The sequence below is a fragment of the Lolium perenne genome, chromosome 5 (assembly GCF_019359855.2).
Source record: "Lolium perenne isolate Kyuss_39 chromosome 5, Kyuss_2.0, whole genome shotgun sequence".
Classification (NCBI taxonomy): Eukaryota; Viridiplantae; Streptophyta; class Magnoliopsida; order Poales; family Poaceae; genus Lolium; species Lolium perenne.
The window spans coordinates 130538798-130601484 of record NC_067248.2 but is presented as its reverse complement, the minus strand read 5'-3'; the positions used below and the strand labels follow the sequence as shown (position 1 = coordinate 130601484).

The 62687-nt window shown below is 44.7% G+C and overlaps 2 protein-coding genes and 1 long non-coding RNA gene across 8 annotated transcripts; 1 reads left to right on the top strand and 2 right to left on the bottom strand.

Moving 5' to 3' along the window:
* Window positions 1-8338: 8338 nt before the first annotated feature.
* Window positions 8339-11330, top strand: LOC127302659 (uncharacterized). 6 transcript variants are annotated; one of them, XR_007853040.2, is made up of 5 exons: window positions 8339-8772; window positions 8877-9146; window positions 9430-9497; window positions 9724-9812; window positions 10724-11330. It is a non-coding gene; the product is annotated as an uncharacterized lncRNA (long non-coding RNA). The 6 variants fall into 6 exon arrangements; XR_007853041.2 differs by lacking the exon at window positions 9430-9497 and having other exon boundaries at window positions 8342-8772; window positions 8877-8960; window positions 9065-9146; XR_007853037.2 differs by lacking the exon at window positions 9430-9497 and having other exon boundaries at window positions 8343-8772; window positions 8877-8932; window positions 9065-9146.
* An 8257-nt stretch (window positions 11331-19587) lies between these two features.
* Window positions 19588-23398, bottom strand: LOC127298350 (tau-cadinol synthase-like). The gene is made up of 7 exons (XM_051328234.2): window positions 23297-23398; window positions 22691-22949; window positions 22011-22383; window positions 20958-21176; window positions 20723-20858; window positions 20045-20293; window positions 19588-19960 (listed from the first exon to the last, which is right to left on the bottom strand). Exons 1-7 carry the CDS (start codon window positions 23396-23398, stop codon window positions 19670-19672), a joined length of 1629 nt encoding a protein of 542 aa, XP_051184194.1. The 3' UTR covers window positions 19588-19669.
* Window positions 23399-27673: 4275 nt separating this feature from the next.
* Window positions 27674-35626, bottom strand: LOC127302656 (actin-related protein 4). Its single transcript, XM_051333188.2, has 20 exons — window positions 35465-35626; window positions 35278-35369; window positions 34042-34215; window positions 33882-33955; window positions 33426-33506; window positions 33263-33323; window positions 33143-33192; window positions 32498-32552; window positions 32179-32256; window positions 32049-32102; window positions 31236-31289; window positions 31085-31145; window positions 30724-30775; window positions 29780-29846; window positions 29533-29592; window positions 29384-29446; window positions 29166-29228; window positions 28543-28607; window positions 28149-28217; window positions 27674-28069 (listed from the first exon to the last, which is right to left on the bottom strand). The coding sequence occupies exons 1-20, from the start codon at window positions 35481-35483 to the stop codon at window positions 28024-28026; spliced, it is 1338 nt and encodes a 445-aa protein (XP_051189148.1). The 5' UTR covers window positions 35484-35626; the 3' UTR covers window positions 27674-28023.
* Window positions 35627-62687: the final 27061 nt, after the last annotated feature.

Sequence of the window (62687 nt, the reverse complement as noted above, 5' to 3'; positions counted from 1 at the left end):
CCTTGTGGGTGTTTCATTGTCATCTTCATCCGAATCTGAACTCTCATCATCAGATTCCTCATCAGACTCCATAGGAGTTTCATGTATTGGATCAGATTCCCAACTAGACGTGCCATGCACATCTCTCATAGGGAATATATCCTCAAAGAATGTAGCATCTCTTGATTCAAAGATGGTGCCAACATTCATGTCGTCCACTCCAGATTTCACCACAAGAAATCTATAAGCAATGCTATGGGCAGCATAGCCAAGAAAGACACAATCCACGGTTTTTGATCCAAGCTTTCTCTTTTTGGTGATTGGCAAATTCACTTTAGCCAAACAACCCCAAGTTTGTAGGTAGGAGAGTGTTGGTCTTTTCTTTTCCCATTCCTCATAAGGGGTAATCTCTTTATTCTTGGTTGGAACATGATTTAGGACATGAAACGAAGTCAATATAGCCTCCCCCCACCATTCTTTCGATAAACCCAAAACATCTAACATGGCGTTAACCAAATCTCTTAGAGTACGGTTTTTTCCTTTCCGCAATCCCATTGGATTGTGGGGAATTGGGAGGCGTCCTCTCATGGATTATACCATGTTCCGCACAGAATAAATTGAACTCATTAGAAAAGTACTCTCCACCACGATCGGACCGAACCCTTTTTTATCTTTCTTTCAAGTTGGTTCTCAACTTCAGCCTTATAGATTTTAAAGAAATCAAGAGCCTCATCTTTGGTTTTCAGGAGATACACATAACAGTACCTAGTGGAATCATCAATCAAAGTCATGAAATATTTCTTTCCACCTCTTGTCAACTCACCATTCATCTCACATAGATCTGAATGCACGAGCTCTAGTGGTGCCAAGTTTCTTTCCTTCGCAGGCTTGTGAGGCTTGCTAGGCTGCTTTGCTTGCGCACAAACGTGGCACTTAGAGCCTTTGACAAAGGTGAATTTCGGAATTAAACTCATATCAGCAAGCCGCATCATACAACCGAAATTAACATGACAAAGTCGTGAATGCCAAACATTAGTTTCATTAACACTAGTGCTTACATGGTTCACAACATTATCACAGAAGTCTTCTAGAGAGAAGCGAAACATTCCCTCACATTCATATCCGTTTCCAACAAAAGTTCCATACTTAGACAGTACAACTTTATTGGATTCAAACACCAACTTAAACCCATCTTTCATAAGACGGGAGTCACTAACGAGATTCTTCTTGATAGAAGGGACATGCAGCACGTTCCTCAGTTGCACGATCTTTCCCGAAGTAAACTTCATATTTACCGTGCCAACACCACGAACAGTAGCATGTAACCCATTTCCCATCATTACTGAGGAACCTCGAGCCTGATAAGAGGTAAACATGGAGATGTCAGCACACACATGAACATTGGCACCTGTAACAACCCACAATTCCGTGGGCTGAAACACCGAAAGAACAGTAGGTAACATATTACCATACCCTGTAGTTCCTTCCTCTGTGTTGCCAATGACCATGCTGACAGAATTTGAGTTCTGTCCAGCTTGACATTTCTTTCCTTTGCGTTGTGGACAACGATTAGCCCAATAGCCTATCTCGCCACACACCCAGCAAGGATCTTTCTTCTCCGTTTCCCCCTTCTTCTTGAAGTTGGTAGTCTGGGAGACTCCCTTGTTCTTTCCCTTGGACTTGTGGGCATTTTTCTGTACCATATTGGCAGCAGAACGTCCCTCGGTTCCTCCAGTGTGTTTGTATTTTGCCCTCGCCTTCTCCTCAACATCCAGAGAGCCCATGATATTCTCAACAGAGAACTCATGCCTCTGATGTTTCAGAAAAGTGGCAAAGTTCCTCCAAGAAGGGGGAAGCTTAGCGACAATGCATCCCGCGACAAACTTGTTCGGTAGCACACACTTGAGGAGCTCAAGTTCCTTTGCCATGATCTGTATCTCATGAGCCTGTTCTACCACAGATCGGTTCTCAACCATTCTGTAGTCATTGAACTGCTCCATTGCATACAGTTCACCTCCGGCATCGGCAGCACCAAACTTAGCGTCCAGTGCATCCCACAGTTCCTTCCCATTTCGGATGTGCAGATAAGCATCAACCAACTTGTCTTCAAGCACACTAAGAACGGCACCCACAAAGATTACGGTGGCATCCCCGAACGCTTTATCCTCGTCAGGAGTAAGCGGACCTCTGGGAGTACCTTCTGTAACCCGGTGCACGCCCATAGAAGTGAGCCACAAGAGGGTCTTACTCTGCCATCTCTTGAAATGAGAACCCGTAAACGGGCTCGGTTTAAGCGCAGCAGCAAAACCAGACAGTGAAAATTGCCTAAGCACATATGGTTTTTGGATTGTTGGATTATTAGGCAATTTTTGTGTGAGTTTAATTACCGAAAGTAACATTACAGATGCACAAACATACTTAACCATACACATCAGACTAAGCACATGCATCAGATCTGAACATGGAACAAGTAGCAGTGCAAGGTAGGAGAGGAAAATCACGTACATCGCGACCGGGAAGGTCGCACCAGCAGTAGCACCACCACCACCATGGGAGTTGTTGTGTCGCCCATGGTGTAGTCGAAGTCGTCGATGAAGCAGACGAACCGTTGAAGAAGAAGACGAACAGCAGCGAGCAGTCGCGCCGAGACGCTCCCCAAAAACCTTATCGCCCGTCTCCCGGTGCAGGATCTCAACGGACGGAGTTTCGGAGGCCTGCTCTCCCGGACGGCCGTGCACGCAGTCGCCGGGATGGGAAAGACTAGAGAGTACCACAACAAAAGGAACTTCACGAGAGAGATCTAAGAGCACTATTCTCCAAATCTGATCGGTCTCCTTGTGTAGCCTGGGAGGAGAGCCGCCCCGACCGCGTTGACACGCGTAGGAAGCCAGGGACACGCGGCGAGCATGCACATGCAGGTCGACACGTACCCAACTCAGTTGGTGCACCAAGCAAAAATTTAGGCTTCCTTGAGTGTGTCTCGAACTCGAGTCACGAAACGCGACGTGCGTGACGTGGCGAGGCGAGGCGGGGCAGAGGAGGAGGAGTGCGCGAGGGCTCCTTCTGTTCTCACTCACTTGGAATAAATAGAACAGCAGCCGCTTATATACCACTCCAACTCACTCCCAACTAGCAATGTTGGACTAAACTTTTTTCCCCCAAGACTGTCCCAAGCTGTCAACGTGATGGGCCTTGAGATTTCAGGAATTGTAGACTATATGGGCTGCCTAACTGGGCTGCAGCCCATCTACATTCAACAGATTATTGTGGCTTGTAAGCTAAAAAAAAGTATCTAAATTTGTGCTTTTGATTTGGGATTTTAGTTTCTTTAGAACACCCGCATTTTATTAAACTTCGACTGACATACAACGTCCGTGAGGCGAATTTAGGAACCAAACACTACGACCAAGATCATTATAAACTACACTTCTAGCTAACGAATGGGCATCTTTATTCGATCTTCGTCCTTCATGGCAGAACGACACCTCGGTAAACTCCCTCCAGGCTTCATTGATTTCACATACGATGTGGGCATAGATTCCCATCGTTTCTTCTTCCAAGCTTCTGACAGCGTTCTTGCAGTCAGTCGCCACTTTTGTCCGCCGAACATCCAGGTCCCTTGCCAAAGCAATTGCCTCTCAGGCTAGTACCTCGAGCGTCTCGGCCGTCGTTTGCCCATGAAATACCACGGCCGATGCCCCTGAAATACGCCGGAGTCACTCCTGGCAACGACAGCCACCGTGCCATGCCCAGAGTTCTTTCCAACCGCGGCATCCACATTTATCTTGGTTACACCGGCTGGAGGCAGGATCCAAGCTGCTTCTGCTTGTGCAGAAGATGCCGGTTGCCGCTGCCTCCCCATCTCCTCGCCTCGCTTGAGGTCGGTGCTATCCACAAAGAAGTGAACAGATAATGGGCTCTGATATACTTGCTCATGGATGGCCTTTCGACGAGCATTCTAGATCGCCCACAATGTGACAAAAACTTTCACCTGGTCTTCCTTCCCCAAAGTCTTGATCATGGTTACCAGCCAAGATCGAGGGTCTCCATCATCCGTATTTTGCATGCGTTCGGTGATATGTTCTTCCACAAAAGCCCAAACACACCTAGACATGGAGCAGTCCATCAGCGCATGCTTCCATGAGACAGCTCCACAGAACTGACAGACACTACTATCTACCATATGCCGTTTGTGTCGTAAAGCATTTGTTGGAATGGATTGTTTTGCTAGCCTCCACAAGAAAACCTTCACCTAGGGGACTTGGGTCTTCCAAAGTGAGCACCAATCTTGCTGAATTTGTTCTCCATTCGAGCTAGACGCTCGCTGATCTAGCCATGCCTCTCGTCCGTCTCTGGTTGTAACTAGCATGTTATACGCTGTGCGGACCGACAACCAAGGAAAAAAAAATAGCGCGCTATTCCAACACTAATAGCACGCTATAGCATATCTGGAGAGCCGACGCTACGCTATTTCGGCGCTATAGCGCGCTATTCGCGTTAATAACACGTTATAGCATGCTAATAGCGTATTTTTAGACCCACCCTATTTTGTTATAGCGCGCTATTTTTTTCCTTGCGCGAGAACACGCCCTTCCGATCGTAGTGCCAAGACCAAAAATCCTCTTGTTGCCTCCTATGACTCAAGGGTATTTCCAAAATCGCTTCGACATCCATAGGCAGAAAACACTGCCTCAATTTTTCCTCATTTATAGCATAACGCAACACTGTGCCGTTTGAAAATCCTTGTACGCACCAGAGTATGTGGGCTCCTGCAGATTAGACCTTACCGTGGAAGGTGTTTAAAGAAGTGCTTGATGCATGTTGTTTTTAGCCTATGTTGGGCTTTTGTTTATGTACTGAGCTTTTCTCCATGTCTTTTGCTATTCTACGTGCAACATTACACTGTTCCTAGTGGAACGTATCAAACATGCTTGATCCTAATTGTTTGATATTTAGGTCGCAATGTACACCCTTGCACACACACATTATTTAGAGCATCTCCAACAGGTGATGTAACTGGCGTTCTATCCAAAAAAAAAAAAAGCGACTAGTTTTGATGCTCTAACAGGTGCTGCAACCGACGCTGCAAAATAGAGCGCGGGGTAAAAGCGTTATCTCATGCATTATATCTACCACGTCAGAAAGAGCACGCGGTACAAATCGTGTGCAGGAACAACTACCTAGTTTTACAGCTCCAAAATTTAGAGCTTGTTGGAGGTGAATATGACCTCACGCACGTTGCAAAGTGCTTTTATAGTGCCAAAAATTAGCGTGACTACTGGAGATGCTCTTAGAGCATCTCCACCGCGCCCCAAATAGTCGCCGGTAGAGGCGCCGACACCTCCGTACGGGGGACGCCAGCACTGCATCCTCTATTTGGGGATGCTGCTCCCACACCGGCGCCCCAAGACCGGCGGCCCCGATAGATTTAGAAAGTTAAATTCAAATTTTGAAAATGATATTCATACGAAGTTCGAACGAAATTTGTACAAATTTAACACGAATTCGAACTAAAAAACTAAAAAAACATCTAGCGGAGCTGGGACTCGAAGGCGCTGAAGTCCAGGTCGTCGCCGTCGTCGCTGCATGGCCCGTATGACTAGCTGCCGTCCTCGTCGGCCTTCTCCTCCTTTGGCGCCAGCAACACCGATGGTCCGGCGAGGTCAACATAGTTGGCGCCGTGGTCCCTAGCGGACCACACCGCCGCCTGCTGCGGGTCTAGCGTAATGTGCCGGTAGTCTTCGTCGACGGAGCGCCAACCATGAACTGTAGGGTGGGGAAATCCTCGTCGTCGCCGTCGTCACGGAGGGCCGCCTGCGCCTCGACCTCCTTCTCCCACCATTTCTTCTTCGCCGGCGGAAGTGGTGGCGAGGCCGCGGCGTCCTCCACCTTGACGCGGGGGCGGCGGCCCGACCCCGTCGTCCGACGGGCCGGAGCAGAGGACGAGCGCCTCGCCCTCATCGCGGATGACGATGCCTCCGGAAAGAGGCGCGGGCGCGGCCGAGCGTGTGCACGCGATGGCAGGCGTCGATCCGGTGCGCGAGATTCCGGAAGCCGCGGTCCTCTCCGGCGGCCTCTGCAGCATCGGCGCCACCGACGCCATGCAGGCCGCCTGCGGGCCGCCTGCGGGAAGTGCAGTGGGACGCGTGCGGGGTCGCCGCGGACGCGCTGGCAGTAGCCTTACTGGCGCAGCGTGGTGTCGACGTCGCGACCGTACCACCATGCATGCCGGCCGACGGTGTTGAAGCGACCGGTGGATCGAGTGGTCGGCCGCACGTGCGAGCTCGACGGCGCGCTCATCTTCAAAACGATGCTGCCAGGTCGGGCTTTGGACGGCGTTCTCCGGCAAGCTCCTCTCCGCCGGCGTCATCCGGTTCCGCCGTTCCCTCGCGAGGGCTTGCGTTTGTGTTCCTTCCGGTGGCGGCGGTGGCACGCTTAAGCTGGCGTTGGAGACGTGCCAGCCGTGCGGCAGTTTGTACTGCACCGGCACAGGGATGCGGTGCCAGTACAGTACGCCGGCCTCGTCGAGGCTGAGCTGTAACGAGCGGAGCACGCCGCCACCGCTGCCGCCGGCCTCATCGTTGTGCGCCATCATCGGTGGGTGCGTGGGAGGTTTGCGCGGCGGTTGGACGGTGGCGGCTAGGGTTTGAAGGTGGGGAACAACGAGAAGTGCGCGGCGGTGTGGTTTTAAGGGAGGCGGCGGACGCGCATTGAAGGCGCGTGGGCAAGGTAGGTGGACGCCGCGTGGCCAGTCGCCGCCCTCACCGTTTGGGTTTCCGTGCGGGAGGCCATTAACACCGATGACCATCCTCCCCGCGTTGTTTCCGATGCAAACCACCGCGTCCTCTTGCTGACAAGTCGCCCCCACCTGCGAAAACCGTCGTACCACGAGGTGCCGGCGCACCCGATTCGTGTCCTTGGCCAAGAGGCCGGCATGGGGTTGCCGGCGCTTCTATTGGGCTCGAAAAATCACCGGGGCCATTTAAGGCGCGCCGGTTTGAGCTCATTTTCGCTCCGGGCCTTAAATCGTTGTCGAGGCCGCTATGGGGGCCGCTGGTGGAGATGCTCTTAGTACCCCTACGCACTCATTTTCTTTTGGATTGCTAAGTTCGTGAATGGCAATGCCCCACGAGTACATCAGCAAAGGCGACGGTCCACCGGTGATATATTTCCTTTCTACTTTCTGAATTTTTATTGTCCTATTGTTGAAATATTAAGTAAGATCTTTTCAATTACACTTAAATTGAAATTGAGTTTTTTTTTTTCATTTGTATTGCCACTAGAAAATTTTCAGTTGCACACTTGTTGCAACCGAGATTTTCCTAGTTATAATTAGGTTGCAAATGAGAATTTTACGGTTACATGTGGGTTGCAATTGCAACTAATGTTTTTTTCAGTTGCACGTGGGTTGCAACTTTTCCACCAACTGAGAATTTTCTAGCTGCACATGAAAATCAATTGAATTTTTTCCAATTGCACACTTGTTGCAACTGAGAATTTCCAGATTACAATTACATTACAACTGAAATTTTTAAGTTGCACGTTGGTTGCAAGAATTTTTTTTCAGTTCCTACCGAGATTCTCGGTTGCAGGTTGCAACTGAGATTTTTCCAGTCGCACAGGGCTGCAACTGAAAATTTCCAGTTACACACTTGTTGCTATCGAGATTTTCCTAGTTACAATTAGGTTGCAACTGAGATTTTTCCAATCGCAGGTGGGTCGCAACTGAAATTTTTCTGGTTGCACATTTATTGTTAATGAGATTTTCCTAGTTACAATTATATTGCAACTGATATTTTTCCACTTATTTCTTAGTTGCACATGAGATGAGAGTTTTTTAGGTGTACGTTTCTTCTTCAATAGTGTGCATATGTGTTTGCTTTTTTTTATGATTGTTATTTTGTGTTGGTTTCGGAAAAGCTACGCAAGCAGAAATAAGCCGCTCAAATCTCCCTCTATAAATAATCCAGCCAAAGAAAATAAAAACTACAGAATTAAGTGCAGAACAACGGAGCATTAGTACTTGAGTTAATCACGCGGGGATAGATCGACTGAGAATTACTAATTATACACTATATAAAAGTTGATCAAATTAACGCCCTTCACAGCGATTTGGCTACCGTAGATATGCTATTTTCCATCGTTTTGATCCAGATGTTACATGACGCGTGTCGATTTGGCTAATAATCAGTTTTTCATTTTTTTTAACGAGCAGCTAACCGGTTACCAACAGGCTACCGATTCGTACATCTTTTCTTTCCGGTTGCTAGGGATCATCCTCTTTTTTCTCGGCGGTCAAAGCAGTTCTGTCATCGGTCATCTCGACCACGGAACAATCCAGGAGTTCCATGCACCACCGCGTGGCTTCTCTACAGAAAAACTCTCTCTCCCTATGGCGACCTACCACGTATTCCTCACCGGGCGTCATCATCCTCTCCCTAGCCTGGATCGGCTGTACCTCAGATCGAGATCCGGTTTTTCTGGACCGACCAAACCACATCGACCTCTGTCGGGCACCTTGGGGAGGTCGTCCTTCGGCTTGCTAGCACTGGCTCGCGTACGAAGCCAGGCTGCACCACCGGTGCGGATCGCTGCCGGCTGCTCCCTGCCCGCTCGATCTTCTGCCTCCATCTCGCAACTCGCAAGTGGCCTATTTTGACCCGGGCGGCTAGGGGTGCCCTAAGATCAAGAGGAAGGAGGCGAACCTGGGGCATTCGGAGGGGAAGAAGAGAGGTTGGGGGAGCACATCCGTCTGAGCAAGATGAGATCCCACCTTAAAGAATCGATGTGCAGGTATGATCTTCCAAGCTCCTTTCTCTCTCCCCCACTTCACCTCCTCTCCTTTATAGGAACTCTCTCAGATGTGCTACGCTCTGGATCTTCTTTTCGATCTGCAGCAGCGACGCTGGAGCAGCAACAAAGCGACCTCGCTAATAAATTCAACAGCCTGCATGTGCGTGCCATGCTCTGTGCAATCCGCAGTTCAATCCTGCTCCCCTATCCTCTTAATGCGGGTTTTTATTCATGGGTGGGTCACCTGCCAATGGTTTGCTTCTAAGTATTGTGCGTTTTGTGCTTTGTCCAGATGCACTACGTGAGGCTGAGCCAATGACACATCGGGGAAGAGCAGATCGACTTCGACGCTACTAGCCACCCTGCAACAACATGTATGGTAGTCCCCATGGCGATTCATGTTTTTGCCCCTCCATCTTACATTCTATTGGTGTTGGTTTTTGTTCATGTCTTATGCATAACTGAATCCCTGTATGGTCTACCCGAGATTGGCTTGGTCATTTTGATTGTTCTGAAGATAGAGTACAATCATTGTTGCTGAATTTTGTTTGATTGGTTTTCCTGTTGCATTGTAGGATATTTAAACTCTTAAAGGTAAAAAAAAAATCACACTGAGTTTTAACTAAAAACTTCCCACCATTCCACTATTCATGGCAGCCACAACCGATGGCATTTCAGACTACACATGCCGCAGTTTATGCCTGCTTTGGTACTGGCGAGGCTAGGTATTTCCAATACTCCGTCTCAATGTATATTGCGGCATGACAATTCAAAGTAGGACAATTTGTCTGCGTCCTTCAAGCATGCTGATTCTTCGTGATGACCAAATATAGACAGTGGCATTGCAAACTGTAGCCTAAATGTGTTTGTTTTGCAGTTTATACTTTTTACCTCAAGGTTTTTAGCTCTATTCCAGTAAAAATGATGTTTCCTTTGTATTGTACATATCAGGATCTTCCTCTGTGTCTTATGGCGTGCCTTTGACCTGCCGCTCCGGTGTAATTTCGTCTAGCGGCGCTAGAGATATGGCATCTCTGCAGGTGGTAACAATTTTGTGCTTATTTAGGCCAGTTGCTTATTAGCCCGTCGTCTTCTCTCACTAAATCGTTTTGAGTAATAATGTTGGCCATAGCTGTAGGAGATGCACTTTCAGTGCGCAAGTCAGGGTGTTTTTTTACCATTTGTATCGCTCTACAGATGATAATTTATTTCCATTGCAGTCTTCAAACATCTTTGAATTAGAGCACGACGTCAAAGCCTGCCTCGGACATCAGAATGGAAGTCGTCATATTTTTTCTGTTTGCATATTTTTATTTAGCTTTTAGAATTTGGTCACCATGTTTTTATTTCTCAGGTTTCATGTCTCACCAGCAACTTTTGTTATCGATGAGTTTGCAGTTTTATCTTCGCTTTTGTTTCTTCTGTCAACTACCTACTTAACATGCATATACAACACCCAAATCTCAAGATTATATATTGACGCACAGGGACTTTGATTTATTGGTTGCTAGATTTTCTTTTTGAGACTGTCATTTTGCAAAAAAAAAAAAAAAAAAAAAAACCGTTCGCACGCTGGCCATGACATGAAGTTTTCGGAGCCCTTGGATGGCGGTTGAAACAGCTTTGTTATCTGTTGCTAGCTCCTGTCTGTTACAAACCATGTCATCTTTTTTTTGCTTCATTTGCTATCGCCAGTGTATTAGAGATCAGTTGGCCAGTAGTGTAGTGCACATGTTTACCACTTGCAAATAGATGAGGTTTTAAAACAACGGACCAGCATTACGTGAAGATCACGCTAATGTGTTTTGTTACATTATACTGTATGGCCAAGAATGCGGCTGAATATGGTTATTTGTCTCATACACCTAGACAACTTTGTATTTACTATCTTTGAGCCTTGGTAATATTCCAGATAACATATCATTTGATTCTGGTTTGATCTCATATTCAGGTGTTGTAAGGCTTGGTTGAGCTCAAAGATCCTTATTGCATGATGGCTCTTATTGGCATGGGATCGATGAGATCGAGCAGCAGAAACTGTTCCATGGAGTGGTTCGATGGGATCGAATAGCAAAAACAGGTCTACATCTGTTCCATGGCTGCCGGCAAGAGGTCCATGCTCTTCGGTGTCCCTGGGGCCTTAGCCTCCAGAAGTGATTTTTTGGACTCAAATTGGCCTTCAGGAAATCGCACCATCGTTTAAGAGTGATTATTTGAACTCCATTGCAGGAATAGGACTACACGTAGAGAATTGACTATAGATATCTGTGTGAGCTGCAAATATGTGGTGCTTATAAGCTACTTGTGACGGTTGATGCAGTCATGGATGCACATCTTAGTTCGGATCAAGTTAGTGCTACATTGTGGTGTACACTTCCTGTCACCTCCTGGTTCTACACTCATGTATATTCAGATTTTTCCCTATGCCTTCTATTGCTATATGTAAAAGACCTGCTGTTTCTGACATACCTCTTTGTACCACTTCTTACTATTGTAATTGGTTCACTTGGTAATGGTTCATGGTCTGTGTAAATTTAATTTTCTTATTTGATTTTTCAGTTTAGGCCTATTTATATAGACATAGAGAACAAAACTAAGTATGTCGAGCAGACAGAAAAATAAATTCAAAACATCATAGGTGCTTTCTTTAGCTGAACAAGAAGAACTGTCGATACAATCAGTTAGCACGTGCAAAGGAAATTTCAACTGTGGCTCAAGGAAGAACATACCAGCTGGTAGAAAATCATCTCCATTCAACTTCATGTCGCTCTCTGTACAGCTGCCTGCCCTCAGACTAACTCTGCTGCCGCCAGGTTAGGTGGTAGCGGATCAACTCGATTGACCTCATGTCCCTCTATTTCCAGCTGCTAGCAGATTAGCTCCATTCACCTGCTGCTGCTCTCTGTCTGCCGTAGGAGTTCGCCTCCGACCAACTGTGCTCCATGCAGGTCAGATGGTAGGGGATCCGCTCGAGTGACTTCCAGTCGCTCTTTGTGTCGACTCACCTACTACCACTCTATGTCCGCCGCAAGCGCTCTCCTTCGGCCTATCCCGGTTGATAACGTCTCTATAGGATTGGTCTCCGTAAGCTTTTACTTCCTCACCGGCGGCAGAATTCCACCGCCTCACCTGACAACAAAATGAGCCTTCTCTCATTCTTCTCTGTAGCCAGCTCTTTGTCCCAAAGAGTTGGATCTTTAGCGGTGGAACGCAGCAACTCAGCAACTCAGTAGAGCCCCTACTCGACGCGGACATGGAGCCGCTGCTCGCCGAACTAGGAATCCACCGGCTAATCCGTGGAGCAAGGGACAGCAGGCCCAAGCCGGTGGTGCTCCTGAGTCCTGAAGCTGGTAGCCGGGCGCGCACTAACGAGCGCCCAGCTGTGACGGACGGCGGGTGACAGAGGAGAAGAACCCGTATGCATTCTGGTGGTCTACGAGGCGCTACCGTGGGAGATGGAAGGGATCGAGGAGACGCTGGCTAGCTTCCTGGGGTGGAGCATCAGAGCAATTCCAATAGTATAGCCAACTGTTGGCTATAACAAGATGTCATATCATTTGTAGTCATTATATAGCTAACATGTACAATAGTTGGCTATAAGAATGTAGTACTTTACTAATATATGGCCCACCTTTCACTCTCACAAGGTGCCTAGAAGACGCAAGAAAGCAGCTGGTTATCGTGCATAAGAAATTTCACCTCCCTTCTCTCTCCTCTTCTCTCTCCTCCAACTCATCTAAAATATATTATTTAATGTCTTATAGTCAGCTGACTGGACTCTATTGTACTTGCTTTCATGTGTGGGGATGCGGGGCGGCACCGGTGTGGCGATGAGGGTGTGAATTCTGATTTGGGGATGGAGGACAGTGTCTTCACTCCTCAAGACAAGAAGTGAACTGCACGTGGCCTGCTGCCTCTAGATTCCCTAATATTTTTTTGCAGCAATGAGTGGCTCCCATGCTTAGATGTCTTCTACATTTTCCTCACTCAGTTTTCCCCCATATTACTATGTACTTAGCAAACACTCGGGCCAATTATACGAATCGCACAATTCATATATATTGTCACACCCCGCATATCTCATAGGCCTTGCAATCACAGCCACGGGCGCGGCGTGTCGCCGCGCCATGGCTTTCTAGTTCTCAGTAAAGAGATGTCTAACTAGGTATCTCTACTGTACAAATGAGTACTAAGTCTTAAATAAAACTAGGCTTATTTTCATATGAACACGTTTCTAAGAACTCTGTATTGTATATGGTCTTGGGCCCTCCATATTCCATAGACGAATGCATTCCATGCATTGAGGTGGAAAAAAACCTCTTTTTTTAGAGCATGTGCAATGTCTAACTAGGTATCTCTACTGTACAATACAGGGTGCAATGTCTAACTAGGTATCTCTACTGTACAAATGAGTACTAAGTCTTAAATAAAACTAGGCTTATTTTCACATGAACACGTTTCTAAGAACCCTGTATTGTATGTGGTCTTGGGCCCTCCATATTCCATAGACGAATGCATTCCATTGAGGTGGAAACAAACCTCTTTTTTCGAGACCATATCTTTATAGAAGAAGAAGCAAAAAAAAAAGTACAACAACAAACAAGCCGAACTCTTCTCTAATTAAGCTAAAAATCTGAATTGGATTCATTGGCCAAACACCCTAGCATTCCTCTGCTTCTAGAGTATCCAGGCCATGAGGGTAACTAGAGAATCAAAGCGCTTCTTATCTAGCTTTCTCACTCTCTTCCGGACCTCAGTCCACCACCTCTCCATGTTAGAGTTAAGTTATGGTTCGGGTATGTTCAGGGTAGCACTAGTTAGGACTCTGAACCAAACCTGCCTAACATGGGTGCATTGGGTGACGATATGATCCACATTATCTTCCTCCTGCAAGCATGTAAAGCACGGGTCCGACAAGTATTTTAGCCCATGTCCCGCCCTCCGATCCGCTGTCCACAACCTATATTTCATTGCTAACCAAGCAAGGATCTTGCTTTTCAAAGGCACAAACAATTTCCATATAGGTGTGTGCCATGGCAAAGCATCTCATATGTACTTTTGGAAGAGTAAGCTCCAGACTCATAACCCTTCTAGATGATGCGGTCCGGATAGTCGCATCGCTATCTACACTATGGACCGCCTCCCACGAAATGATGCACTAAACGCAACTGTCGATAGTCACCTCCCCTGAGATGTCGTTAATCCAAGCATTATCAGTCTCTGCATCCGCAGCCATACCGGTATTCTTGCGCCGAGTCGAAACAAGGCTAGCCACCATTGGTGCAATTTTCTCTTCCTTTCATCCATTGATCCATTGATCGCGCCAGAAGAAAATACCCCTACCATCTCCAATAGTGAAAAGAGCCAAGCTCTAGAAACAACTCGGACACCTTAGTGTGATGCATACCCGGCAGACCCTGCCACGGTCGTCTCAGCCAACACAACCGGACATAGAGGGCTAAGCCCTGCAGCCGGAGATCCTTGATGCCTAGCCCACCAAAGTATTGGGGTTAGCAAATGGCGCCTCATGCAACAAGACACTATTGATACGTGCATTTTAAATCATCAATATAGTAACTCATATAATTAGTTTTGAATGATATTTGTCATGATACATCAATATTTATGCATTTTTAGTTGACTTACTGGATTTTCCTACGAAGTCTCTTTCATTGGTATTTAATTTCTGAGAGGCAGAAAACTCCTTTTTCGTATTTTGCTGTTTCAGCAACCTTTTGGACACCTACAAATCAAAGAAAAAATGCACGATCAGTTTTTCACAGAGAGAATGACCGTGGGCCAAAGAAGCACACGAGGGGAGTCACGAGCGACAAGCGAGCCCAGGTGGCGTGCCCTACTTGGCTGGGCGCACCACCCATGCTCGTTTGGGCCTTAAGCATCGCCTCGAATCCTCCTTTTTACTGATGTCTCCTTCTCGCCAGAAAACCTAAGCCATATTTCCCGAGATTTATTGAGGCGGCGGCGGAAGTGAAAGTCATCTCCTACTCTAGGAGAAGGCAGATCCTACCGCACCGGTACCTTCGGTGAAGGGGAAATCGATGCCATCATGATCACCACTCCTACTTGACATAGGGGGAGGAATCTCCATCAACATATCCATCAGCACCATCATCACCATTTTCGAGATCAACTCCATCCTCCCTCGTAGTTTGCGATAGATCGAACCCTGGATATTGTTTTAAGTGCTATTGCATGATTGTGATAGGCATCTTGTCTTTATTTGGTGCAGAGATTATAATTTCAGATTGTGTTGTAATCATTATGCCTCTGGTCCACATCATGTTTGGCACTTGTGAGTAGTTCCCCATGTTTCTAAGGGCATAGGATGATCTGGCTATGATTCTATATAACGTGCAATGAGTATTTGGTCAAGTTTTTATCTTTTATGTTGTTCTATGATTAATTTATGCAAACTTTGACTGCATATTACTTCACCTATATGGACTCATAGGGATGCACCTTAATGTAATGATGAGGGTTGGAAGGGACGGAATGACAAAAACTGTTTTCCAATACTTTGAGTTGCATTAGAGGGGTTTATGTTGGGGATCCATGAACTAACAGCTATGATGGGACATTTATGTCTTAATGATTCTTATACTTGCTCATGAAAATGGCTCTAGGACCCATCATAAGGGGTGTTTCTCATATCTGTGGCTACACCTAATTTAGGCTCAGCCCCTAAGGGAATGAAACTTGATAAGAATTCAACATGTTGTGTAGAAATCTAAATGCTAATAAATCCATGTCGCCCTTGGGAATACTTGTCACATATAAGTTCACACACACACTTGAGTTTGTCCTCTTGCTGCATAGCGGATTGGGCTTTCTCTCATTGAGATCATTTACTTAGTGATATGTACTTTCAGTACTTTATTTCATTGCAAACTATACACTCAAATACCAAAACTACTGCATCCTTTTTATTGTTTACTTGTGAAACTTGCTAACCAATATCTTCAGCTCCTCATGGGTTCGACAACCTTTCTTATTGAAAATTACTAGAATTGATCTCCTGCACTTGGGAGCCATCAATTATCCACCATGCACCTCATTTTCCCAGCCCAAAAAATGTGCACAACCACTTGTTAATTTCTTCAAGGAAACGGGTGCCTCGGCCACCACCATCTGATGAACCGCTCTAGCCAAAGCAGCTGACTTGATTAGAATTAGCCTTCCCTCCGTATGAATGAGACCCCTTTTCCACACCGAGACACACTTGATCACCTAATCAAGCAGTGGTTGCCACTCTGCCTTGGTTAGGGGCCAAGAGCTAGTTGCAAACCGAGGTATTTAATTGAAAACCAAGCCAATTCACATCCTAGAACCCGCACGATTCTCTCCTCGTCTCAATCTGCTCCTCTAATCAGAGTTGTGGTGGTTTTTCTGAAGTTAACATGCATACCAGAGCCGCCCTCACAAAAGAATACTTAAGATTTGCTTAATCACCAACAACTCCTGGAATTCCGGTTTGAAGAGGAGATTCTTTGTGAAGGCATGATCCTAGCCAAGTTACTAAACATCGACTCATGCACTGATTTTTTGATCGCCACCATCAAAACTTCCATATCTACAACAAACAACATGGTGGAGGTGGGATCCCCTGCCTCAGGCCTCGCACATGATGTATGCGCTCACCCGGAACTCCAGTAAACAATGATCTAATTTGTATTTGCAATCTACAAGAGCAAATCAATCCACTTAATAAAATTCTCCCCAAACCCCATTATCCTCAAAGAGAAACCACCAGGAAGTCGAGTTGAAAGCACGTGATAGATCGAGCTTTACTAACATGTTTGTTGATCTTCATGGCTACTTGACGAACAAGGACGAAGTTTTCATGCAAACTCTTTTTTTACAAACATCGATTGATTCATACTAAAAATCTCAGCAAGTCTCTCACGAAGACGGTTTGCAATCATCTTTATGAAAAGTTTTGAGAAACTATGGACTAGACTTATAGGTATGTAGTCCTTGATCTTCGTCGCATCCCGCCTCTTAGGGATAAACGTCATCAAAGCTCGATTTAGAATAGAAAAACTCCTTCCATCTCCCACTCCTAATTTTAGGAAGCCAACAAAAAATATTCTGGTCAATGATCATGCTCTTTGATAAAATACCCATATGAAACCGCCTGAGCATGGGGCTCGATCGGGCTGCAAATCGTTGATAGTGTTCCATGTCTCATCCTCTGTGAAGATATTGTGAAGGTCCTAAAAGTCAGCAACCGATGTCTCCAAAGCCTCCAAATTGATATTGTGAACTCTGTTCTGAATACTCCCAAGCAGATTGGCATACGTTGTAGTGAACACTTCGTTCTTCCTCTCCTGGTCTGTCACAATTGCTTCTCCCACTCTAACTGAAGAGATGTAGCTCTTGGTCCTTATGTCGTTGGCAACCACATGAAACGGCTTAGAGTTGGCATCACCCTCCTACAACCACCCGATTCTAGATCTTTGCCTGACGATCGTGCGTTCAAGGGACTCCAAACCAAGTACCATTTGCCTGCGCATCTTGCGGAGCCAAGACTCTGCCAGTGTGAACCTCCTCCTCTCTTGGGAAACATCGAACTGGAAGATTATGGTATTTTCCATGGAGATTTTTAGTTTCATGTTTCCAACTCTCCTCTGTACACATGACTGAATGTATTCTGCTGCGTTTCTAATTAGGACATCCAATCTCCGAAAAGGATCAGACTTTTTTAACTGCTTCATCGAACCCCTCCAATTTTAGCAAAAAATGCCTCAAATTTAAATCTTCGCTTAGGCATGAATGCAACATTCAAAGCAAGGTGTATTGTGCATGATCTGAGACTGGAGAAGACAGTGTTTGAAGCATAGAGTCTTGGTGCGTCATATCCGAGTCCACAGAAACAAGGGCGCAATCAATGCGAGTAAGCACAGGCCTCTCTCTCTCATTACTCCAAGTGAAAATTCTCACATGCAAGTATAATTCCTTGAGCCCATGCTCATGCAAAAAGTTTTGAAACCTCAACATCATGTTTCTATCCAGGAGATCATTGTTTTTTCTCAGAGGCGTTTAGAATCATGTTAAAGTCTTCCAGGACCATCGAAAGCAACCGAACAATGAAGAAAATAATTTTTCTGATAATAACAAGGCAACCGTTATAAATACATCAGTGTCATCATCGATGCCACCAACCCACCTGGCTACCCTCACGAAACACACAGATCAAAGGAGAAAGACCACTGTCCCACATGGACACCCTCCACGAAACACATAGATCAAAGGAGAAAGACCGTCGCCTATGTTTCCATTGAGCTTCATCGTCATTAGTCCTGAGCCAAAAACTCCAACTTCACTTTCCATGACCATCGACAAATACCTATTTTTAACCAACGACAGAACCCATGCCAAAAAGCCAACCCAATCCCATGCCAAAAAGCCATCCCAATAGGTTGACAAAGAGGCAGCTCCGACTTCAATGATGAGCTTCAAACGAGAAACATGTAGGTGAACCAAAAAAAAGCTCGCTAGATTATCAGTGATTAGGATCCACTCACCACTGTAATATTTTCCAAACAATTCATAACACCAGTGGATCTAAAATAGCTTCCCTCAGAACCGAGCACTAGTTCAGTGGTACGGTATTGTGTCCCAAGATAGCCGGATTTGATTCCCAGAGGGGTCACCTGAGTTTCTCAACCTTCTTAATATGCAGAGTGTTTCCTCCCACCTTTGGTATGTTTTTTTATAGAACAACCACCCTAGCAATCCCCACACAATTTGTCCCACCAACCGGATCAATCTCCAAAACAATACCCCGAAGAGAGAACATGACTTAATTTTAATGTTGTAAAGAGGCTCACTCTTTGCAGCCTAAATTCAAAAATGTTTGACTTGACTTAACTTATATTTCGTCGATTAGATACAGCTTCAGTTAAAAAAAGACTTCACTCCGGGATACACCGGAATCGAGAATAGTAACTCGTTACATTTCTACATCACCGACAAACAAAATCAGCACATGAACATATGCCATTAATGACAAGTGCTAGCCGAGTTAGTTTCACAAGAAGACCTAAAAACTAGTCATGACATGAATAATTATCCCTACAGAATAAGTTGCCGACATAACAAGGTGGCGTTGGTCGCCTGCATCTAACTGTTGCCCACACATCTTCCGACAACACATAGCTTGTTTCACCATTTCGTGGGCATTTCCTTTGGATATAGGAATCAACATGCTCTTCAAATCTGTTAGTGACACACTATAGATCTTGCAATTTGTTCTATTTCTAGCACAGTTGGTGCACTAGATTTTTCTTTCTAAATGGAGCTCAAGAGCCCTGGCCTCTGCACCGAAGAGATGTATACAACATTTGTTATAAATTTATTCGATAGAGGTCATGAAAGAACATACATCAAATAACCCGAATGGTGGTGCTTTGGTTTTCCTCGTATTATAGTTATTCTAGATTTTTTCATTGCATTGAGAGGAACACACAAGTCTGAGGCGATAAAAATATATAAGTCAACTCTATTTCATTTTTAAATTTTTCTTCATCCTTGCTCCTATTATTGTGAATGTGCTTTGCTTCGTTGTAGAATTGCAATGCACTGACGTGAGCTATATAGAATATGATGTATCGATCTTGAAATAATGTACACATAGGAGGATCAAAGATACATCTCGCATATTAGAATATAAATATTATTCTTTATTGCTTTTTAAGTAATATCGAAATATACAAATCCCTATTGGATCAATCATAATAATTGAGAAAAGCCATAATCAAGCGGTAAAAAGCACAACTGCAATAGATTAGATGATACAAGTTCTCTTAGAACGAGATAACCGTGATGTTGCCAGTGAACGAAACCATTAGCACTCATGTACCCACCACACCATTGTCTAGAAGCGAATAGGATTGAGAAAAAGGCGCCTAATCGTCCCGTCAAGGCCATTGCTGAATGTAAAAGAGTCCTTCTGGTTGGCATACATGAACCACATGCTGATTGATACATTCGCGACTAGTTGTACTGCAGGAAATAGCTCAGCGAGCTCAAAGCGTGCATGGTTTGTAGTCTTCCATGCGTCTTCAATCATAGAACCTATCTTGGCAATGGCAACATCACCTGTCACACCATGCTCACTAATGTAACACTCCACTGAACTGGCCACATCATTTTTGTTCTTTCCACGCTGTAAAAAACACATATGCTTCATGAGAGGTGTTATCAAAAGATGAAAAGTATATGGGTGGTATTCTTCAGATTTAATTTGTACCTTAAATGAAGCAAGGTCATTCATTAATCTTGTCACCACTGCAGAAGCCTTGACAGCATCTGTACAACCGAGTGCCCAGTCGAGTACCTCCTTGGTTGCAGTATCACCCATACCAACAAACAAGCCAACACATGCTAGTGGTGCACCAGAGCATATACTAGATACCTCCACTTGATTATTAAATCTTGGCTTGTAATTATGGTGAGACCATTCGGCTTCTTGGAGATAGTTAATTGATAATATTTGAAACTACAGATGGAACAAAAAAATCATTACTAATGATATAAGATTTGCACAATGTAGACCATGTATATATGGATGTAGACAATAACCTTTGTATTTGAAATATACACGCACATTTTAAGTATTACAATATAGAATAAGATTCGATACCCACATGGGATTATACCTTAAGGGAGCAATGATATCTTTAGTGAATTTCTAGTGAAACTTCCACATCATATTGAAATATATGGTTTCTACATCTAAAACTGCAGAGCATACATTTCTAGCATTAAATTTCATAAATTAAAGGTCTTTGAATGGAGATATGTCTTGATAAATTACCATCACGTAAGTTCCAAGCACAGTTCGTGTTACGAGAATAATACAAATAAAGAAGCAAAACATAGCACACATGAATTTTCACTTTGTGGTTGGGAGATGCAAGTGGCGTACCGCTTTTATGCTAAAAGAGACACGATACTTCTCATCTGGTTTCAACTCGTCTTCAAACTCTTTAAATGTGCTTATCAGCTTGAGGTAGAAATTCTTGAGGTACTCTGGTAGAAGAGAAATGGCACTCTCCTCCCATCTGTATGAAAATTATTTAGTTGAAACTTTGAATAAAATTATGTGAATGCACGTTTCATTCCAAAATTTACAAGATAAAGCAACATCAAGAATTACCAACCTTTGTATAGCTTCATTGAGTTGTCTACACTCCATCAAACTAGCACGCACATCATAAGTGTCATCTGTCATGATTATTATTGCGACTATTTTGGCTAGAATAATTCTTGCACGCGAATACTTTTTCTCACAGTATGCTGTGTATGACCACAAGTAGCACTCCACTACACGGTCTCGTGAGTAAGTTAGCCCCACTTCTCTGTAAAGATCTCTCCACCACCTACAATTGAATTTTTTGTTATTCTATTTTATGTAAAATAAATTTGCTCTTAGCTCATTTATGAGATGTATGCAATGAGGGATGTCCCAAAATTACTACACATGAATTTAATGGATGTTACTAAACTTGCATCATAGTTTGAGCATCGAAGAATTAAAATATGTGTTTTCTAGATAGCTTATTTTATTATTGTGTAAGAGAGTTTACTTCTCCCATAAATATGCATGATTGTCGAGTTAATAAAGCACACATGTGCATAGTCTCTCTCACATGTAAGCTTAGAAATCAACTATATGTCATGAAAAGTTTTGTTAGATCATGATAGGGATATTTATCGAGATAATTAAGAGGACAATATAGATGAAAATTACTTGTCTTATACAATGCCCACCCATCTGTATGCCTAGTTGCGTACTTGATTGGTAGAGCAAAGATAGGTCAGATATTTCTACCCCTATCCAAAATGCAGATAGTGTAGGACATTCATATGATTTTCGAGATGGTATTTTTACCATCAATATATGTACAAGCATGCTCCCTCACATAAAGAAGTATACACTTCAAATAAAATTTCATGATAAATCTCATGATAGTAATTTTTTATTTGGGATCCTAGCAAACCTTTTCTAACAGATGATCAATCTTGGAGTTATTTGGTAGGTAATATTTCTATAATGACATCCATTTTAGATTGGAGGTAGTAGTAGTTCTTAGTGGTTCAACTATGAAAGTTTTCCAAAAAAAATGAAACTTGAAAGAACCTACAATATTTAGTATTCTGATGTCAAGAAACTAAACTCTTTACAACTTTTGTATGTCAAATATTAAAGTTACCTCGAGAGAGCCTTGAGCTCCTTTAAGTGGAGATGTTGCAGAAGGTTAAAATCCAGTTTTGCAAATTCTAGAATTGAAGAATTGTGCATAGACTCGTATTTGTATTCTGACATATAATGCAGCGCCTCTACTCTCTTCAAAGTCTTAGGTAGTGGTAAGTGAAGAGAACGCCTGACTTGCTCAGCCAATGGGGGCTTGAGGTTGCTTTCCATTGACTCAAGGTGTTTCCTTGCAAACAAGATACTTTCTTCAAGCTCCGTCTCTCCATGTGTTAAAAGATATGATGCGTTGTATAAACTTAGGAGTCCCCTTGGGTCATTACTTATGCCAACATTGAACGCCCCATCTTCGTCTTTGAACTTGTTGAATACATCTGCAAAGTATACATGATACATCTAATGAGCATATATTAGGTAGTCTTTGATGGCTCTTATCTCATATGTTTTTTTTACGTCTTTTATGCGAGTAATACAAAGATATTTCAGACAAAGTTGATTATGAACATGATGTCAGCTGTGATGTTTCAGTATTAGTACTAGCAATCACATGAATGTGTAAGATATCTCACATGTAGTAAAATTATCAATTTTAAGAAACAATAATATACATGTAAAAATATAAGGTTAATTATAGACAATACCAAATGCATTATGCTAGGGGGTTTGGTTCTTAGCATATACCTGGAGATACCCAGAGTCCATGTTGCCTCAGTAAGCGGAATCGAAGAGCGACCTCATGAAGGTTGGAGCTATTGGATTCAGAAGCATGTATGTTTCTTAATATGGAGACAATTTGTTCATCGAAATGATGATCTATACTTAGATGTTGGAGAGTGTCCACAAGGTTCAGTTTATCAATTGTAGTACTGCAAGCCTCAAGTATCACAAGCACATTCTCCTTCAATTGATTGGACCTATCTGTCATCCATTCCTCGGACATCTACAAGCATACCAAAATATAAGTTATATAGTGTTAACTAATGTCTTCTGTAGTATGATGACATTATTTAAATGTGTGTTAAGAGCAGACAATAAGAATGTTTGTATGCATGATGTTTGTCGAATAAATTTGTAATAATCTTACAAATATGGGAAGCTATTTGAAAAACATGCAAACGAGATAATACCATGTTCAGACATAAGTAAGAACAATTGGTAGCAACACCAAAAAAATCCAGACATAGGTGTCACTACTTAGTATCCCTTGTCAACAGATTTCGAATTTGCCATGTCAAGCTGATCGAAAAATAATCGAACAGCTACGGATGTACATATAAAAAAGTATACCTGTAATATTTCTGGACTGTAGTCGATGAAGAAGTCACCCCATACTGTTGGATGAAACACAGGCGCCGTGTTTGGAACGGTTGCACCTTGGGAGTAAGCCATGACAATAGATTGTTGTTGTCGTACTGCGATGGATTGTTGTTGCCGTAGTGTGTACTAGCTTTGAAAGAACATGGAAACGGAAGATGACCTTATATAGGCAGTACGTACACCTGGGAGAGGTGTTAGAAAGATCTTAAAATAAAGCTGCATCCATGAGATTGCTTCTTCAAACTTTAAAGAACTATTGTGTGTCAGGGACACACATGGCAGGTACATGATATTCAAAGCAAAGGGCATAATGCATAAACATGACATGTGTGGTAGTGGGATACCGTTGACATCACTAACCGCTAAATGGCAGAAGCTTAATAAACGTGCGTGGAAACCAAATTGAGTAAAATGTGCGTAACCCTTTGATGAACTATCTATATTTTATGCAGCTCAACTAGCGTCAAAGAGGGAAAAAAATTCACATCTAAAGCATCTCAAAACTTAGTGCCATGGAGGGAAAAATTCAGATATATGAAGCATCTCCAAACTTAGTGCCATGAAAGTGTTCTACCGACAGAATCACATGCATATATGTATCTCGTCATTTAAAAAGTGTCACCGTGTTCTGTGTGCGAGTATGACCATCCACATCTGAAACTAATCTAGCTATCTACCTATTATATTATGAAGGGATTTGCTAGTCACCGTGTTATGTGTGTCCAGCCTATTTTCTAATCGTTTGAACTCTATGCTTTAAGATTTGTGTAGCTTCTTGTCCTTTGTGTTGCGGCTTCGTGGATGTTTGAAATGAACGTAGCGTGAGTTTGTCGGGCCTTACTTTTGGACGCGGCGTTTTGGCTCGCATGACCAGATGAGCATATTATCGAGAAGGTCGAATATCATGTTGGGATGTGTTCTGCTAGTCTTTGTCAGATTGGTTCTTCGTCGAGCAGAAAATGAGCTATACCGCCGCCCACAGAGAACTGTTCTACTGTACGCATCCAATTAATGCGTCAGTTGAGCCCCTCCGTCCATCAGTTGATGATGCTTTTCTTGAGCCGTTGGTGTAGGAAATCGCTTAAACTTATGTAGTGCCGGTCCAAAATTTTGGCTGTGCGTGCGTTTAGTTCAGATGAAAGGATTTGGGGGCTTCTCGTGCGTTTATCTCACCTGAAAGCAGCAGCTGACCAATATTGCGCTACCGCGTCGGCGTCGGCTGAGCAGCGTCTCGGCGTTCTCCTGGCTGGATCCGTGGACTTTCCCTCTGGATCCCGTAATAAGGTTAATTAGTAGATCTTGTGCCTAGGGTTCTTACAGAACATGGTCCCGATTTTGGTTGCGAAAACTATTGTCGCTGCGGTGAGCGTCGTGGCTGCTGTGACGTAGGGCCTTGGAGACGACGAGGTATACAACGTCGGGCCGGCCAAGCAGCCGCTAGGAAATTGTTCCGAGGTCAAGCATGAACCTTGTTCAGTGGCTTCCGTGAATTCTAGTGGAAGGGTGAACGCCAAGAGGAGAATTAGGGCAAACGACGGACAAGCATGTTCAGAACAGTCCACTCTGAAAGTTAACCCAGAAGCTCCCCGGCTTGACGAAACGGTCGGTGCCTGCCTAAAAATGTTGTTTGATTTATCTTTTGTCCTCGTGGATTAGTACATTGTTCCTGGGAATCTGTGGCGAGCATAGTTCAGACTTCAGAGATTCAACTTAGGGTTCGTATGGATTCAAAAACAATCATGTCTCAGTTGCAACTCCACTTGTAACGAGAGGAAAATTTAGTGTTTAGCATGAATTCCGAGGCATCTATCTCCGAGTTGCAACTTCGTTTGTAATTGGGCAAAAAAAGTTAGTTCGACCCCACTTCTAACGAAGTCAAAGAGAAATTCGAGGTTACCAGGATTCCATAACATTTCTCTCTAAGTTGCAACTCCACTTGCAACTCAACAACAAAGACTAGTTGCAACCCGGTTGGAACTGGGACAAAGATCAATTCAAGGTTAGTATGAATTTGGGAGCAGTTCTCTCTCAGTTTGCGACGCCACTTGCAATTGGGCAACAAAGGTCACTTCCAACTCCACTTGCAACTAGGAAAAAGAGAAATTAGAGGTTAGCACGAATCCCAAGCATTTATCTCTCGATTGTAACTCTACTTATAAGTGTAGTAGGAAACAAAGATCAGTTGCCGCCCTAATTGCAACTAAGTCAAAGCTAGAGATTCATGGTTAGTACGGATTTAAGAACATAATCTCTCTCCGTAGCAACTTCATATGCAACTGGGCAATAAATGTCAGTTGGAACTCCACTTGCAACTGGACAAAAATAGAAATTCAGACAGTACGGATTCCAAAGTATTTCTCTCTCGGTTGTAACTCCACTTGATCAATGGCTCGATGATCTGGTGGTAAACTTGTTTGTATTCTCGAAACAAAAGGTCGTCGGTTCAAATCCCGTTTATATTGTGATATGGTCTAATTTTATCTTGAAGGGCCAGCGCAGAGCTGGCAGCCCGTAATAAACAACAACAAAACGTAAAATCAGTAAAAGGCGCACGAATCTCCATGTAAGATCCGACAGCTATCCAGTTCACTGAGCACAAGATTAATTCTCAATTTACTAAAAACTAGCAAATCATATACTCCGTATAAATCAACCAGACAACGAATGGGACTTTTTGCTCCCCTCTCTTCTCAGCCACCGCCTCAACCCTAGCCGCCTCCAGTTCATCCTCCTCATAGATTGGTTCCCCCTCATCCGATCGGCTTTGCCGGCGTCGGGAGGAGTGGAGAACCCGATCTATGTGTGAAGTTTCGAATAAAAGTATTGTTTTCATTAAATTATGTTAGGATTTTGGTAACCGCCTTCTTGTTGGTTTCCCCTCAATGAAGATGGCATCGTCTGCAATAAGTGATCTTCGGCCTTTCGTTCGGCGACGAGATCTTCTCCCCGGCGTCAGTGGTGGTGTTGAACAATCACAAGTTTCTAGGTATGGATCTTCGGATCTTGCTTCGCTAAATCGATTTTGGATCTTTTGTCGTTGTTGCCACGAGGAGGATTATCCTCGCAATTTTTGTCCCGACTGCTACATCCTTGATAATGGTGATTCGTACTCTCGGCTCTCCATCGACGACGACAAAGCTAGTCGGTTATTATTCCCTGACATACTGGTGTTGGTACTCTCTTGCCGATATTGTATGACTGCTTTAATGGTTGCCTGCGTGCACACAGCCTTGGTATTGCGGCTCAAAAAATTATGAGAGAACTATCGTCGGTATCTACAGGTTTATGGTTCGTGTTCTGGAAGAAGAAAGAAATTAAAGACCTCAAAGATGGGAAATGCACTTTGGCTCATAGGAGCATATGCTCCTATTATGTGAATTCACATTTTAAAATGTCAAAAAATTCTAAACTAAATTTTTACATGTACATCTAGACATTTTATGTTGGTACACAAGTTTTCAAAAAAAACTAAAAACAATTATGGCTCCTGTAAAAAAGACAAGTTTTGATGCTATAACACGACTACGTACAGGATATTTTTTTGTCTTTTTTGTACACGCCATATAAAATGTTGTTTCTCCACGAAAATTTGTGCACTAACATAGAATGTCACGATGTACACCAACAAATTTATATCACAATTTTTTAACATTTTTAAAATTGTTTTTTAATTATTTTATATAATGAGAGCATTTGCTCCTATGAGCCAAATTGCCACCTCCCCTCAAAGATTTGTTACTATCTTTTTGACTTTATTTTGTAATCGTTGGAGTCAGTTCATGTATCTCTACCATGTACTATTTATTGCTATGAATATATGGTATTAATTGTTAAAGAAAAACCAGACAACGAATGGTATCTATCTATTTTTAGAGATTTACCTAAATTTAGATGGAGGGAGTACAGCCTTGCCGGAATTAAGTTTTGATCGATGAGATGCATAACATAATATGGTATGGGGATGACTTCTGGCTAGGGGTGAAAGGCCTGCTCTAGCTCTAAACTCTATTTTCAAATAACAGAGCAAAAAATATGAAGAAAAGAATTTTCGAAATAATTATTTAAAAATAAACCAGTGTCGTCATAGACACCACCAACCCACCTGGCAACCCTCACAACACGCACAGATCACAAGTAGAAAGACCACCGTCGATGTTGTCATTCAGCTTCATCGTGATCACTCCTGAGCAAACAACTTCAAGTTCACTTTCGATGACCACCGACAAAGCCCTTAGTCCACAGCCAACAGCAGAACCCGTGCCAAAAAGTCTAACCCAACTATACCCATGCCTCCAAGAGAGAACACGACTTAACTTAATGTTGTGAAGAAGCTCACTGTTAGCAGCCTAAATTCAAAAAACGTTTGACTTGACTTAACTTACATGTAGTCGATCAGTTACAGCTTCTCTTACCAGCTGTCAATGGCCACTAAAAAGACTTCACTCCAGGATACACCGGATTCTAAAGAATAGTAACTCGTTACATTTCTACATCGCCGACAAACAAAATCAGCACACGAACATCTGCCATTAATGACAAGTACTAGCTGAGTCAGTTGCACACGCAGACCTAAAAACTAGTCATGACATGAATAAATATCCCCGATAATAGCTGACAACATAACAAGGTGGCGTTGGTCGCCTGCATCTAATGGTTGCCCACACAACTTTCGGCAACACATAGCTTGTTCCACCATTTCATGGGCATTTCCTTTGGATATAGGAAACACCATGCTCTTCATACCTGTATGTAGGATACATGGCCAATATTTTTAGGCGTCCAAGATGAGCAAGGGAAACAAAACCAAAATTATCTAACTTACTCTGCCTTGGAGAACCACATTTGCTGGAACGACCCAAGAGATGCAAGAATGCTTCCTCCAATCCAAACACTGCATTGAATTATCACTGATGTCAATGAACATCTAACAGATGAATCTCGGCACAGGCGCCCACACTGCATGCGTTTCTCTATGTATGGTAAGTTCTACTGGCAAAGGCGATCAACATGGTTTCAGCCAATTTTAAACCAATTTCAAGTCCACGGCAAATTCTTTCGTTTAGCTAATCATGTAATTAAAACAGCAAAAATCAGTTTAACTTTCCAGCCACACATAACACAGCAATCATTCAAACTGCCCTGCTGCAAACCGTATCCACTGAGCATAGGAGGTACAATTTGGCAATCGGATACAAAGACAAGTATAGTAGTCCAACCTGAATCGCCTCTCTATTGAATTTCCACTTGCCAAAACCTTTACACGAGCATTTTGAGGGGACTCCTGCAACCATTGGGTTAAAAATAAGAATGACTTGCAGAGATTCAGGAAACATTCTCAACAGCTTTCATCGCTTCATTGTAATCACTATTCACTAACCAGCAAAATCAAGACTAAGGAAACATTATCAGCATCCTTTACCATAGAGATTCTTCTTTTTATGAATTATCCTGTTATTACTAGTCACTGACCAAAACAATAATGAGATCCATTTAATTCTTCTATTTTCAAGGAAGATGGCAGAAATAAGGTGGAAAGCATGTGCCTGTCTAAAGCAAATAAGCTACTGAATTGAATCAATACATAGCAAAGCTTCAAAAAAAAAAAATACACGCCTAACTCTAACACATGTCATTATATAGAAAATAAAAATGTACAAATCCTTTTGATTATAAACCTCCTATCATTTCTATGTGAAAATTCTAAATGTTTTTGCACATGCTAGTGGTTCAAGGTTGAATGCTCATATTCTAAAATGAAATATACATGGAACTGGAAGTGGTGAGAATATAAAATATTGCGATATTTATCCTAACTTGTTCAGTTAATTATTATTTTTACCTCCATTACTTCCTTTTCTAGGCGCTCCTTTAACTGCAGAATTGATGATGAGCCGCCAGAAAGCTATCCAGAATACAAGTTTGCAGACGTTAGAAATGCATTAACGAAACATAATAGGAGAATTAAAGATTATGTCATACAAGTTATTTAACTAAGCTCCTGCATGGGGACATGAAGAGAAAAGTAGCACAATGTAACACTGAAATTAATGTCCTTACCAAGATGCTGCTGAGTAGCTCCTTGCGAATGTCAACATCACACCTATTTACACTGTCAAGGACCTGATGAAAAACAATGGTGGTAGCAACTTCATTAACATGAACTGTCCAAGTTGCACAACAGCATAGTCCCCATAACTTTAACTCACCATTCGTGGAAGTCCACGAATTGAAGTAGAATCTCCAAATCCTTCGACACCAGGAATGGTCTGTTGGTCACAATGTTAGTGTGCGTGAGGGATGGTGCAGATAAGTAAGCTAGGTCCAAAAGAACTTCTCGAATATTAATAGCATGAACTGAAGGAGAAAGCAATGAACTTGTTCTGTTATAGTGTAATCTACAACTATCACCAAGTAACGTACGCGGACAGAGCAAATTAGAGTTATCCCACTCACCTGAGAAAGATATGGATTGAACAAAATGTCAGGAATCTTGAATCTATCTGCACCAACTTCAATAGTTCTGCTCGGATATAGCACAGATAAGTTATAAGCTCTTAAACAGTATAAGCACAAACAACATATCTGCCACAAATTTGCAGTAACAGCAACAGGGAAAGTTGAGACATCAGCGTCCCAACATCTTATAGGTGCATTGTCCATCCGAAATCAAAATACCATGTCTAGGCATGAAAATAATCTACTCCTACAATTATTGTAGTAGCTAAATCATGATATGGTCTACCAGGCTGCAAAATTGCAACTCGAGACTCCACTAAAATGTGACACATGAGCAGATCCCAGTTAACCGTGACTTGTAGATTTCCCCATTCTATTTGTGGACTTCCATTTCATCGGATTTTGGGTTGAAACTTCGTGGTTACTGTCAGGATCCCGATGGATCTGACCGGAAGAGGATCATCAGGAACAAGCATTTGAGGGTAATTAGGGATAAAAAGGGATAAATTGTTGGATTAAGTCTAAGATAAATTGCAGAAAATAAAGAACAAAATTAACGTTCATATTTCTTGATTCATTGGAACGGGATACATTGCTAGTCTTATAAAGATGAAGGCAGCTACAAGACAACATGGGTGAAATACCAATACTACCCTCATAAAACTAGTAGACCACTATTACCCCATATTAGGTACATATCCTATTCCCTGACATTTTTCAGTGGTGCAATATATTGGTTTTATGTCAACTGGTAAACAATGAATTTTTCTATGAACATTTGTAGGGTAAACTTAAGAGGCATGCACAATGGAGTAAGAAGGCAAGATGCACTGGATATACATATACTCCTCCAGAAACATAGGTACTCGCCAATATACTTTGTCTAATTGGTAATAACTCACTGGAAACAAATATGTGTCTACATAGTATTGATAACTTACTGCCCATCTGGAAGCTCATATGAAGTTGTAGGAACATTTGCATATGCCACTTCTGCATAAAAATAAAACAGGGAAAATTAACAGCAGCCCAAAAGGGGAACATAAAGCAAGATATGCTTAAAGTACAAAGAGATGTGTCAAATCAGTCAAATGAATAAAACGGTGACGGGCATACGACATGCATGAAAGTAGCCAGATATGGTGATGCATATATAAGATTCATTAATGGATCATCTGAGCTGGCATATTCCTTGTACTGTGTGTACAGGTTAGCATGGTAGAAACAGTATTAGCCAAGCTTGCACATTAATATAGCAGAGCTAAGCAATCTTAGAAATAATATATTTTTTAAATGTTATACCATCAAAGGGAGTATCTGGAACTCTGCAAACTGACTCCTTGATGTCGCTAGCAATAGCTCTCTGTGATATAGAGTAAGCATCAGCATTAAAGGCATCTAGACAGTAATCAACAAAGCAAAACAAGATTCACAGATTTGCCGATAAACATACCATGCAGTACAACCTATAACTATCCGTCGTGTTTGGAAAATCCAGATCTACAACCTGAAAAGGCAAATATAGGTTCACAGAATACAGACAACATAGTTTCCCTTATATTTGTGTAGTGTATTTTTTCAGGCTTTCAACTGTATAAGAATGTCAGTAATCGGTTGGATAATGTGCATTAATTTAGAATATAACCATGATTAACACGACAAACTCAGAACGTTAGGTAAACCACATAAATACGTACTGAAGAATTATAAAAGGGGCAGATATATAGTCAGAGGACCACCAAGTGCTCATGTATCTATGAATATTGATATGAACAAGAAGGCGCTACTTCATGATATTTGAAATGCCAAAATCATATTCAGATATTCAGGATCTATCTAGAGACCAATGCCATGTGGCAAAACTTAATTGGGTGCCACAGAAGAATTTGGCAAGGGGAAGGTAGTGAGACCACTTCACAGGCTATCTCACATTTTGTTAGCCATGGATAACCTAGAGACCAGATTGTAGAATTGAATGCTCTAGCCAGTTCAACCGAAAGACCGATTGAGGCAAGGGAAGAGACTAGGCAACTATATTTCAACAGAGATACCAGCCCGCGAGGTCTTTCCCATATTTTCCACCTCTTTTCTTTAATGGTGTGTTGATTTCAAACTAATGGCTCAGCTCACATTCAATGGTACAAGTAGTTTCAAGTTCCAACAAAGGGGCACATCAAATGATATAAAGAGTTATCTCTTTGTCCGAAGGTGTCACAAGCAGACAAGAAACAAATTAATATCAAACATAATGTTACAGAAACTATACCTTGTAATCGCCAGGGCTCACTTCCTTCTTCTTAAATGAATATCGGGGCCTAATCTGAGAAGTGAACAAATGAGATATGAAAATACAGCAAGGACTAGTATGCTATGTCAAGAAAGAGGGATATGCTTACAACAACGCCCTTGCTCTCCAAGCTTTTCATCATACAGTCAGTTAAAAATTCACCACCAATTGGAGAAGTTGCAACAGACTGCCACAAGAAAATAAGTTAGTGAATGATAGAAGAAAAGACTTCAGAAGAGGCAAGGCAAATGTGGTGTTAGCATATGCCAGGGACCATATAATATAACTTGACATCTTAATTTATCAAGTGTTGAAGCAGCGGACTAAACACATTTTCAAGTGAAATGTAAAAAGTAAAATGGGCAATCACTATTAGATACAGGCAAGTAAACCTCGCCTTGAATCGGTATATTAATAGCATAACATACCTTTTGCAAAACATAACCATCATGCACAGCAGAAATCACAGTAGACCCTCCACCACTGTACCAAACATGATCAAACTGTCATATTCCAGCAATTTCTCTCACAACATAAGACCCAAAGAGGTGAAATTAAGATAAAATAAATCGTCAGTAGACGTTTGACACCAGTTTGTTAAAGTCTAATAGCATAGCTTATAAAATGCTTAAGGAATTGAGATGGTCACCTAAGCACAAAACCAGCAACTAGAACCCAAAAAAAGAGGTGGCGGTGTAACATTATGATCTTAAATTTGACAAGTCTTAACTTCACTAAATGACCTTTGGTTTTCACAAGTTCAGATACAAGTTGTTCACATCAAGCAAGAAAACGGGAAATTTAAGCATTAACAGCTAGAACCAACTTCTTCATGAGTATATTTTCCTTGCCGCAGATGGATTGTTACACAATATCTGTGTGCTATGTGCAACTTATTGGTGAAAAACAATATACTTCAGACATAAAGTAGGAGATTAAGAACCAAGCAGACACCACAACAAGGTGCACTTGTTCATGAACTGCTCAGGCTAACATGGAAAAAAGAGACCTTCATTTATCTATATGGAAAACAGCAGGTTGTGCAGTTAAGACGTAATCAAGAAAATTCTGACCTGTCAACCACCAGAGATGTAGCACGTCCAGATGCAAAAGATGTGAGAACCTGACAGCCGAATCAACAATTAAAAATAATAGAACTTATTGCATCAAAGATACTTCTGCGAGAGACATACTGCATTTTTTGCTAGGAACAGCGCTGGCACTTTATACTTCTCAAACATAAGTTCTGCTGCTCTATGAAATATGGAAAATAAGAGTCAGGCTTGAAGGAAAGTTTTTCTATAGAACCATGGGTCAGTGATATACATATTTTAAACACAAAACATATGCACATACTTCTCTCTTTGCTGTCCACTGTTTGTAGATGGTTCAGCTATCAGCATAGGATGCTCTTCGGGATTGATCAATAGCCGACGTCTGAAATATAGAACGAGCCAGTGTGGTAGTACAGTGGAAGAAAGCAATAGTAACTCCAATATATGTAATACATAGCATCATAATGAGGAAATCCTTGTACTTAATCAGCATTATCTTTTGCAGAAGTCACAGCATCCCAACGAGTTAAATAAAACAAGAGGGAAACAATGAATCATGCCTCATGCACACACAAACTAAGAGAAAATCATAATCAGTATACTTAGCAAATTATGTCAAATAAACACAGAATGCTACTTTCTTAAGCTTAAAGTAGCAACTTTATCCTAGTTCAAATAATGGCATTGTTGATTACTGATGAACATGTTAAAGAGGAGAAATTTCTCAGAGCAGCATCAAGTAGATAAGTAAAATTACCTAAAAGCATGATTCCATATGTTGTCAACAACATCCCAATCAGTAACTATTCCATCTTTCATTGGCGGGATCAGCTGTTCAGTGGGGATGGGAGAGAATCAATAAGAAATAGTTAGCGAAATTATGAGCAAAAATTACCCTAGAATGTGCAGTTACTAACCTCCATATGATCCCTCCTGAACTCTAATTCTTGACCGACAAAATATTTGCGCTTTGTCTTGGCTTTGTCCACATCCATAGGCTTGGATCCATTCTTAGGATCTGGTGTAGAGTCAGCCTCCTTTTCTGGCTTAGCTTCATCGGTATCTTCAGTTTGTTCAATTGAACCAACAAGCTTAACATATCAAAACCAGATAGTGAGTGCAATAAGTTGTACTGGCCAAAAGTCTCGAATTAGGTAACTCGCATGCTCTTGAACAAAAAAACAAGATAATTTCCAAGAACTGTTCAGGCAAAGGCGAAGAAAAGGTGCTAAACCAAACAAATAGCATTAAGTGGTCAAATTCAAACCACTTTCTTAGTGCTAATCACCCAGTACTTCTTATTTTCTCTGATTGGTTTTACATGAGTGGTCTGCTTACTTCATCAGAAACATAGTGAAACTAGCAATTTACTGCCATGCTGCAAAAAATGGGCCCAATAATCCTACTAAGTAAAGAGGAAAATTCTTCACACAAGACAAAACATTTACTGTAGAGTCTAAGGGAGACAGAAAACTTAACAACTTGTAGAAAAACTGAATTCCCACAATTGAAACATGACAGTACCGCTTTCCCGCGAGATCTGAAGTTGACCGCAGAACTAACAGCAAACGTATTCAACACTTGAAATTCAGTTTCTACATTCAACTCACAGTAAATTTAAGATATGCTCACACAAGCTAAAACTAACAACTAGTGGCAAATCTGGGCCATTAGACAGGCCAGAATCATGAGCTAACTTTGTTGTCATAGATTAAAAAGATTGCGCACGCTGCACTGAAGCCAACAGGTAAGTGCAGGTCTCTTATTGGGTCTACTCAATTCCTGAATTCAACTTAGTACTAAAGTGGCTATGTCTATGTGGCTACAAAATATATTTATGACTTGGCCTAACATAGCATGAACTGATACAACTAGCACACCATGTTGGAACCAGAATCTGGAGCCATCGACATAAAATAGCTGGAAATGACGCACTAATTCGTCCATCGCCAGCACAAACTTCCGCAGATGCAATGCGCACAAATCTAGCTCGAGTTGTCAATTTCACTCCCAATTGAACGAGCTAATTCGTCCATCACCACTCCTGGTTCAACAAACTAAAACAGCCTGCCACAGAGAGACTCTGGCAAACTCGGAGGAAATACCCAGCATAATAATCCGAACAGTTTGAGAAGGAGCATATTTTCTCTCACCGACGTGAAGACGGATTTGGGGGTGTCGTCGCCGGCGTAGCCCGCCTTGCAGCTGTACGACCCCACGTCGATGACGATGGCCGAAACCTCGTCTGCGGGGGAGAGGGAGCGAAACTGAGCGCGAGATCTCCAGCGAGGGTTTAGGGTTTAGCTGCGCAGGGGCAGGGGCGGGGGCGAGAGGTCTTACCTCCGCCGTACATGGTCATCCTGAGAGCGAGGGCTCGGCCAGCGGTGGGGCGGGCACGGGAGCGGCGCGCGGCGGCGGACCTGGATGGGGCGCCGGGATTGCGGCGTCTGCGGCGAGGCGTCGGAAGGTCTAGACTCCAGAGTGAGATTTGTTTTTCTTTTTGTTTTTTGAGGGGATACTCGAGATTAGATGAGATGGGCTCGGGAGTCGGCCCAGGAAGCAACCAGCAGCAACAGCCTGTTGGCAGGACGAGGCCTGGGACGGAGTTTTTTTTTTTTTTGCACCCACTTTTGGTTTTTTTTTTCACCGAATCACAAAGTATAGCTTTTTTTTACAAAACACCACCGTTTAGGCCAAATCACTAAGAAGTCGTTTGGAAGCCAGATTTTCATTTCATTTGTAGCATTTCGAAATTCATTTACATTGTAATTGCAGAAATGGACACTTGTTTGGTTGTCACAGGAATTGTAAATGACAGTAGAATTCAATATTGAATTTGTAAATGGCTTCCATGGAGAAACGTGAATGATAGGTTTCAGCTCGGAATTGTGTTTACACATGACATCATTTTGCTGGATTTTCTAAATGAAATGATGGCCCAATTATGTGTCAATCAAACAGCCCACGTATGAAATTTTAAAATGAATTCCAGGATTCCAGGCTCAAATGATGTATACCAAACGACCTCTAAAGAAACCTTCACGAACGGAACTTCAGCGCACTCTCATTGCAACAAGTGACCCATTCTCCTTACCGGTGCGCAAGGTTTTGCCAAACGTATTTTTTTTCCTTGGATGTATGCATGTTTGTCAAGTGTCGTAAAAAAAAGCGAAGTGGGATTAGGATTGGAGAGAGGGTACACTGACTAGGTGGGAGACAATTTTTATTTTAAAATCCAAATTTTCTAAACAAAATATTTTAAGAACCATTTGTCCAAAACTTTTTTAGTTTATAGTGTCGAAAATCGTTAAAACTAGATCCATGTTGATGTTTTAAAAAACTTTTTTTTGTACTTTCAAACCACCACGGGAACCGGCGAATGCGGATGACGCGGCCACGAGCCGATAGTGAGGACGTCGGCCATGCATAATTCTCACCTTCGAGATGTTCCGCATGTAATTGATCAGTTGCTTGGAGGATATGGCGATGACGGAGAGGAAGACGTCGACAACCAGGAGGCGAACCCGTGCCATCCCATGAGCCTTCGCCATGGCCCTATAGTTCCCTCATCTTCCATGATTTGCTTGTCCTTCCGCAAGCCAGAGGAGCCCGCATGGTCGGTGAGGGGGCGACTTGCAACAGTGCGTGGGTGGTGTTGCTCCTCGCCGGCCGTGGGTGATAATTCTCGCGGAAATCCATCTGAAATCACCACATGCTCTCTAATTTGTTTCATGAGTGTGGTGACCCTGCATACCACTGCATGTTGTAGTATGCCAGTCGTTGATATAACATTCACGAAGTACCATTCCGCAAATATTACATCCCTCGGAGTAGTACAACAGAACATAGCAGGTCCATAACTCATTCATTAATATTACACATATCATACACATATCGTCTCGGAGCTCCTCTTGGGTCCTAAGAGGAATACTCCTGGGTTCGAGGCGAACCCAACTTAGCTTACAATATAGATGTCTCATTAAGTTGTACATTTATTCTCTCGAGCAGCTAAGTAATAAGAGTTCACGCTGCTCGGCTACTACCACTACTAGATGATTCTAGGCTTGATCTCCTCCGGAAGCCTCCCCGGATCCGTAGACGATGAGGTAGTCTACGCCTTCGATACCTCCAGAGAGGTCTGGTTCTTCATAGCCGATGATCTCGGCTCCTTCATTGTTGTCGTAGTCCTCCTCCAGACGATTCAGACAATCTAAGCAAGGGATTTAAGATTGGGATGAGTACGAGCGTACTCAACAAGTTCATTATAGATAAGAGGTGTTTGATGCTCTAGCTACGATATTAGACCAGAAAGTTTAATACTAATGCAAGTTTTGATAAACATTTCTTCAAGAGTTTGCTTTTATTCCAAAGAGCTATGTCCGTCAGCCTTCACCGGTTTACTAGAACTTCATGGAGCTCCTTTCCGGCCGCGTTCGCAGTTCCATATCCCGGAACAGGGAGTGACAGGTCACAGTTCTTTACACTCTGCAGAGGTGTGTTGCTTTACCCATAAGAGATCTTAACCTTGGTGCCAACCGGGCAGCTTTCCCGTCCACACTTCCTTCGGTGTGAGGCCCGGTATAAGGTCTAGCCAATCATGTTCCTCCGCTACCTCGAACACCCACCCTTTGTTGCATGCCCCGACCCTGGGTCCTCGCCGGTCCCATTATTCCCACTCACGGGTGGACCCCGACCACGACGACAGTTTGGGATCGAACCAAACTCCTTCGTCGGTAGCTGCAACCCATCATAGACCGCAATACCGTGGGGACTTAAGGCTTCAGCAGCCAACCGCTTGCTCTTCGAGCGACAAGTGTCTACGGACTATGCCGTGGGGACTTAAGGCTTCCCCAGCCAACCGCTTGCCCTGACAGATACAAGTGTCTACGGTAAAGCGCATCCGTTGATGAACGAGAGGTGGAAACACTTTTGACTACTCCGTCCCACTCCGGATCTTATGGTTAACACGGGTATTACGGCACAAGAATCACTGGCGACATTTGTTGTTTAATCCTAGATGGATATAAACCCTTGCAATGGAACCTCCACCATATCAACACAATCCATGGTTCCATTGCCCACCACATAGTCATATTCATAGTTATGAAAGTAGTGGTTTTGATTTTTATGCAATAGTGATAACTGATACGTCCAAAACGTATCTACTTTCCCGAACACTTTTGCTATTGTTTTGCCTCTAATTTGTGTATTTTGGATGCAACTAACACGGACTAACGCTGTTTTCAGCAGAACTGTTCTGGTGTCTAGTTTTTGTGCAGAAATCCAACTTTCAGGAAAATCCTCGAAATTTATGCAGAAGGCCCTATTTTCCCAGAAAACTGACGAAGCCAGAAGGACGACTCAGGTGGAGGCCCGAGGGCCCCACACCATAGGGCGGCGCGGCCCAGGGGGGGCCCGCGTGGCCATGTGGTGTGGCCCCCTCGGCCGGCCTCCGACGCCCTCCTTTGGACTATTTATCGGCCTCGACCTAAAAACGCACGGGGAGAAATCGAAGTCGCCAGAAACCCTCCAGAACGCCGCCACATCGCGAAACTCCATCGCGGGAGCCAGAAGTCTCCGTTCTGGCACTCCGCCGGGACGGGGAATTGGAGGAGATCATCGCCGCCATCACCGCCAACGCCTCTACATCAACCAGCCATGTTTCCCCCATCCATGTGTGAGTAATTCCCCGCATTTGTAGGCCGAAGGGGATGGTAGGGATTGGATGAGATTGGTCATGTAATAGCATAAGATTGTTAGGGCATAGTGCCTAGTGTCCGTAATTGGTACTTTGATGATACTGTTGCAACTTGTTATGCTTAATGCTTGTCACTAGGGCCCGAGTGCCATGATCTCAGATCTGAACATGATATTGTTTCATCAAGATATTCATTGTTTATGGTCTTACCTATAAGTTGTATACACATGTCGCTGTCCGGAACCAATGGCCCCGAAGTGACAAGAATTGGGACAACCGGAGGGGATGGTAGTGATGTGAGGATCACATGTGTTCACGGAGTGTTAATGCTTTGCTCCGGTACTCTATTAAAAGGAGTACCTTAATATCCGATAGTTTCCCTTGAGGCCCGGCCGCCACCGGGCTGGTAGGACAAAAGATGTTGTGCAAGTTTCTCATTGCGAGCACGCACGACTATATATGGAACACATGCCTATTGATTGCTTTGTACTTGGACACCGTTTTATTATTATCTGCAAATGCCCTGCTATGATTGGTACATGAGTTTCTCTCATCCATGCAACGCCCGTCATCCGTCCCCGTGCCTACAGTATTTTAATCCTGCAGTTTACTAAAATCACTACTGATGTCTCTGTTACTCTGCTGCTGTTATTTCACTACTGCTACTGCTATAAAACTGTTACAAGTGATAAACTCTTGCGAGCAAGTCTGTTTCCAGGTGCAGCTGAATTGACAACTCCGCTGTTAAGGCTTCCAAGTGTTCTTTGTCTCCCCTTGTGTCGAATCAATAAATTGGGTTTTACTTCCCTCGAAGACTGTTGCGATCCCCTATACTTGTGGGTCATCAATAACCATAATACTTTGCAAGTAATTTAATAGAAATACTCAAATGACATGAGCAAGTGATGAACTTGCCTGAACACTGCAAAGTTTTGCAGTTGGATGGTGTGGACTGACCCTTGTCCTCTGTCTCTGAAAAATAGCATCATTGTCCGATAAGGGCAATGGTTAAAGAAGCAGTTATGCATGATTCCAGTTTTTAGGGTTTGTTCCCCCCTTCCGATGTCGGTATTATTTCATATGAGAGGTTAATACTAAGAATAATTTGGAGATACTTAATTTAGGGTAAAATACAATCTTGAAATATTGTCAAGATGTTTTTAAAGTCCAATGGCATTAATGGACTTATTTTGTTTATTGAAAATAATAGGTGTGATTTAAATCATTATTTAAATCATCAAATTAAGACTTATTCTTAATTATCTTCAAAATTTCTCTTTGATATTTTATTTGGATAGAGAATTTTATGCTGATTGATTTTCATATTTTTAATTATTTTTTTAGAGCTTTAATCAATTTTCTATTGAGTTTCAAAGTTGCTGGTTTCTAATTGAATTGTGAAAACTCACAATTGCCCCTGGGCCCACCTGTCAGTGGAGCCCAGCGGTTTGGGTTAGACCAGCTCGGGTCCAACCGACCCGAGCGGTTGCTCGCTCACTCACCACCCCGCGCCGCCTCGACCTAACCCTAATCCTTTTCCTCTCTGACGACCTGCGTCGCCCTCACCGTCGCCGACCGATTCCGGCGGTCTCCGGCCGCCATGGCCCTCGCCATGGGGCGCAATCGAACCGCCAAGTGACGGCGATCCGTTCCATCCGCGTCGATCTGAAGCAGACGCCGCTCCCGCTCGTCCTCGACCCTCTTCGCCATGGCTAGGGTTACGGGATCCGCGTGATCCCGCGGCTCCCAGAGCTCCTGGCGTGATGGCGCCGCCGTGGCTGTGCTACCATGGTGGGGTTGGTGCTGTGGCGCCGCCATGGCTTGGCTTGGCCTGGCGCCGCCGCGCCCTGGCGTGTGCCGCCGTGGCCGCCATGGTTGTCTGCCTGCTCGACCCCGGTACGTTCGCCACCTCTTCTGCTCCTCTTCTGTACCTGTTCTTCTTCCTCTGCTAGCTCTACTGCTGTGCCGTGCTTGCCTGCACAAGAGCTGTTGTGCTCTTCTGCAGCGCCATGGTGCCTGCTCCTGCTGTGCTAGGCTGCTGTGCTATGCCTGTGCTGCTGCTGTGAAGCCCAGCCATATCTCTGTGCAAGAATTCCTGATCTAATTGGTTGCTAGGCTTTCCTTTCTTGCTTAATTTCCTCTCCGTGGCTCTGTTTTAGTTACTAAGCTCTCCAGATGCTCAAGTGTGTTCATATATGCTTGCTCATGAGCATCTTGTAATGCTCATGGCTTTCTAAATTGCTACTGGTCATGTTACAGTTAAATCAATTACTTGTTTAGTGGCTCTGGTTATTGTTATGGCTTGATTATGTGTGTGTGCCATCCTTGTCTAGCTTGATCCAGTGATACATCATGAATTTGATGTGCTTCTGGATACAATTATAAATCATCCACTTGATTAACTGTGAAGCAACTGTTGATTATGTGTGGCTATTTAATTATCTGGTACTATGCTTACTTATAGCCATCTGTATCAAATGTTAGCAAGCTCTGGTGAGCATGTGATCAACAGTGGCTTGTTGATTAATTGTTAATCTTCTGTCTGGGCCTATCTGGTGCTCATTCTGGTGTCTGTGTGACATATGTACTTGTGCTAGTGAGGTTTATTGCTTACTCAAGCATTATCTGTTACTTGCAGTGATCCTCTGGATCATGTGCAAGGTTCTGGTGCAGTGGTTACTTGTGTAATTCATTTATCTCTGTTACCTTGCTTAATTTGGTAGATAAATGATGTGAACTGCCTTGCAGTGATGATCATCTGAGTTGATTTAGTAGAGCTAGAGGGATGACAACCTCTGTTGGGTACCCTAGCTCCCTTTTGAACCCATCTGGGTAATGATAGATGTGCTTAGCTTAACTGTGGGACTTTGTGATGTGGTTGAGGTAGCCCTGACAGTAAGTCCTTGCTGTTAGGGTGGCTCCCACCTGTGTTGGCTTGCTGTGGCTCACTAGATGCTTTCTGGTTGATCCATTTATTGGATTGCCAGTAGCTCTTGATGTTGAAAAAAAGAGACAATGATTTGTCTATGTCTGATGGCCTGACTAGCTGTAGGTGCTAAGTGTGTAGCTAGGCTAGCTGTGTTTTCATCTCTGGCTGGATTTCTTCAGTTATGCATTGATTTTCATAGCTGTTGTTCCCATTAGATGATTTACTAGTGGCCTTACTACCTTTGCTTGCACCATATGGCTTAGTAGCCAGATGATGACACAAATTGGGTATCACACCCCTTTGCTTGTGTGTGATTGGTGCATATGCTTATATATGAACAAAACCATCTGGTTTGTTCATGATGCTTGGTATACCTCACTCCAGCTCCTAGAATTTGGTGTTGGTGTAGAGGGTTTGCTTCTGTGTTGATCTTATGGTTGATTTGCTTGCCCTGCTCCTCCCGGTGAGCTTGATGCTTCTTGGTTATTTGTTGTGGTGGTGAAGATGTGTTGAATAGCAGTGGCTGTTCAAGCTGTTCTTGTGTTCTTGTGTTCTTGTGACTTACCCTGCGAGGCTGCTGTCGATGGATGAACCAAGTGACTAGGGTTTTGGCTGTGAAAAGCTTTTATATGGCCAGCCATGGCTTCCCTGGTCGACAGCACCACATCTCACCCTGGTGACTCACTGGGTGTGTGTGTTGCATGCACACATGCAGCAGGCCTTGTGTCTTTGCCCGTGTGTGTGTGGCTTGGAACTTGGGCTGGTGGAATGGATCACTTTCTGGCAGCCTTGGTCATATCCACTCTATGTAATATTTGCTAACCTGCCAAGTGGCTTTGCCACTTGGCTTAATGTTCTGTTTGTTGTGTGTGTGTGCAGGGATCAAGAAGATGCTCAAGATGAACTCAAGATCATCTTGATCATAGAATTCATGAAGATCACAATGTAGTTTAGGTCATTTAAATACCTTGTAATTTTCCTTTTTCTTTTTCTATTTATTCAATTCTTGTAATGTGTTGTAATTCCATAATTCAAATCTGAATATTGTAAAGACAATGTATTATGTGTGTGATTATCAATAAAGCTCAAGTTTTCCTTAATGAGCTTTATGTAATTGTTGTATTACTTATAATCTTGATTAATGATAATTATTTGTTAAATTATCTCAAATTTGAATTATGTGATAATCATTTGATGTTTGAATTTGAAATTCAAATTCAAATTTGGTTTGAATTCATTCAAACAACTTAACTTGTAATTCAATCATGCAACTTATGATTTCAATGCAATTTCACTTCTCTCCTCTCAAAACCCTAATTTAGACAAGTAGGAACAAGTTCATCGCACTCTCGAAACCCTAACCTTGTAAGGTGTCGAGAGAGAAACCTGTCCCCCTTCGATGCAGTTTTGTTTTAAAAGCGCGAAATTTCCCCGTAAATTACAATGCAATGCACATCCCTTTCTAAAATCTACCCCTCGATCGTCTCTAAACCTGGGACATTACAGCCTTTCCCCCTTAAAGAAAACTTCGTCCCGAAGTTGTGGTTGTAATACCTGAAAAGTTCGGGGTATGTTTTCCTCAGGTCTTCCTCCTTTTCCCAGGTGGCTTCCCTCTCGGGATGATGCTTCCATTGTATCTTGCAATATTTTATGGCTCGATTCCTGAGTTGTTTCCAGTTCTCCTCGAGAATCTTCGCTGGCTTCTCGATGTAGGTCAAATCTGGTTGTAACTCGAGCTCTTCATGTGATACTGGTTCATCTGGGGTCTTTAAACACTTTCTGAGTTGTGACACATGGAATACGTTGTGAACCTGAGATAATCTTCCCGGTAGTTCCAATTCAAAGGCTAACCCTCGGTTTTGACTCGGAATCTTGAAAGGTCTGATGTACCTAGGGCTTATCTTTCCTTTTACTCCAAATCTCTGAAGTCCTTTCATCGGGCTCACCTTAAGATATACCATGTCTCCAACTTGTGGCTCCCATGTTCTCCTCTTTTGATCGGCATAACTCTTCTGCCAGCTCTGGGCTATCTTGAGCCTATCCCTGATAATGTCAATGATTTGTTGCTTTTCCTTGACATAATCAGGGTTGAACTCTTTGCTTGCTCCGGCTTCATACCAACATATCGGTGATCTACACTTTCTTCCCTACAGAGCTTCAAACGGTGCCATCTTGATGCTGCTTTGATAGCTATTATTGTATGAAAACTCTGCTAGTGGTAAGTGCTCCTCCCATGATCCTCCGAAGTCTAGGGCACAAGCCCTAAGCATATCCTCTAGAATCTGGTTAGTTCTTTCCGTTTGTCCACCTGTCTGAGGATGATAGGCGGTACTATAGTCCAACTTGGATCCTAAAGCTTCGTGTAGTTGCTTCCAAAATGCTGACGTGAACACGGATCCTCGATCCAACACGATCTTCTTGGGCACTCCGTGTTTACTCACGATCTCTTTGATGTAAAGATTGATGAGTTTCTCTCCTTTGTCCTGCTGATTTACCGCTAAGAAGTGTGCACTTTTCGTCAACCGGTCCACGATTACCCATATCATGTCCTTTTTTTATTGGTCATGGGTAGTCCGGTGATGAAATCCATTCCTATCTCCTCCCATTTCCATTCAGGAATGGGTAAAGGTTGTAACTTCCCTGCCGGACTCTGATGTTCAGCCTTCACTCTTTGGCAGGTATGGCATTCCGCCACATATTGTGCTATCTCTCTCTTCATGTTGTTCCACCAAAATAGCTCCTTTAGATCCATGTACATCTTTGTACTTCCCGGATGTATGGAGTATGGTGTTTGATGGGCTTCCCGGAGTATTACTTCCTAGATTTCAGCAATATCCGGAACACAAATTCTCTTCTGGAACCATAATGATCCCGATTCTCCGCGGTGAAATTCTGATGGTCTTCCCTCATCTATTCTTCTCATCTCCTCCACGATGAATGGATCGTCCAGCTGACCCATCATTATCTCATTCTTCAGGTTAACATTTAGCTCATCGGCTACTTGCAAAGCCGATAGTCCTTCATGAGCTTCCTTCTCCCAAAGTTGTATTTGGGCTTGACTTATTTCCTTCCTCAACTCCGGTGATATTTCTTGTTCCACTCCTCCGGTGCTCTTCCTACTCAAGGCATCTGCTACAACATTGGCCTTTCCTGGAGTGTAATTGATGGTCAAATCATAATCCTTGATTAATTCTAGCCATCTTTTCTGCCTCATGTTGAGTTCCTTCTGAGTAAAGAAGTATGTGAGACTCTTATGATCTGTATAGAGCTCACACTTGGCTCCATAGAGAAAATGTCTCCAAGTTTTGAGTGCAAATACAACTGCTGCTAATTCCAGGTCATGTGTTGGATAGTTTACTTCATGAGGTCTGAGTTGCCTCGATCCATAAGATATCACTTTCCGATCTTGCATGAGTACGCAACCCAATCCATGCTTGGATGCGTCACAATACACGGTGTAATCCTTGCCAACTTCCGGAACCGCTAACACCGGTGCCGTGGTGAGTTTCTCCTTCAGAGTTTGAAAACTCTTCTCGCACTCCTCTGACCACACGAATGGTGTGTTCTTTCTTAACAGCTTTGTCATTGGTCCTGCTATCTTGGAGAATCCTTCAATGAATCTCCGATAATATCCTGCCATTCCTAGGAATCCTCGGATTTCCTTGACAGTCTTGGGTGCTTCCCATTCTAGAACTGTTGCTACCTTGCTCGGGTTGATAGCTATTCCATCTTTACTAATGACATGACCAAGAAATTCCACTTGATCTAGCCAAAATTCACACTTGCTAAACTTGGCATAGAGTTGATGTTCCCTTAGTGTTTGCAACACTAACCTCAGATGTTCAGCATGTTCGGCTTTGTCTTTGGAATAGATCAAGATATCATCAATGAATACGATGACAAACTTGTCTAGATATGGCATGAAAATCTTATTCATGACTTTCATGAAAATTGCTGGGGCATTGGTTAATCCAAAAGGCACTACAAGGTATTCATGATGTCCATACCTTGAAACAAAGGCAGTTTTCGGAACGTCTTCCTTCTTGATCTTTATCTGATGATAACCGGATCTTAGATCAATTTTGGAAAAGACTCCCGCGCCTCTAACTTGATCGAATAGATCTTGTATTCTTGGAAGTGGATACTTGTTCTTGATTGTGACATTGTTCAAATTCCGGTAATCTCCGCACATCCTTCTTCCTCCATCTCTTTTATCCACGAAGATCACAGGTGATCCCCATGGTGAAACACTCTCTTGAATAAATCCTTTTTGTTCCAAGTCATCCAATTGCTCCTTAAGTTCTTTCAACTCCTTTGGCCCCATTTTATATGGTGCTTTAGCAATCGGAGTTGTTCCTGGAATTAGGTCGATAGTGAATTCTATCTCCCTATCTGGTGGCATACCATGTAATTCCGTAGGAAACACATCCTGGAATTTATTCACTACAGGTATATCCTCTAACTTCACCTCCTTCATGCTGTTCAACTGTAGCTCAACTTCAATTTGTGTATGTTTGTCGCCTTGGTAGATCATCCTACTTCCATCGGGGCTTTTCAAAGATACTGTCTTGTTCACATAGTCGATCAATGCTCCGTTAGCTTCTAACCAGTTCATACCAAGAATGACATCAATGTCCTTCATCGGTAAAATGAACAGGTCTGCGTCAAACGCGCACTTATTGATCATAATGACTTGTTTTTGTTTGGTATGGGTTACTACTATCGTTCCCCCCGCAGAAAGTATGGTTATGGGTGTATCTAACTTAGCAACTAATCCCATGTTTGATGATGAATTGTTGAGAAATGAATGATGTAGTTGCTCCAGTATCAAAAAGTACTTTGCCAGGATGAGTGAGTATCTGGAGCGTACCTATCTGTTGCGGTCAGAAACCCACCGGCGAGCAGCGACGGGCAACACAGGAGAGCCGGGAGCAACTTAGGGCTGCGGCTGGCCCTGGTCCCTCCGAGCGACGGCCCGCAAAGACTCCGGCACGCACGTCCGATGCTGGTGCAAGGGCGTGCCACCTGACCTATACCTGGTCAGGAAGGTGATGGAGATGCCTCGCTTAGTTTCCTGCATGGCATACACGTAAACATTAAATACGAGCCTCGATCGGCTCTCAGGTTATCCTGTGAATCGGCTCAAAGAGCCGATCCACCCATGATTCGCACGAGGTGTACGAATATATGGTGGTCCTGCTTGATCAAGATAAAGCTAAAACGATCTACGACGATTTAGGGTTTTCACCGCATAATCGGACATCCTACTCGTGGTTGAGCCTCGCGGCCGCGCACGGTGATCGTAAGCCGATCCTAGACGGGGCCTAAAAACCAACACGAGGTCGATCCTTGGAACATCCTGTCTAGGGCTAGCAAACGACACCCTACGCGCCGCTGGATCCTTCAACCCTTTGTAAGGCCTAACTATGCAGATATTAAACTAATCCTTGAAGAACAAGGAGCAACCATAACGGATCGGATCTACTATATAACGATCAAGCGGGGTGCCGCCCCTACACCTAAGATAGATGTAAGGGCGGCCAGATGTCTAAGGGTTGCACGGCGATAGCATATGATACGATGAACAATGCTAACCCTAACACATCTAAGATAACTACGTTGCTCGCCATCAAAAAGGCTTCAGTACGAGCAACGCATGAATAACGAATAAACTTGTACTGCCTAGATCGCAAGATGCGATCTAGGCAGCATGATGCTTACCCGGAAGAAACCCTCAAGACAAGGGAGTTGGCGATGCGCCTAGATTGGTTTGTGGTGAACGTGATTGTTGTTTATTTCATAAACCCTAGATACATATTTATAGTCCGTAGACTTTCTAACGTGGGAATAATCCCAACCGTGCACGAGCCAAACTCTAACTAACCGACACGTAATCTACTATATTACAGATACACGGGCAAACTAGCCCAAACTTTGCATATAAGGCCGATTCACGTATATTCTTCCATGTATACTCTTCGAGCCCATCTTGATCGCGGCCCACCTCTGACTCGGTCAAATTCTGGTGATAACACATGCCCCCCTGGTTTTGGAATTGATAATTCCAAAATCACTTTGCTTTTCTTCGTCGGGTCATGTCGTGGCAGAACCGTCGCAGTATCCTTCATCATGATGCCTTGCCTTCTCATCTTCTCCGCGTGACCTGGCAGTTTTTTTTTAGGCACCACTTCCTCGGAAACTGCTGTGGCATTGAATTTCCACTATATCCCCTTTTATTTAACCGCTTCAAACAGTTCGCTTCCGCATCCCCTTCGCATTAGCACTCCAAAAGCCCTCCTGTGCCACCATGTCTTCTTCCTCCTCTGCCTCATCGGATCTTTCCACCCAGTCCTCCTCTTCCCGCGAGCCGACGCCGGAGTGGAAACCGGAGGAGGCCCACGCGGCCAACATCCGCCGCGCCATCGAAGCCGGGGAGGAGTCTAGTCACGACTTCTCCGTCTGGTCCGAGGACGACAAGTCCTCGACCGACGGGGAGAGTGACCTCCGCTTCCTCGCCGACGGGGAAACGGAGGAGGAGAGCGATGACGATCGCTTCTCCTGCGACGACTTCACCTCCCCCGAGGAGGAGGAAGAGAAGGAGGAGGAGGACGATGACACCTCCTCCGACGAACCGCCAGCCAAGCGCTTCTGCCCCTGGCCGGGGAACCTCAGCGACTTCGACAGCGACGACGACGATGCTGACGAGGAGGACGAGGACAACGAAGGCCCGGTCGGCGGCCGCTGGAGCAGCGACGACGAGCCCGCTGGGAGTAGCGCCGACAGCGGCGACGACGGCGACGACGAGGGCAGCGACGGCCCATAGATAGGACCATTAGCATAGGATCAGTAGTAGTAGACGGGGCAATGTATCCCCTAGTACTTCCTTTTGAGAGCAATCAGCTCTTTATGTAAGAAATCTTGCTTATCAATGAAGAATTTCCCCAATTTGATTTTGCCGATTTCCCTTGAGCTAATTTAGCCGATTTCCCCTCATACTGATTTTGCCGATTTGTCCACTTAGCCAATGCTTAACGAGCCGATAGCAACGCATCGGTCCTTCATAATTCATCCTTCAATTCTTCAACTGATGACTTTGAGATCTGGTGGATAGTGTGGAGTCTTCAAGAAAGCCCTTAAACTCCTCCCACCAGGTCCAGTGATCCTCTCCTGCAAGAATTCACCATTTTTGAAGAAGATTGCGACGAAGGATCAGCCGATGACACCCCAATCGGCTTCTAAAACAGAGCATCTACCAGACCAGCTGCCCCTCGAGCCTCAGTCAAGGCGAGAATATTGGTGAGGACTTTGAACTCAGGTAATTCTAAGACAGCCACCATGCCGAACGTAGCTGAGAGAGTGGCCAACTTAGCCAGGCCGACGGTAGATGCACCAGAGCCGATCACCTTTGAAAGCCGATATTGTAGATGAAGTACCAACGGCTTAACGAGCAAAGGGCTGCCTTGTACGCCAAAACTGATGCCTCTGATAGTACTGCTGAACTGGCGCAAACGGTTGGAAGTCCTCGGAGAGAAGGTTCAGGCATCAAAATCGGCTCATTGTTCACTCCCTCGAGAAAGCAGAAGGACTCACAGCTGAACTGAAAACCGACCTGGTCGAAATCCGTGTCTTGAACACGCAGCCGGTAGATCCTGTGTAATTGTACTAGAGTCGATGGCTGTGCATCGGCTTTGTTTCTTAGCTCTAAAGTCGATGTCCTTGCATCGCTGTATACCAACCATGAGAAAAAAAATTTACTGGCCGATTTTTCTATCGGCCCCCAATATTTCATTGCACACATGTTCATCTGCACATGTTCATCTGACTAAGTGCCCCCCGAGCCGAATCTGCCAGGTAACTGCGGATATCGGCTCTGTAGTTGGCCAAGGCACTGTATTTGAACGTCGGCTCCGTTAGGACTAATGTTGGCTCTCATCAGCCGACGTAAAAACGCTACCCATCAGATCGATGTTGAACACAGGCAGAAAGTGTGGTGAAGATAATTTTGGCCGATTGCTGGAATCGGCCTCCATGTTGATCGAATTGCTCAATGAAGGTTTTGTAATGTTCCTCCATAGCTCTTTGGGGCCGATCCCAAGGATCGGCCTCGCCACGTTTGTCCATAGGTTTGTTCTTGCTACACGGTCAGGCCGGTGGATGAGACCAGCCTAACCCCATCCTTCGTCACGTCGATGCGCTCGTAGTCGTCCAAATTGATGCCTGAGAGCGGCTCTTGGCCTGCTGTTTCCCAAGCGTTCATGCCAGCCGTTGAAATCTCGGCTGAGTCATCTGCATGGACGACCTCTACCTCATCTCCATCCCACTGTATTACGCATTGGTGCATCGTGGATGGAATGCAACAGTTGGCGTGGATCCAATCTCTTCCTAGCAGAACAGCATAGGTGCTCTTGCTATCGATGATGAAGAACGTCGTAGGGATGGTTTTCCTTCCTACGGTCAGATCCATGTTCAGAACACCTTGCGCGTCAGACGCTTGGCCGTTGAAATCGCTCAATGTCACGTTGGTCTTGATTAGATCCGAGCTAGAGCGTCCCAACCGACGTAGCATAGAGTATGGCATAATGTTGACTGCCGCTCCGGTGTCCACCAGCATCTTATTGACAGGCTGCCCATTGATATAACCTCGCAAGTACAGGGCCTTCAGATGTCTGTAGCTTCTTTCTCGTGGCTTCTCAAAGATCACTGGCCGTGGGCCGCAGTCAAGTTGTGCCACGGGTGCCTCGTCCAATCCTGGAGCACTAAACTCTGTCGGAAGGATGAACACCATGTTTGTGCCACCGATGTTTCATCATCGGCTTTCCTTTGCTTGGGGCGCCACTCCATTTTTTGTGGTCGACCCTCTTCATCCAGGGTTCGCTGAATTTTCGCGGCGCATCGAGGCCGCGCCTTCCTTAGCGTGTGCAGGTACAACCTTTCGGCTTCCTCCAAGCCACGCAGTCGCTGAACCCTACGCTTCTGGGAACGGCTGAGTCCATCAGGGCACCACCTTGGCCGGTGGTACCTGTCTTCTTCTTCTTCTTCATCATCATCGTCTTCCAAATCCTCGAGATCTTCCACCCGAGGGGACTCAGCGTGCTTGTTCCGAGGTGGGAGAGGCCCTAGACGTTTGAACACGGACACGTTAGCTGCATCCTTCCTCTTCTGTCTACATTCTCGGGTTTGCCGATTGTAGGCAATCGGCTCATTCCTGAATCCCAGCAGTGTCTGAAGAAGGGGCAGTCCCAGTGCCTATCCTCGTCGTCTTGCTCCCTCGACTTTTCCTTGGCACGGCGCTCGTACTCCTCCTCATCGCGATCATGCCGATGACGTCTCCTGGCGTCCCTAGCCAGACGATCTCTTTCATCATCGTCGTTGGGTCGTCGGCGTTGGTCATATTGACTCACATACTTGTTGAGGAGGTGATCAGAGAGAGGTCGCTGATATCTCACATTCCTTACTTCTCCCTCTGTGATGTAGCGCTTGCCATCGTGACGGAGCCGATCGCGTGGAGCGACCTCCTCTGTGTCCTTGCTACGAGAGCAGCTGCCCTCGTCTCCGTCCTTGCCAGAGTGGTGTCCAGGTCCTACCATGCTGATGTTGAACGAGAATCCTGGCTGGCACCCTTCAGGGTAAGTGCACTCCACCATGTTAACGGCGGGGAAAGGGTGGGTGTCGACCTTCATGGCATACTGGTTGAAAATTAGACGTCCTTGTTCTATCGCCATTTGGATCTGCTGACGCCACACCCTGCAGTCGTTGGTGGTATGGGAGAACGAGTTATGCCATTTGCAGTATGGCTTTCCGTTCAGCTCCTGTACCGTGGGGATTTTGAGGCCTTCGGGTAACTTCAACTGCTTCTCCTTGAGTAAGAGGTCGAAGATTTGCTCAGTTTTAGTCACGTCAAAATCAAACCCTCTGGGCGGACCTGGTGGCTTAACCCATTTGCAGGACACGGGGGTTGCCCCCGAGTCCATTCAGCCACTGCTACCTCTTGATCTCCCGCAGAGCCTTCGTCTTCATCTGCCTCAACCAGGACTACCGCACGCTTGAATTTGTCCTGGTACAAGTCCGGGTGGCGCTGTTCGTATAATGACAGTTTCTGAACCATGTGCGCCAATGAAGGGTAGTCTGCTTGGGAGGCCATATCCTTGATTGGTGATGCGAGGCCCACTACTGCCAACTTGACTGCTTCTTTTTCAGTCACACGAGCCGAATAACATCGGTTCCTAAGATTTCTGAAGCGCTGGACGTATTCTGCCACAGTTTCTCCACGCTTCTGACATATTTGTGCTAGATCGGCAAGGCCAGACTCGGAAGCCTCTGAGTGATACTGCATGTGGAACTGTTCTTCCAACTGCTTCCAAGTCCGGATCGAGTCTGGTGGTAACGAAGTGTACCACCCGAAAGCCGATCCCGTGAGGGATCGTGCGAAGAACCTCACACGTAGCTCATCTCGCTCGCCGAGATCGTGCCCAGCTGTGCCAAATATCGGCTCACATGCTCGATGGAGCTGGAACCATCTGATCCATTGAACTTGGAGAAATCAGGGAGCCGATATTTGGGTGGTAGCGGGATCAACTCGTACTCGTTGGGGTACGGCTTGGAATAGCCGATTGTCCTCCTTTTCGGCACCATGCCGAACTGGTCTCTCAATGGTATCGATTTGATCCGCGGTCTTTGGCCAGGAGTTGAACTCTGAAGATTCACCGGAGTGGCATACTTAGCCAGCCATGCTTGCTTTTCCATTTCTGAGCCAACTGCAGGAGCTGAGCTCTGGAGGTTTGTTGGAGTGGCATACTTAGCTAGCCACGTCTGCTTCTCAAGATCTGTCGCTGAAGCTCCTCCCCGTTTCCGTAAGTCCCCGCCTGCGATGCTGGTTTGTGAGTGCCCGATTCTTCGCGATCCGGCACGTATGTGCATGTGTATCCGTGAGGGATCTCCTTAGGCGCCTCATACAAGAACTGGTAATCACTAGGGTCACCACCGATCTTGTAGACGACGTATGCCGGTGAATTCAGCACTTCTGGTGCTGCCAACGCGAATGGCAGCGGTGGACGGGACTGGAGTGGCATCTCTCCTTGGTAAGTCCCGAGAGCTGGTCCTGACGGAGAGTACTGGTGCCTCATGATTTCCTGGATCACGCGAAGAGCGACACGCTCCAAAGCGTTCACCAGGCTCTCAGAATGGCGGTGCAGCGAGTGAGCCACCATGTAGTTAATCTCCTGACGCAGGGACCTGGTGCGTTCTTCTGACGGGGCGGACAGGTCTATTCCATCGAGCGCACCTTCAGGCGAGAACCCTTTCCACCTGACGCCATGTGAACAGGTTCTGTGAAAAGAGCCGATGAGGTCGGCTTCGAGGATCGCTTTGACCTCGTCGTACTTCTTCTTGAGCTCCTCGGTCAGATCCTCGTACGTGACTGGGGTGTCGTCCGCCATCTCAGATGTAGATGGCGATGCGGTTGATGTCGAAGATTGTCCCACCGGGCGTGCCAGAATGTGTTGCGGTCAGAAAACCACCGGCGAGCAGCGACGGGCAACACAGGAGAGCCGGGAGCAACTTAGGGCTGCGGCTGGCCCTGGTCCCTCCGAGCGACAGCCCGCAAAGACTCCGGCACGCACGTCCGATGCTGGTGCAAGGGCGTGCCACCTGATGGAGATGCCTCGCTTAGTTTCCTGCATGGCATACACGTAAACATTAAATACGAGCCTCGATCGGCTCTCAGGTTATCCTGTGAATCGGCTCAAAGAGCCGATCCACCCATGATTCGCACGAGGTGTACGAATATATGGTGGTCCTGCTTGATCAAGATAAAGCTAAAATGATCTACGACGATTTAGGGTTTTCACCGCATAATCGGAGCATCCTACTCGTGGTTGAGCCTCACGGCCGCGCACGGTGATCGTAAGCCGATCCTAGATGGGGCCTAAAAACCAACACGAGGTCGATCCTCGGAACATCCTGTCTAGGGCTAGCAAACGACACCCTACGCGCCGCTGGATCCTTCAACCCTTTGTAAGGCCTAACTATGCAGATATTAAACTAATCCTTGAAGAACAAAGAGCAACCATAACGGATCGGATCTACTATATAACGATCAAGCGGGGTGCCGCCCCTACACCTAAGATAGGTGTAAGGGCGGCCAGATGTCTAAGGGTTGCACGACGATAGCATATGATACGATGAACAATGCTAACCCTAACACATCTAAGATAACTACGTTGCTCGCCATCAAAAAGGCTTCAGTACGAGCAACGCATGAATAACGAATAAACTTGTACTGCCTAGATCGCAGGCAGCATGATGCTTACCCGGAAGAAACCCTCAAGACAAGGGAGTTGGCGATGCGCCTAGATTGGTTTGTGGTGAACGTGATTGTTGTTTATTTCATAAACCCTAGATACATATTTATAGTCCGTAGACTTTCTAACGTGGGAATAATCCCAACCGTGCACGAGCCAAACTCTAACTAACCGACACGTAATCTACTATATTACAGATACACGGGCAAACTAGCCCAAACTTTGCATATAAGGCCGATTCACGTATATTCTTCCATGTATACTCTTCGAGCCCATCTTGATCGCGGCCCACCTCTGACTCGGTCAAATTCTGGTGATAACACTATCACCGCCTGATCGGAGTTGACCACCTCCTCCAGACTAGTGCAGTTTAGCTTGCCGAAGGGCTTCTTATTCTTCCAGTTCCCTCCGGTGTTTCCTCCGCGGCTTCCTCCTCCTCCTGACTGACCTCCTCCATTATTTTTCTTGGGGCAGTCCTTCAGCATGTGCCCCTCCTGGCGACAACCAAAGCATATTATCCTTGGGTTTCTACAATCCTTGGCAAAATGCCCTGGAAGTCCGCAGCTTCGGCAAACCATTGGATTAGCAGTCTGAAACGCTTGGTTCCTCCTGCTACTGTAGTAGTTGCTGTTGTTGTTGTTGTTGTTGTTGTTGTACCTCGGCTTGAAACTCAAGCTGGTGTTAGGCTTGTTACTAAAAAACCTCTTAGGCTCAAACTTGGCCTTCTTCCTTTTCTCTTCTTGCAGTTGCTTGAAATCATCTTCAAGAGTGATGGCTGCATCCACCAACTCTTGGAACTCAGTCGCTCTCATCATACGGAGCTGTACCTTGAACTGGGGACTTAACCCCCTTAAAAACCTCTTCTTTTTCTTGTCCTCGGTGTTGACTTCATCAACAGCATACCGGGACAGTTTTGAGAATTCCCTGACATAAGTCAGGATTGCCTTGTCCTTCTGCTCGAGACTTTCAAATTCTCGACGCTTCAATTCCACAATACTCTCAGGGACATTGGATTCCCTGAACTTCCTTGCAAACTCCTCCCAGGTAAAAACTTTTCCAGCCGGATAGACGGCTACTATGTTGTCCCACCATGATGCGGCAGGTCCACACAATAAGTGGGTAGCATAACGAACCTTCTCCTGGTCGTTACAACCAACGGTGTTGAGCTTTCGCTCAGTGTCCATAAGCCAATCTTCCGCGTCCATTGGCTCGGGCGCGTATGCGAAAGATATAGGCTTGGTGTTCTGGAAGTCTGATAAAGTGACTCCCTGGTTCTCGGGTCTCTCCACCCGGTTCTGTTGCAGCAATTCCTGAAAGAATTTATTCTGCTGCTCCAACGTTACACGTTGTCTCTCCTCTACCAGTTGCATGTACTGGACGAAATTCTGTTGCGTCATGGGTGGTGGTGGTGGTGGAAACTGATTCCTAGCTGCTTCATCAGCCTCTTCCTTTTGCTTCGCTTCGCGCTCCATGCGCTGCGCTTCGGTCTCCTCACCTATCGCTCCCGACATAACCCCCTAGTTCTGCAACACAAGATGATACTCATAATTACTCCATGCGCAAGTTTTCTGAGCTCAACCTTGTGCACAGAACTAGTCACGCAATGGAAATAAAGAAGCAAATCCAAATCATACAAAACATATACCATGTATATACATACTTAAGTGGTCTTATTACAATACTCAGGTCGATGTGAGTATGCAAACTCACTTATTAAAGTATATGTACAAATTTCTACAAATATTACACACTACAATACACGTGGTACTTGTGTATTGTAGTCCCGCCTTCCTTGGTGGACTCTAGTCGATCTTCACTCCCGATACATCCCAGGCTTCCATCCGGTCGAACGTGTCGTCCTCCTGATAGACCCTGGAACATAAGGTCTCCCCGTCGGCTGGTAGTCAGAATCCAATGATGATCCTAGGGAGAAATCAGTGTTCACAAACTGATCGTTAAGTGCATCATAGTCCACCCATCGGGTGTACTCCCCTGTAGCTCCACCATAAGTATTTCCAACATTTGTATCCGACTCAACCTGTGTCGGATACCCTCCATCAACTCCTCCATTACTAGGATAACTCTGGTTCTGGGTTGTGGCATCATCATTCATCTCCCCGTCATAATACACTGAAGTACTATGAGTTCCAGTATCAGATCCCCAATGCCAACCCGTGGAGTTTTCTATAGGAGTCTCGGAACGCTGATTGTTTCCGGATTCCTCTCCACCCTCATATCCCCCATAGGAACTACCAAGATAGTTCCTAGGTGTAATGGGTGTAGTTTCCCGCTCAAGAGGATCGATACTAATGTAATCACCAGCTGAGTAAACTGGTATGTGCACCACATTCTCCATAGATTCTTTCCCCCTAATCTCCTCCTTGGGTTCAGTAAACTCCTCTAGCATCGTATCAATTGCTCCTATCAAATGATGATTCAATTGAAAGAGCAATGATAGTAAGTTGCGGCTATTGTCCATGTATTTTGCAGCTGCTATTGGTTTGCGTTTTGCATATTTGTAGTGGTTAAGCATGGGATCCTCTTCCTCCTGCATATGAGGAATGTGGGTGAATTCGGAACCCATAAGCTCTTTCGTCTTATGCTCCCGAATATCTGTGATGGCTCTCATAACGGCTATATGGTAGGCTGTGTTGATAGTTCTGGCTTTACCTGCTGGCATTACTACGCTCATTCCCAAAGATTCGGGAAGTCGCAGTCCTACCCTACACTTGGCCAATACAGTACCATCGTAGTACATGTATTTCTTTACTTGGATCTGGGGATCACACCCAAATTCAAGTAACATGGCACGTAGAATATCTGCAAGTCCTCCTTCATATTCACTCAGTGTGGAATCCATCACTTTCACGTTTCGTCCCGGACGTGAACTTGTCATGTTGGCTGTAGAAATAGAAAGATTATAAGATTAGTAATAATGCATCATAATAGAGATAATAAAGAATTATCGCACTAAAAGATATGATTGTTGTATTCTCAATTGAATATACACCATATTTTTAGAGAATTCTTTACTAATCCTATTTGACTCCTAACGTTTGGTCCCATTTACTAGGTTCCAACGTAAGGTCAAAGCTTTTGCTTTGATACCAACTGTGGTGACCCTGCATACCACTGCATGTTGTAGTATGCCAGTCGTTGATATAACATTCACGAAGTACCATTCCGCAAATATTACATCCCTCAGAGTAGTACAACAGAACATAGCAGGTCCATAACTCATTCATTTATTATTACAAATATCATACACATGTCGTCTCGGAGCTCCTCTTGGGTCCTAAGAGGAATACTCCTGGGTTCGAGGCGAACCCAACTTAGCTTACAATATAGATGTCTCATTAAGTTGTACATTTATTCTCTCGAGCAGCTAAGTAATAAGAGTTCACGCTGCTCGGCTACTACCACTACTAGATGATTCTAGGCTTGATCTCCTCCGGAAGCCTCCCCGGATCCGTAGACGATGAGGTAGTCTACGCCTTCGATACCTCCAAAGCGGTCTAGTTCTTCATAGCCGATGATCTCGGCTCCTTCATTGTTGTCGTAGTCCTCCTCCAGACGATTCAGACAATCTAAGCAAGGGATTTAAGATTGGGATGAGTACGAGCGTACTCAACAGGTTCATTATAGATAAGAGGTGTTTGATGCTCTAGCTACGATATTAGACCAGAAAGTCTAATACCAATGCAAGTTTTGATAAACATTTCTTCAAGAGTTTGCTTTTATTCTAAAGAGCTATGTCCGTCAGCCTTCACCGGTTTACTAGAACTTCATGGAGCTCCTTTCCGGCCGCGTTCGTAGTTCCATATCCAGGAACAGGGAGTGACAGGTCACAGTTCTTTACACTCTGCAGAGGTGTGTTGCTTTACCCATAAGAGATCTTAACCTTGGTGCCAACCGGGCAGCTTTCCCGTCCACACTTCCTTCGGTGTGAGGCCCGGTATAAGGTCTAGCCAATCATGTTCCTCCGCTACCTCGAACACCCACCCTTTGTTGCATGCCCCAACCCTGGGTCCTCGCCGGTCCCATTATTCCCACTCACGGGTGGACCCCGACCACGACGACAGTTTGGGATCGAACCAAACTCCTTCGCCGGTAGCTGCAACCCATCATAGACCGCAATACCGTGGGGACTTAAGGCTTCCCCAGCCAACCGCTTGCTCTTCGAGCGACAAGTGTCTACGGACTATGCCGTGGGGACTTAAGGCTTCCCCAGCCAACCGCTTGCCCTGACAGATACAAGTGTCTACGGTAAAGCGCATCCGTTGATGAACGAGAGGTGGAAACACTTTTGACTACTCTGTCCCACTCCGGATCTTATGGTTAACACGGGTATTACGGCACAAGAATCACTGGCGACATTTGTTGTTTAATCCTAGATGGATATAAACCCTTGCAATGGAACCTCCACCATATCAACACAATCCATGGTTCCATTGCCCACCACATAGTCATATTCATAGTTATGAAAGTAGTGGTTTTGATTTTTATGCAATAGTGATAACCATAATACTTTGCAAGTAATTTGATAGAAATACTCAAATGACATGAGCAAGTGATGAACTTGCCTGAACACTGCAAAGTTTTGCAGTTGGATGGTGTGGACTGACCCTTGTCCTCTGTCTCTGAAAAATAGCATCATTGTCCGATAAGGGCAATGGTTAAAGAAGCAGTTATGCATGATTCCAGTTTTTAGGGTTTGTTCCCCCCTTCCGATGTCGGTATTATTTCATATGAGAGGTTAATACTAAGAATAATTTGGAGATACTTAATTTAGGGTAAAATACAATCTTGAAATATTGTCAAGATGTTTTTAAAGTCCAATGGCATTAATGGACTTATTTTCTTTATTGAAAATAATAGGTGTGATTTAAATCATTATTTAAATCATCAAATTAAGACTTATTCTTAATTATCTTCAAAATTTCTCTTTGATATTTTATTTGGATAGAGAATTTTATGCTGATTGATTTTCATATTTTTAATTATTTTTTTAGAGCTTTAATCAATTTTCTATTGAATTTCAAAGTTGCTGGTTTCTAATTGAATTGTGAAAAGTCACAATTGCCCCTGGGTCCACCTGTCAGTGGAGCCCTGCGGTTTGGGTTAGACCAGCTCGGGTCCAACCGACCCGAGCGGTCGCTCGCTCACTCACCACCCCGCGCCGCCTCGACCTAACCCTAATCCTCTTCCTCTCTGACGACCTGCGTCGCCCTCACCGTCGCCGACCGATTCCGGCGGTCTCCGGCCGCCATGGCCCTCGCCATGGGGCGCAATCGAACCGCCAAGTGACGGCGATCCGTTCCATCCGCGTCGATCTGGAGCTGATGCCGCTCCCGCTCGTCCTCGACCCTCTTCGCCATGGCTAGGGTTATGGGATCCGCGTGATCCCGCGGCTCCCAGAGCTCCTGGCGTGATGGCGCCGCCGTGGCTGTGCTGCCATGGTGGGGTTAGTGCTGTGGCGCCGCCATGGCTTGGCTTGGCCTGGCGCCGCCGCACCCTGGCGTGTGCCGCCGTGGCCGCCATGGTTGTCTGCCTGCTCGACCCCGGTACGTTCGCCACCTCTTCTGCTCCTCTTCTGTACCTGTTCTTCTTCCTCTGCTAGCTCTACTGTTGTGCCGTGCTTGCCTGCACAAGAGCTGTTGTGCTCTTCTACAGCGCCATGGTGCCTGCTCCTGCTGTGCTAGGCTGCTGTGCTATGCCTGTGCTGCTGCTGTGAAGCCCAGCCATATCTCTGTGCAAGAATTCCTGATCTAATTGGTTGCTAGGCTTTCCTTTCTTGCTTAATTTCCTCTCTGTGGCTCTGTTTTAGTTACTAAGCTCTCCAGATGCTCAAGTGTGTTCATATATGCTTGCTCATGAGCATCTTGTAATGCTCATGGCTTGCTAAATTGCTACTGGTCATGTTACAGTTAAATCAATTACTTGTTTAGTGGCTCTGGTTATTGTTATGGCTTGATTATGTGTGTGTGCCATCCTTGTCTAGCTTGATCCAGTGATACATCATGAATTTGATGTGCTTCTGGATACAATTATAAATCATCCACTTGATTAACTGTGAAGCAACTGTTGATTATGTGTGGCTATTTAATTATCTGGTACTATGCTTGCTTATAGCCATCTGTATCAAATGTTAGCAAGCTCTGGTGAGCATGTGATCAACAGTGGCTTGTTGATTAATTGTTAATCTTCTGTCTGGGCCTATCTGGTGCTCATTCTGGTGTCTGTGTGACATATGTACTTGTGCTAGTGAGGTTTATTGCTTACTCAAGCATTATCTGTTACTTGCAGTGATCCTCTGGATCATGTGCAAGGTTCTGGTGCACTGGTTGACATAGGCATCCCAAATGGGCCTGCCGAAGATAGTACCCGGGGTTTACTGAAGGCCCACTACCCGAAGAATAAGAAGGTTCGGAAGCCCAAGATATTATTAAGGAAAGCTAGAGTTGTAATAGAAAGTCTTATTTGTAATCTTGCGGGATGAGTTAGAAACCTTCCCGGACTCTGTAACTTGTACGGCACGAATCCCTCGGCTCCGCCTCCTATATAAGGGGGAGTCGAGGGACGCAGAAATCATCGAATCATTGCCTACAAACCCTAGTTTTCATAATCGTCGAGTACTTTTCGGCTGAAACCTTCGAGATCTACTTGCCCTCTACTTCCAACTAAACCCTAGCCTACAATCCATAGGCATTGACAAGTTAATACCTTGTCAATTGGCGCCGACCGTGGGGACTAGAGGCGTAAGGATCTGATCTCGATGGCACGTTCAAGATCTTCGACATCATCAACCGCAAGCAACGCAATGGATCGAGGTAAACAGATCGCTGCTGGTCCTGTCGATTTTGTTCCTCACCCACCCTCCCGTTTGGATGCATATGCGTATCTGGCGGAGCCTATGGAGATGACGTTCGGAAGGTTTCGCTTTCGTGTCGAGAAGGAAGGATCGTATCGTGTCGAAATTCCGATTTCGTCGGGATCATCGGCGGTCGATTCCGATTTTTCAAGCTATACATCGTCAACCGAATCAGGAGAAGAAGAAACTTCGTCGACACGCTACGTCAGCACCAGGGCAAGAGAGAAACTCGCCAAGATCTTTAGCGACATGTCGTTTGAGTCATCTGCGGACTCATATATAAGCGATGGCTCAAGCAGTGTCGACAGTTACGACTTCATCGACAAATCTACTACAGTGGGCAAGGTCTTCACCAATCTCAATGATGGTGTCACCAAACCCAACATAGATCTGAACACAAAATATCATCAGATTTATGTCATTGGAGAGCCAAGCAATGACCAAGAGGAAACATCTGAGGCTTTCGACGATCTGGGAAATCCATACGTCGATCCCTCCGATCTGCGACGAGGCCTGGGCAATAAGTACGTCGGACCACAGCCGCGACACAGAGTTCAACTCCCGCAAGCAGCGTGGGATAGAGCCGCGAGAGCTATGGACGGCTCAGAACCAATGGCCACCACAGCCACGCCAGAGGAATTGCAAGAATATAAATATAGGCTCGCACGAGTACAAGAGAATTGGAAAAATAGACAATGAGTTAAACGAGAAGAAAGGAGGCAGCTTCGCATCCGGCAGAGAAGGGCAGAGCTGAGTCGACAATCTAGAACTTCGGGTGATAGCCACAGGGAGGCTCGGAACAGAGCAAGATCAAGGTTACAACACATACCCGAAGCAGAAAGAGAGCACTTGGTCCAAAACCTCGACATGTCCTTTATGTCGATAGATACAAGAGGAAACATCATCCCTAAGACACCAGAGGCTGGGTATATGGCGACACATGCTTTTATCCTTGCATCTAAACCACCTCCAGGAGATCCAAGGGAAACACTATACAATATGGCGATAGCAGGAGTTGGAGCTATGGGAACAGCGTTTGTATCAACGCCTCCCGAAGGAGCGGCAAGGCAAAATAGTCCACGACCTGCAGCAGCAGCAGCGGCAGCCCCTGAAGGACCAAGTGGAGCAAGAGACACGGCAGCACAAGCAAGGGTCGATAGAGCGCGGCAAAGCAGAAGGGAACATCGGCAATCTCCAGAGCTTAACGACGAGGATATGTGTGGCTTGCCGTGCTTCACGAGGAGAGTCCGAAAAACTCGAGTCCCTTCAGGATTCAAGTTACCTGACAACTTCAAGAAATTCGACGGCCTTCAAGATCCAGAAGATTGGCTAGTTGATTATCTCGAGACAGTGAAGCTCACAGGAGGAACCAGGGCAACAGCTATGCAAAGTATCCAGGTGCATTTGAGTGGAGCCGCACGATCTTGGATAAAGAAACTCCCTCCAGGATCTATCGACAGTTGGGAAAGCTTCGAGGACGTGTTCGTCAAGAACTTCAGGTCCACGTGCAAAAAACCTGCGTCGTTAGAGGAGTTGAGAGCATGTCGACAAAAGCCAGACGAGCCAATGAGAAAATATATCCAAAGGTGGAACATCATCAAAAACTCGGCAGAAAATATATCTGACGAGAGAGCGATAGATGCGTTTGTCGCAGGAATCAGGCGTGGAGATTTTGTCGAGGACTTGGGAAGGACCAACCCAAAGACAGTATCCGCGTTAATGGAAATAGCAAACAGATGGGCAGATGGAGAAGATGCTGTCCACAC

Excerpts from the sequence above, each read along its gene's own strand:
- LOC127302656 (XM_051333188.2), bottom strand. Across the intron at positions 33,956-34,041 it reads TCAGGAGGGATCATATGGAG|CTGATCCCGCCAATGAAAGA; the intron begins GTTAGTAACTGC and ends CCCACTGAACAG. Across the intron at positions 28,608-29,165 it reads TAGAAAAGGAAGTAATGGAG|GAGTCCCCTCAAAATGCTCG; the intron begins GTAAAAATAATA and ends CAATGGTTGCAG.
- LOC127298350 (XM_051328234.2), bottom strand. The coding sequence starts at position 23,398 with ATGGCTTACTCCCAAGGTGCAACCGTTCCAAACACGGCGCCTGTGTTT. Across the intron at positions 21,177-22,010 it reads GAGCTCAAGGCTCTCTCGAG|GTGGTGGAGAGATCTTTACA; the intron begins GTAACTTTAATA and ends ATTCAATTGTAG. Across the intron at positions 20,294-20,722 it reads TCTCTTTTAGCATAAAAGCG|TTTCAAATATTATCAATTAA; the intron begins GTACGCCACTTG and ends TTCCATCTGTAG.